The 71,311-nt window shown below is 47.5% G+C and overlaps 2 protein-coding genes and 1 long non-coding RNA gene across 3 annotated transcripts; 1 reads left to right on the forward strand and 2 right to left on the reverse strand.

The window, feature by feature from the left end:
* Nucleotides 1-13,888: 13,888 nt before the first annotated feature.
* LOC122465263 lies at nt 13,889-20,916 on the reverse strand. Its single transcript, XR_006289976.1, has 3 exons — nt 20,675-20,916; nt 15,649-15,692; nt 13,889-14,358 (listed from the first exon to the last, which is right to left on the reverse strand). It is a non-coding gene; the product is annotated as an uncharacterized LOC122465263 (long non-coding RNA).
* A 119-nt stretch (nt 20,917-21,035) lies between these two features.
* THBD (thrombomodulin) lies at nt 21,036-25,974 on the forward strand. Its single transcript, XM_027830934.3, has one exon. The coding sequence runs from the start codon at nt 21,255-21,257 to the stop codon at nt 22,896-22,898; it is 1,644 nt and encodes a 547-aa protein (XP_027686735.2). The 5' UTR covers nt 21,036-21,254; the 3' UTR covers nt 22,899-25,974.
* A 7,575-nt stretch (nt 25,975-33,549) lies between these two features.
* Nucleotides 33,550-36,864, reverse strand: SSTR4 (somatostatin receptor 4). Its single transcript, XM_007068785.4, has one exon. The coding sequence runs from the start codon at nt 36,133-36,135 to the stop codon at nt 34,894-34,896; it is 1,242 nt and encodes a 413-aa protein (XP_007068847.3). The 5' UTR covers nt 36,136-36,864; the 3' UTR covers nt 33,550-34,893.
* Nucleotides 36,865-71,311: the final 34,447 nt, after the last annotated feature.

Here is a 71,311-nt window from a genome sequence, read left to right on the forward strand (position 1 = left end):
TCCCCAAAAATACTGGGGTGCAGACAAGTTCAACACCTGTATCCATTGTAGGTACGGTTATACATCAGCCACCACTGTTACATCTGAAGCATATACCTGTAATGGGGCACTGGTCTTTTATGGCCAGAGGAGGTAGTTTGAGAGGCCAGTCATCCCGCTGCCTGTCCTGGGATGTAAATGAAGCAGTCACTAGAACAAAGGAAGTTGGTCCCCGAGGAACAGTTAATGTCTGGTAGGGGGAAGGTATGGGAAAAACTCAGATTACTGTTCCTTTAAGGGCCCAGGAGCCTGGGTGGAGCAAGCCTCCTCTCTCTGCCAGCCAATCCAGACAGAGGTTTGAGGTTATTACACCCAGCTGGGAAGATTAAGGGAATGGTGGGATGATTCTGTGAGCCTCTCAAAATGAGGCTTCAAGCCCAGGCCAGCAAGAGCTGCTAAGAGCATAGGAAGAGGGCTGTGAGAATCTCATCTACAGGAGTGAGTTTGAGGGCTGGGAGATCAGAACTTGAACCATTCAATTCCCAAAGGCAGGCTATAGGAACCCTGATAGAAAGGGAGCTTGCTTTGGGAGCTAAACTATGCTGAATCAATTAGATCCTAGGAGAGGGGGAATACTGTTCTAAACACTCTTGCTGTGAGTGGGTTATTTCTGGGAGCTCAAAGGGAAACTAAGGCAAGGAGGTGCCCTGGGATGGCACCTGTCCACAATGCTCATTATTTTTCTAAAATGGATTAGTATGGTAGTATGAGAAACAAAAGATGCACAGTACAGGTCCCAGATCCTCACTGGTATAGCTCTCTTGTCTTCAATCGTGTTGTGTTAATTTACATAGCCTCTTCTATTGTAGAAGATGTTTTTCTTCTGCTGTGTGTTTTTCTCTTCTTTTGCTGTCTCACTTGGTTTCCCCCTCATGATGATTAGTGTTTGTAGTTGTATGCAGTCACCAGATAACTAATCCAGCAATCCCTTTTGGGAGGCACATGGGTGAACTGGATTTCAAATGTTACTTCTCTAAGGTCTGATTCAAACTCCATTGAAGTCAGTGGGAGTGTTCCCATTGACGTAAGTATGTTCTGGATTGAGCACCTAGTGATTTGTATATTTGGTCCTTTTCCCTCAAATGAAATTCCAGAGCTGCCTGTTAGCTGAGCAAGATGTCAGTCTGTCATTTCTCTAGGCAACTTCTATATGTGCTCAAAACCACAATGAAATGGCAGAGCTGTCAGCTGATACACATTGTAACTCCCTTAATAGAAGAACTAATATAAATGTAACAATTTTATAAATAAAAATATAAAAGTAATCTGCCTGGTGGTGTATGAGTCAGAGCCTCTGTCATCATGGTTAAGGATCCACCCTCGCTCACGTACATCTGCTTTCATATCAAGAGGATTAAAAATGTTTTCATTTGCCGTTACCACCCAGTTCTTCTGCATTTAACCTCTGCTTAGAGCTGGGACAGCTCATTGCCATGCCATGGCCCCTTGACCAAGTTGACCGTCTTCTGTGATGCTAAACCTCAAGTGTGACTCACTACCTCAGGAGTGAGTAGAGTGGGAGGAAACTGGGTGACAGTGAAAATCTACCCCCAAGGGTATGTCTTTCACTGCAGAATTAACTGGAGTGTGGATCATTGGAGTTATTTTTCTCCTGTTATTTTGCAATGCAGCTGCTTCCCCTCAAACTGACACTCAAGTTGCTGTGTCCACACTGATGCTGTACTCACTCATGTGTAGAGCTGGGTGAAATTTTTTGATTGAAACTGTTGTTGGCAAAAAATGCCAATGTAGCAACATAGAAATACTTCCCCAGGGTACGTTGATGTTGCTGAATTGTTTCAGTCAGGAAAACCTGAAACAATTCCCGAAAACCTAACTTTGTTTTGACGCTTTCTGAAAGAAGCATTTGGATTTTTCAATTTGAAATGACTTTGCTTTGAAATTTCCTTTTAATTTTATTTTTAAAATGTTTAAAGTTTTTAAAAAATCCCTCAAAATCAAAACAAAACATTTCAGTTGACCCAAAAAGTGTTTTTTTGTTTGTTTGTTTGTTTGTTTTGTTCACCCAAAATTTCAAAAAACTCACTTCAAATCAAAAAGACCCCACCCCAGAATTGCCGGTCAACTCAAATCAGCTATTTACCTAGCTCTACTAGTGTGTGGCTCTAAGATTTCTGGGGGCCCGTCGCACGGTTCTCAGCACTGTAGTCAGCTGAGCTGCTCTGTGAATTCTTTTGCTGTGTATCATGGGAGAACTTGTTTGTTCTTCCTGGCCACGTAGTTGAGAACTCTTTCAAGTAAACCACTTGTGGCTTGGTGTGCTTCCATTTTGTCTGTGGCCTCTGTTCTAACCGGTGACAAGGCACCCATTCAGGTCGGAGGAAAGACCTGTACTAAATGTGGGCACGATTGCAGTTCTCACTTGACAGATGCCCCGAGATATAGTGGTAGCACCCTCTCTATAGTCTGAGTTTTCACAGAGAATGAGAATATACTTTGGCGTCTTATTTTCTGGGATAAGCATCCATGCTAACGAGTGTGATCATCACGTGGTGCACATCCATGCATCCATTTGTAGGGAAAATGGGCAGGATTTTCTGTTACTCATTTTAATCAAAATGAATGCACACAAATACTGTTGATGTTCCTGTGTCCTGAGAAGTAAAATTTACTCTCAATATTACATCACCTCAATATTCTTGTTATGCACAAGGGAGATTTTTTAAAGAATATTTCCATCACCCATGTCAGAAATGTTGGGAGCCCCTTATGTAGGCAAAACTCCCATAGTTGTAGGTTATTTTAACAGGGTGCTCATTAAACCTGCTCACAGCAAATCTAACCAACAAGTCAATTACATTTACACCCACCTTTAAAGGGCCTTTACACTGCCAGAGACATGTAAAAAGGCACCTATGTAAATGAGAATCAGACCCATAATAACTAAACTGTATTCAGCCAACTGGACTCTGACTTCAAAGGGCCTAGTTCAAAGAGGTCTAGCATGTGTTAACTTCCAAAACAGGCTAACTGAGAATCCAAGTTTAATTTCCCAATAGGAAATTCTTGGAATGATGAATCTTTATTGTTAACATGTTAACAGCACATGGATTATAAAACTCTTGCAGCTGGGCCTATTGCAGTGATGGAGACCACTTGGGATAGGGAGTCCACTCCACTCCAAGGCCTGGAGAGGTAAATTAGGCCAGTTAACCTATCAGCCAGGGGTTCTCAATCTTTTCCTTTAGTCCCAACCCCATGCTCTAAAAACTCCATGGCCCACCTTTGCCCCAACAACTGGTTTCCTACGTACCCAGTAGATTAAAAGCTGCATTCGATTGATAGTTATACAGTTAAACACAAGCGCACACATCTAGAATATAAAAAAGAAAAGGATAACATAAGTGCAAAAATAAACAGAACCATTATTTTTGTTTTACTTACTCAGGGGGGAGCTTGTTGCTGGTGCTGACGCACAGGCTGGGTGGCCCGCTGAGGTGATCCGGGGGTGGAGGTGGTCCGTCCTCCCTCCCTCAGCCCTGCCACGTGGGGCCAAAGCCCGGTTTATTTTGGCAGACCCCGTTAAAGCTGCTCGCCCACTTCCCCCCTCAAGCGGGCTGCAGACCCCTGGGTGAGAACCGCTGTTCTAGGCGGAGGAAAGCCAGGAAGCACGAAGGGCTAATTGGCTGAGGGAGTCCGGCTGAGGGAGTCCTGCTGGGGGAGGGGCTGGGCTGGGTTTCTAAAGCCAGGAAGCTGGCAGCGGGGGCTGCAGGGAAGTAGTCTGCCGTCACCTCCCTTCCATAGGCGCCAGGTTTGTATAATTTTTGGTGGTGTCCCAAACAGGTCCAAACAGAGCCATCCCATCCGTAGGAGGGACCGGGGCAATCGCCCCAGACCCTGCGCTTTGGCCCCCCCATGCTTCAGGGGGACATGGGGTCCAGGGCAGCCTGGGGGGTTAGCAGCGGGGCTGGTGCGGGCAGCAGCAAGCAACCCGGCCCCAGCCCCATGGCATGACCCCATGCTTCAGGGGGACATGGGGTCCAGGGCAGCCTGGGGGGTTAGCAGCGGGGCTGGTGCGGGCAGCAGCAAGCAACCCGGCCCCAGCCCCTTCCACCCTGTCCCACATGGACAGCTCCCGGCATTGCTCAGGGGAGGAGGCAGAAGACGGAAAGAGGTGGGGCAGGGGCTGGAGCTTGGGGGAAAAGGAGGGTGGGGGCAGAGCAGGGGCAGGAAGAGTCGGGGTGGGTCACTTGCTCCTGCCAGTGCCAGCCCCCCGCTAACCCCTCTGCTAACCCCCCAGGCTGCCCTGGACCCCGGGTCCCTGTGAAGCGTGGGGCCACACAGAGTGTGGGGCCCTGGGCGGTTGCCCCAGTCCATCCTATGGACAGGATGGCTCTGAAAATTTAAGCCCAAACATTGGTGGAGCCGGGCCCACATTCCTGAATATTGCTGGAGCATGGTCACCATGGACCCATATAACTCGCCACCTATGCTCCCCTCTCCCCGGGAATGTGGTTGGGGCTGTAGAGGCAGGTAGCCTACGGTTAATCCCTGTGAGGAGGAAGTTTGGGCTGGCAAACTCAGAGGAGTGGGGAGAGCCACAAGGTACAGAAGAGGCTCAGGAAAAGGCAGCAAGATTCAGGAGGGACTCAATAGACCTTGGCTGCTGACGAGAGGGTCCCTGAGGTGCAACCCAGAGTAGAGGGTGGGCCGGGGTTCCTCTAGTAGCCACTGCGGAAGTGACACCATCAGGGCAGTGCTGGAGAAGACTCCCGGAGTGAGACTGTTTGTGCAGAAGGACTCTGGGATTCCCAGAAGGGGAAACCACGCAGTGACCTGGCCAGAGGGCCGAGTCACGATGAGGAGGCTGAGAGAGGAGGAGACGGTGATGGAGTGCGACTGCTGGAAGGGGCATTGGCCTGGCAGAGCTAATCCTCAGACCCGCTGGGAGGCGGCGGCAGCCAGCGGTGAGCCGAGCACCCGGTCACATCACTCTTTCCTCTGATCGCGTGGCACAGTATGGAATCTTCACTAGACGCTCTGGGCCAGATTGTCCATTGTACTAAGTCCCCTTTACGCTGCTCTGGCAGCCTAAAGGGGCTATAAAGCAGGCATGAATTACATTGGTATCTGTGTAAATGAGAATCTCTCTCTCTCTGTGCCATGTTGGCTTTACATTTCCTCAGTTGTCTGAGATCTCCCCCTGCCCCAGTGTTTCTTCCTCTGTCTTGCAACAAAGTCAGAAGACATCTGAGTTCAGGGGAGAGTGTCATTCTTTGTCCTGAATATCCTGGCTTTTAATAACTTTGTTTTCTCGTAACGACAGCTGTCTTTCAATAGCAGCTATTCCCAGCAGGAACCCTGGCAGCACTGAAGTCCCATGTTACAGAGGGACTGCTAGAGAATTGAAGAGAGACTCCCTTGTAGTAATAGGCATTGGGACTAGAAGTAGTCTTGGGACTTCTAGGGCCTCTTGTGAATGAGCCTTATCCTCCACGATGCTGACCTCCTCCTAGGAAGCAAAGAGTGGGAGCTGCATGCGCTGCATATCTCCCAGAAGACGCTTAGCACTTGATTCTGCACTGCTAAAGGGAATGGGCCTGATTCTCCATTCCCGTGCCCCTTATATAATCCTTTATAAAGCAGGGGTAAAACACAAGCACTGGCATACGTGAACAGAGAATGATGATTTGGCAGCATATTGTACCGACTTGGCAGAGGTATAAATAACTACACGAGAGGTATGGCACTGGAGAATCAGGCCCAGTGGGAGTTCTACCACTGAGTTAATTGGGCAGGATTGAGCCCAATATTTAGAGTATGAAGCATTGGGCAAACTGGTTCTAAACGCTTCAAATGTCTTCAGAAACATGGGCCAGGTTTCTTCAGTGTTGCATGTTCTCTTCTGGAATAGAAACCTGGCAGGTCAGGCACAGGGCTCGGTCTTTTATGTATGAATTTTTATCAAACTACGCTCACTACACACAACACCTGTCTATGGGAATCTTTTTTTTCCCCCCCCCCACTGACTTCAGTGGGCTTTGGATCAGACCTGAAAATCCTAAAACCCTCTTTTCAGCATTTGGTTCAGAAGGCAGCACCCTCGATTCTCAAACGTGCTTCTATACGAGGCTGATTTCATCATCCTCAGTATGGCCAAGCTGCTGAACCCTGTGTTTGGTCCATTCTACAAGCTCCTCAGGAAGAAAGCCAAAAATGAGCAGAGATTCTTGTGCTATTTCCTTCTTGTGGTCAGTCATGCTGAAATGACTTAATATTTTTTCATTGTAGTTCTAAAATGTTCCAAGACAGGTGAAAATTTGACTTGGACGGGCTTCTTTAGTGTTCCTAAACTGGCCCACATTTCTGTATAAAAAAGGGTTGGGATTTCCTTTTCAGCTGTCTAGGTACAGCATCGTAACTGGGGATTTCTGTGGCTTTTCAAAAAAAACAAAAAAAATCTGTCATGCTTGTCTGTGTATAACCCATCTGCATTCAAAAGTTAAGAATCTTATTTTAAAATCAAACCAAAAAAACCCTTGACATAGTCTCATCAAGCAACCAGAGGTCAGGGAAAATTATTGGAAATATTCCCTATCGGCACTCCTTTGATATAAAATTTATGACAGTTTTAGATGACTCAGTTTGAGATGACTCAGATGAAAAAAATTAAAGGTCCCTCTTTTGTTATCACAGTTGACAGCCGGCAGTGTGTTACTATAACTTTGTAAACTGCACTGCAGTATGATTGAGAGACTGCTTTTAATCAAGCCTCACAAAGGGGAAAGAAGTACATCTGGGGGAAATGTTTCTGTGCATGTCATAGAGTTGAAGGCCGGAAGGGTTCACCAGATGATCTAGTCTGACCTCCTGTGTATCACAGGCATGGGTGGCGGGTAGGGGAGGTTGAGCATCCACAAACAGCCAGGAGTGGCCCTGCCCACGCTCTGCCCCCAGGGCTCTGCTTCGGCTGGGCTCCGGGGGTTAGGGCCATGCCTCTCGCCTTTCCGGGCCTGGGGGCACTATGGGCAATAGCCAGCCTGGGGTGGGGGCTGGTGGCTGGCGGCCATGGGTGGGAGGGCTGGCTTCCAGGGCAAGCAGAAGGGGCAGACCCTTGGGTGGAAGGGGTGGGACTGGGGGCTAGCCTCCCCCAGCTAGCGGTTCACGCGCTGCCCATGATCACTGGCCTCCAGTACCACCCAGCACCCACACACTAAATCCAATAACCGAAATTAAACCAAGTATTACAGCCCACAGGAGTCTAGGCTATCTTGCCACAGGCAGAGAATAGGAGGAACGGAGGTGCACCAGTGCCCGAGGCCTCACAATGACAGGGAAATTATTAAGTGAGATACACCCAGATAATCCTGGTAAGTCCCCTGGACCCATGGGCGGCACGTGAACCACTGGCTGGGGGAGGTTAGCCCCTAGCCTAACCCCTTCTGCCCAAGGGCCTGCCCCTTCCACGCCCCCCTCTCCCCCACGGCTGCCGGCCCCCGGCCCAGGCTAGGGCCCCCAGTGCCAGGAGGGCGGCGGGGCCCCAGACCCAGAGCACCAGGAGGGCAGGCCACCCACAGGAGGACTGGAGCCACTCCAAGCAGGAAGTGGGGGTGCAGGGCCTGAGTGCGGAGTGTGGATGGGGCCACGCCTTGCTGTTTGGGGAGGCTCAGCCTTCGCCAGACTTTGCTACCTGCTGCCCATGCCTGCACCCCCATGCTGCAGAAGGCGAAAACCCCCAAATCAGACTGGGAAATCCACATGATCAGATGCCTATGGTGGTTTGAGTTAGTTGAAACTGAAGATGAGCAGAACAAAAAATTATGATTAAAGGGAAAGCCAACGCCCCATAGAAACTTTGGTCCTCTGCAGCTATTCAACTGAGGAGCAAGGAGTAGGTGTAGAATCTCACACTTCGTTTCGTCTTTTGGAGTTGAGCTAGTTGGAAAATGCCATCATTTTCCTTAGAAAATTTTGAAATCACTCTCATCAGGTAGGTTTCAAAAGAATAATTTTTCAGCTTAAAAAAATTGTGATTTTTTTTTACTGATTGCCCCCCCCCAAAAATGAATTTTTGTTTTAATGTTCAGATTTTAGTTTTTGTTCCCCCCCTCTGCCCCCCCACCTCATTTTGCCATTAAAAATGGGGAGGAATTGGGGGGGGGGACAAAATACAGAAAAATCGGAATCTGAAAATGAAAAATGTTTATTTAATCAATAACTTTTTTGTTGTTTAAAAAAAAAAGGGGGAATTTTGGGGAAAAGTTGAACTAAAGATGTTGACCTGCTCTGTCTTAGAGCCACATTCTGCCCCTTTGCTGCTGAAAACTCTTCAGGTATGAAAGCAGCACAGATGATTGATTGTATCTTTCCTTTCTGGAAGATCTGTTGCCAAATGCTGATGGTGTTTTTCTCCCAATGAGTTTTTTTTTTCTGAATACGAGCATGTTTTAAGCACATTATGGCAATGTTCCCTTTAAAAGCAAACAGAGAGAATCTGGAAGGATGACAAAGATTGTGAGTAAACTGTGCCCCTTTTGGGTGAATTATTGAGCTGGGCAAAAAAAATTTCAGGGCACCAAAAGTACTGGGAATCTGGGTTAAATTCGGTGAATAGTTTTGGTGGGAAGAAAAGGATTTTTTTTTAATGTCAAAACCATTTCCAAATTAAATATTTCAACTTTTTGCTTGTAAATGACATATTGTTGTGAAGTTTAGCGGTATTTTTAAGGGATGAACCCCCCCAAAATGAAACAGTCTTCCAAAAAATCTTGATCTTGGATCAAAATACCAGCTGAAACAAAAACCTGAATTTTTTAGTTTTTTTTTTCTTTTCTGTGTGTCTTTGATGCATCATTAATTTTTATTTTTGTTTTCATGAGAAACCCCCTCAAAATTAGTTTCTCTTTGAAACCAAAATTTTGGGAGGATTTTTTGTTTGAGCCCCCCATGGCAAAAAAGTCAATTATTCACTCAACTCTAATTATACCTAGGGAGTAATTGGCAGCTGTCTTGTAAGTCTTTCTTTCCTGGGGCTTTTTCCTCCTCTCTCTGACACCATGGGTAATCATTTGCACCTATGCAAAGTGAATGTAAAGTATGGTAGCTTTGTACATCCACTTGGCACATATATAACCACAACCTTTTCCCCAGGATTGACCTTGACCAGTAAAATTGGGGTAAATGGTGTTAACCTGTGTCTACACTAAAGGTGCTTGTTACAACAGGGTTCCATCACTATCCCTGACCTAGCCTCAACCCTCTTTCCTAACCCAGGCAAATCCATAGTGCTGAAATGAAATCATGCAAACATTTTTTCTTTTATGCATTAGGGCTGGAATTTTCAAAAGGGCCTAAGAAACAAACGTGCCCGAGTCCCAGTGAAAGTCCCTAATGGAGCTGGTAGGGAAATGGATTGTTTCCACTGCAGAAAATTTAGATGAAAATGGACTGAAATGAAAAACTGAAAATCAAACCTTCTCACTTTGGGGCCAAATTCTTCTTCTTCTTCATTTTTTTTTTCTTCAGTGAAAAATAAAGTTTTCAAGGAAAGCAGTCACTTCCCATGGCAGAGTTTTCAATTAAATGAAAATTAACTTTCCAGAGGAAAAGTTTCACTGGAAACTTTCTGACCAGCACTAGTCAACAGGAGTTGGGTGTCTAACTCCTTTATATGCTCTGGCAAATCCCACCCTTGATAGCCATTACTGGTTACCACCCCATCTAGCCTCCAGTAGAAACCAGTTGTGAGGGTCAACAGATTCTAATAGTCGCTGGGAGTTTCTGGTAGGAAAGTGTTCCTTCCTAGCCCTCTGAGGGAATTTATTTACATCCTGAAGCATGAGGCTGGGCACAGTGTAGTTCTTGGTGAATTGATGACTTTGCAAAGATGTGGTAGTCCCAGGAGTGCCCTAGATAGTTAGTGAAATCACTGGTTAGCTTATAGGTCTGTATTGCACACAACCTGCGTATTCATGTTCTTGAGAAAACGTTATGGATCTGCCTCTCTACTGTGTTACTTCGGTTGTGTGACGGTCTATAGCCATTGAAACCAGTGGGATCACCCAGAGTCGTAATGCAGTGGTGAATCAGGGCCTATCGTTCTGTACATTTCATCACTGTCAGCTGAATTGCAACTCCTGGAACACGACTGTCATAAAAATAAAGGGAAGGGTAACCACCTTTCTGTATACAGTGCTATAAAATCCCTCCTGACCAGAGGCAAAACCCTTTCACTTGTAAAGGGTTAAGAAACTAAGATAACCTCGCTGGCACCTGACCAAAATGACCAATGAGGACACAAGATACTTTCAAAGCTGGAGGGGGGGAAACAAAGGGTCTGTCTGTCTGTGTGATGCTTTTGCCAGGAACAGGTCAGGAATGCAGTCTCAGAACTTCTGCTAGTAAATAATCTAGCTAGAAATGCGTTAATTTCCTTTTGTTTAATGGCTGGTAAAATAGCTGTGCTGAATGGAATGTATATTCCTGTTTTTGTGTCTTTTTGTAACTTAAGGTTTTGCCTAGAGGGATTCTCTATGTTTTGAATCTGATTACCCTGTAAGGTATTTACCATCCTGATTTTACAGAGGTGATTCTTTTACCTTTTCTTTAATTAAAATTCTTCTTTTAAGAACCTGATTGATTTTTCATTGTTCTTAAGATCCAAGGGTTTGGGTCTGTGTTCACCTGTACCAATTGGTGAGGATTTTTATCAAGCCTTCCCCAGGAAAGGGGGTGTAGGGCTTGGGGGGATATTTTGGGGGAAGACGTCTCCAAGTGGGCTCTTTCCCTGTTCTTTGTTTAACACGCTTGGTGGTGGCAGCATAGGATTCAAGGTCAAGGGGAAGTTTGTATCTTGGGGAAGTTTTTAACCTAAGCTGGTAAGAAAAAGCTTAGGGGGTCTTTCACGCAGGTCCCCACATCTGTACCCTAAAATTCAGAGTGGAGAAGGAACCTTGACAACGACGCTGCCCAGTGCGTCGCACCCTACACCGTACAAAAGCAACAGTGTCCTTAGACTTTCTTCGCTGTCTGTTGCTGTTGTGGAAACGCAGGGAGATGATGATTGTGCTCATGTTTTGCAGAATGGCAGCCAGAGACGTAATAGGTCAGCGGACCTCAGGAGGCTGACTCAGGAGGCTGACTGATATGCTCCTTTCCCCTTTAGAAAGATCATGGCAGGTGAAAGGGTAAGGGGGTGCCTTCTGCGAAACAGGAAGTGGAGAAGATATTTTGCAGCTCTAATTACTGTTCTGTTCTAAATTAAAATGCAACTTTGGATTGCAAGTTCTAAAGCAAAAACAACACTGCAGGGAAGCCACAGGGAAAGCCACAGGAAACCCTGGGCAACATGTGGTAGAATCTGAGGTTCTGATCCAGCAAAGCATTTAAGCATGTGCATAACTTTAAACATGTGAATAGTCTCTCTGCAGTCAATTGACTATGGGCATGCTTAAATCTAAACTCATACTTAAATGCTTTTCTGGATTGTGGTCTCATTTCTTAGAGCGAGAGACTGCCAAGTATGCTGTACCACTGTGAAGTGGGAGGGAGGAGAGATAATTTGTAGGAGATTTTCAACTCCTTTGCGGCATTGCAATTTGCACTGCTGAGCTGGAGCTTTTCTGGAGTAGGCTGATCTATTCTCTGAATAGGTCAATGTACCACGGAGCAGGAAGCTGCAGCCTTCCTGAGCCCAAAAGGCCAGGCGTATTTTGCTGGATCTGCCCTTATTTGTACATGATTACATAATGTTATTGCAGGAGTCACCAGGTGGCACTGCTACACATAACCTTGCAAAAAAAACTTTTAGGGTATGAGCAGTGTTCAGTTTTGAAGAAATGCTGAATTGTTGTTAGCATTATGATGGATATTCTTTTGGGTGAGCAGCAGCAAACAACAAGAGAATTTGCTCTTTGCTTTAATCTCTCCAGAGTCAATTTTGGGGGTGGAGTGGCTTCCTAGGAACCAGGTGTTGGTGTTCAGGCTGCGATTTCTGGAAGAAGGGATTGCCTGCATGCTGTTTGTGACCACCTCTGTTCAAGGACTGGAATGTATCATTTAAATAAACAAGTTACGCTAGGAAAACTTTGATTCCATGTCATGGATTTCTCCTCCAAAGGGGAAGCTGATCAGGAACTGATAAGACAGGAAACAAAGGGTAGGAATAAACGGTCAATTTTCAGAATGGAGAGAGGTCAGTAGTGGTGTCCCCCAGGGATCTATACTGGGACCAGTACTGTTCAACATATTATAAATGAACTGGGAAAAGGGTAAACAGTGAGGTGGCAAAGTTTGTAGATGATACAAAATTACTCAAGATAGTTAAGTCTAAAGCAGGCTATGAAGAGTTACAAAGGGATTTCACTAGACTGGGTGACTGGGCAACACAATAGCAGATGAAATTCAGTGTTTATAAATTCAAAGCAATGTACATTGGAAAACACAATCCCAATTATATATCCAAAATGATGGGGTCTAAATTAGCTGTTACCACTCAAGAAAGAGATCCTGGAGTCATTGTGGATAGCTCTCCGAAAACATCTGCTCCAGGTGCAGCAGCAGTCAAAAAAGCTAACAAAATGTTAGGAACCATTAGGAATGGGACAGATAATAAGTCAGTATGGCTGTCTATGAAAGGCCCCAAAATTCTGCTACCGCTCCTCAGCCAGGTAACAATCAGAAAACAAGGCAGCTGGCTCTTCACTGTCATGTTTAGCAAGAAATTAGCCAAAACTTTGCAACCGTAATGCTATTGTTTACAAAATGGCCAGGCTCTTTTGATATTGATATTGGCAATTAATGCACCCAGTGGGTTTGAAATGCCCCATTACCCCTATCCCCAAAAGGCAATTGAGTTGGGGGAGGTGAACACCCACAAACTTCTCCAGCAGAGGTATAGTAACCTCCTAGATAACTTGTTCAAACAGCCCATAGGCAAAATGGGGAGTCACCGGTCCATCTCCGCTCTGGAGGGTCAAATAGCTCATGGCAGTCCTGAGTAGTCTTCTGCATGGCCACAGGGTAGCTGGTAAGAGTGGTAAAAGAGGGCAAGGATAGGGAGCATGTGAGCCAAGGAAGTTGCTTGCATGAGCTCTTCCCCCTCTGATTCAGCTTGGCCAACCGTGCAACTCACCAGAGGACAGAATTTTAGAGGTTTATTATTATTTCCCCCCGTCTCTATTTGCACAGCAGGAGCCAATCTCCACAACCTCCTGTAACCTCTGTGGCTTGGACTGGACTGGAAAAGGATCAGACGTACCGTGTGAGTGAAAGAGAATAACATCGTTGGAATGAACCAAGTAAAGAGTGATATTGATTTTTTTTTTTTTCCCTGCAGGGAATTCCAGAAGCTAACTGCTGTGATTCTGCTTTGTGGTAAAATACTGCTTTCTAAATTGAAGAAAAGGATCAAATACACTTTCCTCTGAATGACTGAGATTTAGATGTTTGTTTTTAACTTTCCCTTTGTGCTGGCTGCCCTCTGACAGTACGGCTGAGCCTACATACAAAAATATCACTGGAAGGATTAAAGTTGGTAAAAGGTTATGCTTTCCCCAGCAAGTCAAATTGCACTGCAAAGGGAATGTAATGAAGCCTTCTTTTCACTGAATACATGATCTACGGTGTTGTGTGTTGGTCAAGCCAGTTACATGTATTATCGGTTTTATTTATATTTTGTAAAGTGTTTAAGAATTAGACGGAATTAAGAGGGAAAATGGTGATAGGTGCAGAAAATATCTATAAATCTGCCTTGTTAGAAGCCTAGAGCCAAATCCTGGCTCAGATACTCAGATCTGCAGATGAGGACAGAATCTCCCCTGTAATTAATGGGGTACATTTTTATGCTTCAAGACTTGGAAATGTTGGTCCTGGAGCTGGAGTTACATTTCTGTGCTTCTGAGATGGATCGGAAGTGATCTCCATGATAACACGTCCGATTTCTACACTGGGATCAGGCCAGAGTACTCTTTTATGTCACTTCCTCCCCTCCCACCCCCCAGCTCTTTCATTTTTATCTTTTACTGAATAGTCACTGCCAAATCCTTTGCACATGAGCTCTCCCCTCCCTTCCCCCCCCCCCCAGACCAGCATAGGACAGCCCAGAGAGAGACTGTACATAAAGCAGTGCTGCCTCTCCCCTGTGGGGCAGCAGGTGCTCTGCTCTGGTGAGGCTCCGCTGGGCAAGCATGTCTTCTGAAAGCATTCATTTACTTCTGCCTTCGCAGCCACGCCTTGGCCTCTGCTGCGCATTACTGCAGCATAAAATGGGAACTTTAGGGCCTGATCCAGAGTCCAGTGATGGTCACGAGAGCCTTTCCATGGCCTCCAGTGGGCTTGGATCAGGCCTTTATGCAGCAGCTTTACAAAAGAAAGAATTAGGCAGTCATTTGTACTGCCATGTAACTGCATAGTATGGGGGTGGGAGTGGGGGGTAGGGTGACCACCGGTCCCTAATTGGGCGGGGCAGTCCCGAAATGTAGATTTCAAGTCCCAGTCCTGGGCTGAATGACTCCAGGACAGCATTTGTCCCTGATTCCCCTTGACACAGTTCAAATTTACCGCTTAGCAAGGGTCAAACCACAGCAACTACAGCGCAGTGCAAATCCCCGCCACTGCCACACTATCCACAATGCTGACACAGTCCCGGAACGACTGACACACGGTGTAGCCAATGTAAGACCTCCGTTATCAGCCCAGTAGCATGTGACTTGTTACACGTCTCCCGTGTTTCCAAACAGCTGAAACTAATCTGCTTTGGCGATGCAGTCCAATGAAGAACAAGACACATTGGCAAATTGATATTTAATTTTTAATTACCATTATTAAATATAGAATATAAAATCTGTACATACACTATAACTCCCTCTCCCCCTACTTTTTTAAATGCCATGCATTCTGTTTTTGCATTTTGAAAGGTGGTCGCCCTAGGGGGAAGGGAGGGAGAGGAGTTGTGTATAGTCCTGAAAAATATCCTCTTTGGAGCCCAAATCATTCAGGTTGCCAGCAACTGCACCTGTGTGCTGGGCTCTGTTTACCATCCCAGGGGACATGTACATGCAGCTGGCACAGCGTGCAAGTGGACAGCTTATGAAATTCTCTGAGTAATCTAGAGGCTGAGTCTGGGTCAGCGCAGTTTATTCGGGTTGGGTAACCAGCAGCTAACACGAAAAAGCAGAGAGGAAATCCCCAAAGGCTGTCTCATCAGCTAATCCATTTTACCTCCACTCCCCTGCCTCTGCTTTATTTTGCAGTTAACCACTGTAGAATGCAAGGGGCCTGTGATGATCATTCATCATTATTAATATAATGCTTCAAGCAAGAGGTAGTGTTTTCCAAGTCCCCAGCTGCTATGGGAAATTTCAGTAAATTCCCACCGAAGCTTTCAGGCTTCTTTCTCCTCTTCCAAAGAGCAGAGAATCTTCCCCAGACTAACCCTTTATTAAGGAGCCTGACACGCCAACGCGTGCCTGGCCTCTTTGTTACCCGCTTCATATGTCGAAGTCAAGATCTGCTGTTGCTGTATGTCTCTAGCCTACAAAAATGAAACAGCCTCCATTAGAAAGTGAAAGCATCTTGTTTTCCCTTAAGTGAGTTAGCAGAATAAAAACACTACTGTATTGTAATGTGTTTAACCACCACTGCACTTACTTAACCGCAGCTCAGCATCCTTGGAGTGCGCAATCAAATGCCATCTGCTGGCGGAGACAGGAGTTAAAACATATTAGAGAGAAGGCAGGGTGGGGTAATATCTTTCATTGGACCAACTTCTGTTGGTGAGAGAGACTAGCCTTCAAGCTACACAGAGCTTCTTCTTCAAAAATGTCGCCTTGCCACTGAAAAAACTTTCACGCCTTCCTACCAATGGCTGCAATGCTGTTAAAATCCAGGCGTGAGATCCTGGCCCCACTGAAATCAAAAGCAAAACTCCCATTGATGTTAAGGGGGCCAGAATTTTGCCCCTGGTTTTTCCACTGGGGACCCCTCAAGAGCACACCTAGGGAGCACAGCATATTGTGATGGCTGGCATGCACTTAACTGTCATGTCATCCACTTCGTGCTGGCTCTGCTCATGTGAAAAAGCAGCGCCGTGGAATTGAATTCCCTGCCCGTTCACAAGAATGGAGCAGACAGGCACGGGTGAGATGGTCCCTGGAGCATTCAGAGGATTATAAGAGGAGGTTGGGTTCAGAGCCTGAGTGGGATGGGGGAAGAGTTGAGCCAGGGGAGATTCTGAGCAGTGGGGAGTTTCTCTGTGTTGGGGGGAGGGGGGAGTCCTAGCCTGAGGAGTTGTGGATTTTACCTCATGGGAGAAGGGGCTGAGCCTGGTGGGGTCAGGTGGGATGGGGCAGCAGGGCTTGAGCTTGAGCTGGGACTAGGGACTTTCTGAACAAGAGGAGGCTGAGCTGGAGGAAAGGGGCTCCAGGGGACTGGGTGGGGAGTTCTGAGCTGGGAGGGAAGAGCATGGGGCAGGCGGCATGTGGGGGTGAAATGGGGGATTATGATGAGTATGGCTGAAGGGATGTGGGTGGGCATGAGGGCAACGGGCAGGAAAAGGTTAGAGTGGAGGGACAGTGAGACGAGAAGGCTGAGAGAAGGCACTGAAGGAACTACAGAGGGGAACCCAGTGTTCTTCCACCATGTCCTTCACTGTGAAGTATCTCCATTTATCATCCTCCACTATAACCCTCCCTCAACACCCCACAGTCTCCTGGTTTTCCAGTGTGAAAATCTGGTCAAGCTCTAGGAAGGGTGGGAATCAGATGGGGGAGAAAGGTATGGACCCTCACCCCCACTTACATTGGGCACCAGCCACCGCTGCATATGGCACTGCTCCAAAACTAAAAGGAATGTCTTGGAGTGCTTCTATTATTTACATGTTCAGTAAAATCCTCCTCAACCACGGTGTACCAGAGTGACCTTTTATCCCTGCTGAGAGGAATTACTGGCTAACAGAAGACACTATTTCTGTAACAGAGGCAGCTGCAATCCTATGTGTTAAGAGTCTGCAGACTGGGGTCTATTCCCAATTCAAGGACTGACTTACTGGCTAACCTTGGACAAGACACTTAGTTTCTCTGTGCCTCAGTTACCCTCTCTGGAGTAATGGGGATAGCAGAGCTCACCCACCTTTGTAGAGCACTTTGAGATGTGCAGGTCTGAATTGCTATATTGAGGCTCTCAAACTGGGGGTCATGACCCCTCAGGGGGTCACAAGGTTATAATGTGGGGGGGTCACGAGCTGTCAGCCTCCACCCCAACTCCCGCTTTGTCTCCAGCATTTATAATGGTGTTAAGCATATAAAAAGTGTTTTTAATTTATAAGGGAGGGGGGTCACACTCAGAAGCTTGCTGTGTGAAAGGGGTCACCAGTACAAACTGTGCGATATAGAATTGACTTTAGTATTATCACGGTAGTACTGTGCTGCTCCCTGAAACATTGCATAGGCAGTGAGTTACGGGAAAGGCTGTGGAGTTGGTAAGTACTCTGTGCAACAGAGTGGAAACTGAACTCACTGCGTGCCCACTCCGGCCAGTAAGGACAGCTGCAAGACACATGGCATGTAGCCCTGTATGAGTAGTTGGCTGGGAAGCAGCAAAATGACAGCTGGGAACAGGTTATATTAAATAAATCCATACTCTTTTTGCATGCGTCCCAGCTATGGAGGGACTGAAATCTCCTACCAGAGGAGCAAATAAAAGGAGGCAGCCTGAGACACTCAGATGGCCTAAGCCCCCAACCATGTAATAGATTAATAGATTTTTAAGGCTAGAAGGCACCATTAGATCACATAGTCTGAGCTTAGTTCCTCAGACCCCAACTGCCCATTAACTGGAATTATCATTCGTATTAAACAGTCCTCACTGCTGGCTCTGTTCAGTGAGTTTAAATCAGTTTCTCAAGCCTTTGGATAGCAGAAATGCATGTGCACACAGTGAAGGCTGCATGTAGCCCATAACACCACCCTGAAATATGGTGTGGAGCAAGGATGAGCTTGTGGTTAAGGCACTGGACTGGAACTCAGGTGATCTGAGCTAAATCCCTGTCTTTGACACAGACTCCCTGTGTGATTTTCTGCAAGTCACTTAATCTCTCTGTGCCTCAGTTCCCTCTCATAAAATGAGGGTAATAGCATTTCCTTTCTCCTATTCTTTGTCTGTCTTTGTCTATTTAGCCTGTAAGCGCTTTGGGGCTTTCTCTTGCTCTATGCACATACTGTGCCTTGCACAATAATGAGAATACCTCTCTTGTAGCACTTTTCATCCATAAATCTCAAGGCACTTTCCAACGGAGGTAGATATCATTATTCCTATTTTAAGATAGGGAAACTGAGGCACAGGGAGGCAAAGTGACTTGACCGAGGTCACCCAGGAAAGCAGTGGCAGAGCAGGGAAGAGCATGCAGATCTCCTGAATGCCCTGATCTTGGGCGGGACCTCTAGACACTACTGTCATATAATAACGAAGGTAGAACTTTATAATTTATCTGAGGAACTCATGTACTATGAATGATACATATAGAGACACAGATGGAGATATACTCTGATAGATACAGATGGCTCCTGAGCTTTGAGAGTCTTGGATGGAAGAAGCTAGAGATGGCCAGTGGATCATTTAATCATAGTGATAATCCCTAGCTCTTACCTAGCACTTTTCATCAGTACAGCTCAAAGCACTTTTCAACTTTTAATGTATTTCTCCTCACAACACCTGCTATGATCTTCAAGCCTGGTGTGGTCCAATCCAGTGTAGGGCAGAGCTCCCCAGAAAACTCAAGGGGAAGTTCTGCTTCAAAACGTATTGGCAAAAAGAAAAGGAGTACTTGTGGCACCTTAGAGACTAACAAATTTATTTGAGCATAAGCTTTCGTGAGCTACAGCTCACTTCATCAGGTGCATGTATTGGGACGATCTTACCCTTTGTCCGTAGTGAAACTTCCTACTGCTCCGGACCGCACTGGCCTGGCAAGGGCCCAGCTCCCTTGCATGCTGCTGGCTGGTGTTCTTGTACTTTGGGAAGAGAGGGGAACCTTTCCCTTTCCAGCCCATGCCTCTGACGCACATCTGAGTCACTCCAGACTGCCCTGCCCACAAGGAGGGGTATTCCTGACCTCCCGGAACCCCTGCTTGGTGGGGCTGTGCAGGCTGACGCATGTGGCTCCAGCCAGGCAGCCAGGTGACCTTTTCCTCTTGACAGGATGTTTTAGTTGGGGATTGGTCCTGCTTTGAGCAGGGGGTCGGACTAGATGACCTCCTGAGGTCCCTTCCAACCCTGATCTTCTGTGATTCTATGACAGGCACAAGGTGTCCAGTCCAGAATCATATTTCAGCTCAGGGAAAACAGAAGTGCCCCTCACCTCTCCAATCTCGCAGAACAGGGAAGAACAGGGTGAATGGGAATCAGAACCACGGGGCTCCCAGTTCCTGCTGCAGTGCATGGAGCTTGCCAGCTTCCAAATGTTTTAATAATTGCAGGTCGCAGACTTACATGGACACTGCATACAAAGGCTTTAGGGCTGGGAGAAACCTCACTGGTGATCCCTTTATGAGGAAGAAATGTCCAGATTTGGGGGCTGGGAGTACATTCATTATTTTTATTTAAGTTACTACCCTGGGGGGGGGGGGGGTAATTTTAGACAACACAAAATCACCCCAGAAGAAACTGACAGAATCATAGAAGATTAGGGTTGGAAGAGACCTCAGGAGGTCATCTAGTCCAACCCCCTGCTCAAAGCAGGACCAACCCCAACTAAATCATCCCAGCCAGGGCTTTGTCAAGCCCGGCCTTAAAAACCTCTAAGGATGGAGATTCCACCACCTCCCTAGGGAACCGGTTCCGGCGCTTCACCACCCTCCAGATCCGCTGTTAAGTATCTCTCCCTGTGTTCACGTCGGCGACACTTGCAGCTGCTGTTGTCCATCAGGGTCAGGGATGGGTTTGGTGTGGCTGCTGGCTGGCTATCCCACGGGCGGGCTGGGAAGAGCTCTCAACACGCGGGCGGAATTCGTTTGCAAAAGCCAGGGAGAAAGAAGACTCCAGCTCCCCCCAAGAGAGACCCGCGTTCCTTCCCTCACTTCCCAACGGGGAATGCGGAGCAGGCAATCCGCTCTGCAGAGTCCTTTGCTTCCCCAACCTTGGGCAGGGAAATCCATGTCAGTGACGCTGGGGAGCTCAGCAGCGCCCCCAGCTGGAGCTGTAGGCGGTGTGCGCCTACAGCTCCCAGGAGACAGTCTCCAGTCTGCAAATCTCATTGCCATTTTTCCCCCTCTGGTTTGCGTTACACCCGCTCAGTAAATCCTCCACCCTGTGCTGTGCGGCTCCCCTGTAATGTTCGGGATCTTGCCCCAGTGATACGATACATACGAGCAATAATATCAAATCTGATGAAATAAGAAGGGGCTATTAGGGGAAGCCACGCGGCTTCCCTACGGAACGGGCAGTCCCGCACAGAGTCAATCCACATTCAAGACCAGTCCTCTGTTATAACCTGGGAGCAGGCACGGGTTGCTTCTCGTGCACTTGGGGAAACGGGAGCTGGGATCGGGTTTAAAAGCGTTCAGTCAGGCGTGTGACAGGGACACATGCTCACGCCTGGAAGATCTGTGCTGGGAAATCTGCTCCCTGAATGGTCTCTTTGCAAGGAGCAGGGGAAGCGTCCACACGCAGCAGTTCGTACCTAGACCAAAAAGCAGAGTTGGGACATAACGATCCACTTAATGTTCCCAGAACTAACCTCCTCCGTTTGCCCTGGATCCAAACGGGTCTCTTGTGGGGCCGGAATGAGCCACCCCCTCTCCTTGCTGCGCTAAAGCGCGTTTCAGGGCGTGGGCTCAGAGACCCCCGAAATCCCTGCTTGGGGTGGGGCGCGCTGAGTGTCCCCCCGCCTATCCGGCCGACTCCCTGGTGCGGCAAAGGGCCAAGCTGTTATTCCAGGGACAGGCGAGTTCACAGGGCGGAGGGGGTCTGATTGTTTCATCAGCCCGCCCCGCCACCCCCCCGGCCTCCTTCTGCAGACAATGAGTCTCCCACCCACCCTCCTTCCGCCCCTCCGGTGACCGTGATTTGCTCCGGCGGCTGGGGGCGATCCCAGCCCCGGCCGGCGCTTCCTGCGCTGCAGCGCCCCTATAAAAACGTGGGCACCGAGCGAGCGGAGGCATGACCGAAACTTCCCAGCGCCGGGCGTGCCGGGGAGCAGCCGATTGCTCGCGGGGAGCCCCCCGACAGCCAGCCCCTGCTCAGCTCCGCCGCCCCGCACCATGCTGGGGCTCTGCCTGGCGCTGGTGGCCACGGCCCAGCTCGGGCGCTCGGCTCCCGCCCCGCCGCAGCCCGTGGGCGCCCAGTGCATCGAGCACGTCTGCTTCGGCCTGTTCTGGGGGCGGCAGCGGTTCCCCGGCGCCAGCCGGCTCTGCCAGGCCCGCGGGGGGCAGCTCATGACCGTGCGCTCCACGGTGGCGGAGACCGCCATCGCCCTGCTGGTGCGGAACCAGAGCGACTCCAGCCTGTGGATCGGGCTGCAGCTGCCCCCGGGCCAGGCGTGCTCGGAGCCCGCCCGCCAGCTGCGGGGGTTCCGCTGGGTCACGGGCGACGAGCGCACGGACTACACCCACTGGAGGCCGGGCGGCCCCGTCTGCGGGCGCCAGTGTGTCGCCGTGGCGGCGCTGAATCTCACCTGGGAGGAGAAGCGGTGTGACTCCGAAGCAGACGGCTTCCTGTGTGAGTACAATTACCCTGACACGTGCGCCAAGCTCTCCCCCGGGGCAGGCCTGGCTGTGACCTACACCACCCCCTTCGGGGCGCAGGACAGTGACCTCCTGGTCCTTCCTCCCCAGACCACTGCCTCAATCCCGGCCCTGGGCGTGGAGCTGGTGTGCCAGGAGCACAGCAGCGGGGGCATGCGGTGGAGCTCAGGCAGCCCGGGGGCCTGGCACTGCCAGCTGGAGAACGGCGGGTGCGAGGATTCGTGCCAGTGGGACGGCGGGACCCCGCGCTGCACCTGCCCCCAGGGGAAGCAGCTGAACCAGGACCAACGCAGCTGCTCTTCCCTGTGTGCCGACGCCCCCTGCGAGCACCACTGCATCCCCCTCGCCCTCAACTTCACTTGCATGTGCCACGAGGGCTATGAGCTGGCCGGGGATGGCATCAGCTGCAGAGACATTGATGACTGTAAAACCAACCCGGGCCTTTGTGACCAAGTGTGCATCAACACCAAGGGGGGCTTCACCTGCCAGTGCCACGCGGGCTACGAGCTGGTGGAGGGCAAATGTGAGGACGTGAGAGATTGCGACGGAGAGAAATGTCAACACCAGTGTGACGATGTGCCAGGGGGTTACCGCTGCAGCTGCTCCAGTGGATACGCCCCATCCCCCCTGGACCCCCATAAATGTGTCCTATTTTGCAACCAGACTGAATGCCCAGCAGACTGTGACCCCCATACACAGGATACGTGCTACTGCCCCGATGGCTTTGTTTTGGATCACTACAACGGTAGTGCAAAGATGTGTGTTGATATTGACGAGTGTGAGCAAGGCTATTGTCAACAGCTGTGCACAAATAAGCCAGGCAGCTACACCTGTTCTTGCCAGGAGGGGTACAGCCTTGACGAGCAGCAGTTATGTATTTCTGAAGATGAGTTTTCAGGTGAAATGGAACCCTACCCCAAAACAGCAGCCCCCCCGCATGTCCCACCGCCGGCAGAAAGCCTCCACCCCGGAGTGCTGATCGGAATCATTATTGGCATCTTGTCCACAATTCTGGTCCTGATGGCCATTCTCTACCACCTGATGAAGAAGCACTTCCCAGTTCATGGAGCCATGGATTATAAATGTAGCAACAGGACAGAAAAGGGAGTGGTGCTGCAGCAAGTTCCCCCCGGATGCCCCTCTGCTAACCAGAAACTGTAAAGAATCCCATTGGATTGAAAGGGGAAAAGACGGAATTGGGTGGAATTTTTCAAATTTCCGATGAAACTTTTCAAGGAAAGTCATTAAAACTTTGCAGGGAAAATATTCACTATTTTTCAACGAGCTGCAGAAAAATATGCTTTGCAAGAGATGAGAACTGAATGGTAGAGCATACAATGCTGAGCTAGTCCCATTTGTGCATCTTTAAAGAAACCCCTAGATGCCTTTTTGATTTCCCCCCTTTTCCAGACTTGGCGAGCTTTGTGGGGTTTAAAGAGAGAACTTCATTATTTTTTGTGCATTGAGAAAACTGCCCTTGTTTGGAACTGACTATTGAAATCTGACTATAAAACAAGAGAATATATGCAACTGACTATTCAACAGTAATAGACTTTGAAGTGGTATGGTGAAAGCGGCTTTCATCCAGAGACAGTGTCATGAGTTCTTTCCCACATCAGGATGGAGCTACTGAGCAATCGAGAAGAGGTGGAATGCTCCTGCGACAGATATAGGTTTGGTTTATTTTTTAAAAACTGCTAATTACTAACAAGTAGCAAAGACCTTTCCATCAGTTCTTCCCCTACCTTCCATCGTCCTGTCCTCTGTTATCTGTAAGAAATTGCAGCTCCCTGCATTTATCTATCTTAGGGGTTTGTGCTGCCACCCATTACCACAGTATCTGAGCACCTTTCATGTAAAATCAATAGCAAAAGCAAAGCCCCTTATGGACTTCATGGAATCTCTGCCCCTTCTCCCTTTCAGGGTCAGAACTCTGCTGATTTGGTTGCTGTTTGTTTGTTACAGGTTTTTTGTTTTTGAGGGGGGCGGGTGTTTGGGTACATGGAGCTGTCAATGATGTGTCATTCTTGCTATGGTGGAAAAGCCTTCCCATCTGATGGTTGTGTCTTTCATTCGCATTTTCTCTAGAGGTTTTTTCCCCCTTCTCTCACTGTCAGGTTAAAACATCATTAACAAAACCACTTCATAGTCTCCTGTTGATGAGAACATACGAACCGCCATACCGGGTCAGACCAAAGGTCCATCTAGCCCAGTATCCTGTCTTCTGACAGTGGCCAATGCCAGGTGCCCCAGAGGGAATGAACAGAACAGGGAATCCTCAAGTGATCCATCCCCTGTTGCTCATTCCCAGCTTCTGGCAAACATAGGCTAGGGACACAATCCCTGTTCATCCTCCATGAATCTATCTAGTTCGTGGTTTTTTTTTTTTTTTTTTTAACCCTGTTATAGTCTTGGCCTTCACAACATCCTCTGGTAAGGAGTTCCACAGGTTGACTGTGCATTGTGTGAAAAAATACTTCCTTTTGTTTGTTTTAACTCTGCTGCCTATTAACATGATGGCAGGGCATTTTTGCCCAGCGCTGCTAAATCCCTCAGCCCCTGTCCAGATGGTTGCTATGGGCCCAGTCCTACCCACACAGTGGCAAAACTTCCATTGACTTCAATGGGAGCGGGCTCAGGTCCTCTGTCTGCCATCCAGTACTATAGTGGGCAAAATCCGAAAAATTTATTTCACATTTTCCTTTCCAGATCCTTTTATCAAGTGTTGAGATGAAGGGTTAGGAGGCTATAAAAGCCAAGGGTCAGACCAGTGTTCAAAGGAGACGGGCAGTATAACCTTAATGAGATTGTGGGAGAAAATAAGCCCAAATGCTGAGAGAACTCTAAGGGCCTTTTTCTGCTTCTATGGAAGCTTTGACACTGGCTTCAAGAGGAGCATGATTGAGCTCTACCAGATAGGGTCCCGTGCCTATGAAATATTGATATGCAGCAGTGCTCAGTTTTCTAGCAGTACATTTTACAATTCTGGGATAGCAAACCCAGACATATAGGTGACTGCTTGGAGGTCATCTAGTCCAACCCCCTGCTCAAAGCAGGACATAATCCCCAACTAAATAATCCCAACCAAGGCTTTGTTAAATCTGACCTTAAAAACCTCTAAGGAAGGAGATTCCACCACCTCCCTAGGTAACCCATTCCAGTGCTTCACCACCCTCCTAGTGAAAAAGTTTTTCCTTACATCCAACCTAAACCTCCTGCACTGCAACTTGAGACCACTACTCCTTGTTCTGTCATCAGCTATCACTGAGAAGAGTCTAGATCTGTCCTCTTTGGAACCCCCTTTCAGGTAGTTGAAAGCAGCTATCAAATCCCCCCTCATTCTTCTCTTCCGCAGACTAAACAATCCCAGTTCCTTCAGTCTCTCCTCATAAGTCATGGGTTCCAGTCCCCTAATCATTTTTGTTGCCCTCTGCTGGACTCTTTCCAATTTTTTCACATCCTTCTTGTAGTGTGGGGCCCAAAACTGGACACAGTACTCCAGATGAGGCCTCACCAATGCCGAATAGAGGGGAATGATCACGTCCCTCGATCAGCTGGCAATGCTCCTACTTATACAGTCCAAAATGCCGTTAGCCTTCTTGGCAACAAGGGCACACTGTTGACTCATATCCAGCTTCTTGTCCACTGTAACCCCTGGGTCCTTTTCTGCAGAACTACTGCCTAGCCACTCGGTCCCTAGTCTGTAGCAGTGCACGGGATTCTTCCTTCCTAAATGCAGGACTCTGCACTTGTCCTTGTTGAACCTCATCAGATATCTTTTGGCCTAATCCTCTAATTTGTCTAGATCCCTCTGTATCCTATCCCTACCCTGATTGATGAACTGATTGATAAAGAAGCATGCAGGCTACCAGCTGGTTGTTCTTAAGAAAGTTTACTGTTAAGAGATTGAGAAACTTGATTTTTCTAATCTTCCCCTTTTGGGGTGAAAATAACTGTAGGTACATACAAAGTGAGACTGCTAACACATGGTATTATTTTTTTCCTGATATGCCAGAATGATCAAAATACATTTCAAATTTTGAAAAAAAAGAAACAGAAGAAGAAATGTGTTACATGAAATCTAGCTTTCTTACTGTAAATGGTTCAATCCATGGTTTTGTAAATGCAGCACATTTGTAAATAGTTATTTATTGGAAATGTACCCTATGCAATGCAAAATCACTGCGTGATTTCACAGGCATACAAATAAAGCTTGACAAACCTGGTTTATAGAAAATGTGGTAATGAAATGTTCTTTCTCTCCTCTCCCCACAACCTCCCTGAATAACAGCAGATGCTGATCTTTCCTTACCAAGAACGATTTTGTTACTGGCCAGATTATGAAAAGTGCCCAACTCCCACAGATCCCACTGGAGTCCACGTGTGCTGCAAGTTCCAGCACTTTTGAAAATCAGGCCAAACATTCTTTTATAACTATTTTGCAAGTGTGATTATTATCCGTGATAATGGACTGTAAATAATGGAGAACAAGATTAACATTAAAAGATCAATGTTAATGAAATAGAAATAAAATGATAGCTACGTCAGGCCAGATGTATCCTTCGTGTCACTCCACTGAAATATCTATCTATACACACATACAAAACTCCTTTGAAGTCAGTGGATTTTTGTGAGTGTGAACAGGATTTGGCCCTGTGGGAGTTTCCTGTGGCTGAGACAATTTTGCCACGTGTCTTTATCCAAATCCTGTTGACTTGAATGGGAGTTTAATATGAGCAAGGATTGGGCCTAAAGTTTGTACATTACTGCAGATTAAATTAGCGGTAGCGGCACCTGTTAAAGTTGAAATGCAGCTCCTGCTATAATCTTCCTTTTCCAGTTGCTCATAAATTTGACAAATAAATTCCTTTTGGGCTGAATTTACTCCCATTCCCAGCCCAGGGGTGAGTTTGTTTATAGAAAGCTTCAGCAAAAAGTTCTGAGCTACTTTTGAGCGCTGCACAGGGGAGAAGAGAATCTCCTCTGTGTCTTCTGATCAGAAATTGTGGCACTAGTGAATTAAACACAAGACTGAGAGTGGGGAGGCCTGGCTGGCTCCACTGGGACTCGCTGTGTGACTTTGCCACATCTCTTTAAACTCTCTGTGCTCCACTTTCCCCATCTGTACAAAGGGGCTAAGATTACCTTCCTCTCAGGAGAGTTGTGAGGATTGATTAATCCTTGTACAGTGCTTTGAGAAAGAAAAGTGCTGCATGAATAAAAATAATCACAGAAGAAATGTCCTGCCCAGTATCCTAGTTTTACTGACTTCTGCAGGGAACAGAGGGGGCTGGGGAATCTGATGGGCATATATGTTCCAAAGAAATGAGGAGGGATCAAGGTTGGGGGAGGAAAGGTTGCCAGAAGCATTTTCTTTGGCAAGAAAATGCAATTAAAAGGTGATGGGTGAAACCCTGGCCCCCTTGAAGTCCATGGGGGTTTGGCCATTCACGTCCAGGATTTCACCGCTAAGAGAGAAGACTGACAATAAAAGATGAAGGGGTGGCCCACTATCCATGGGTGGTCAGGAGGTTTTGGGCAAGAGTAACTGGTTTTGCAAAGCTTCCATCCAGGGTGGCTGGATTCCAGTGATCTCATTCAAGGATGATTAGGAACCGGTCACTTTATTCAAGGGCAGCAGCTAGGTTGTGGAACCAGTCCACATAGGTGCAACTCAAGGAACTTGCAAACTACTGGCAATTCTTATTGTGGTTTCCCCGGCCCCTTTTATTTCTCTAAACCAAAGCAACAAAAGTCCCAGAACCAGAAAATTAAAGGGAATCGAACCTTACTGTAAATCCAGGCTGATGAATGAAAACCCCAACATCATCCGGAAGTGCCCTTGTTTCTGTGCTCCAGCCCCATGCATCCAGGGGCTTGTGTTTGGTGCAGGAGTTACCTTTTATTTATTTGTTCTCAGCTGTGCTCTCTTTCCCAGGATTTGAGCCCAAATGCTCCTGTCCGCCCCCAGCTGCACGGGTCCAACTCCTTGGAGGGTAACGATGTAACGGAGAGTAGGACTTGCCCCTTTGGTTTTCTAAAAGTCGATTACCAACACTTGCTGCAGCACCTCCAGTACCCATCATTCGCCATTTTAATAACTCCTTTCACAGAGACTTTTTGGCCATGTCCCCTTATTACTCACAGGCTTTTAAAGTCTCCAGGCCTGATTCTCAGTGACATTTAAACCACTCTAAAATAAAGGAACCTCAAAGGGGTGAAAATGGCCCTCTAAGAATACCTGGCCAGTGAAAAGCTGGTGAAATGCTCTACAGCAGCGTGGCTTCCAGGTCCCAGCACAGGAGATAGATCAGGGGCGTGGCTGGACTGGATGGCACTATGGCTGTTCATTGCTTCTCAGAGCTAATTGAGCCATGGGAAGCAGCGTGTAAATTAGAGCCACCCTGAGGCTTCTCTGATTTATACCAAAGGGCAGGCAGCGCCATGCATAGCCCCAGACCATACTAAAAGCCACTTCATCCCCTCTCTTCATCTCTGCATTCTCCCTGCCCCGGTGCAGGAAAGGAGCAACTGGGAATCAAGCTTTCATTATGCTAAAAGGTTTACATTATGTACGTCCACTTCAATTTTTATTCAAAGCAGCTACAAGTAAATGAAATACAGATGTTTCCCCTAGAGTTCCTTCATTGTATGCCCATAAATAATATTGTTTTGTTTTAAAACAACCCCAAAAGTTTACATCTAACAATGCATCCAAGTGTTTCCCTTTGGATGGCATATGAGAGACTAAATCCTACACCAGGAGGCTCGCTGGAGTCCAGGAGACCCATGGGACAATTCCTATGAGGAAGGGAAGTGGGATTTAGTGTGATACGATGAATTCCAGCCTACAAATACCCCACCTGCCACTGATGTAATCCGTTGAATATGGGTTCCAGATGATCCACCCCACCCTGATTTACGTGTGGGAGATCTTGGACGGCAAAGTCAGGTCAGGGTTTAAACTCCCAGCTGAGCCTTCATTTGAATGAACTCTTGGAAAATCCAGCTGTGGGTGAACAATTCCCCCCTGATTTCAGTCCTTTTCTCCCTCTGCCTTTTGAGCTTTGCCCTGGGCTGCTGTGTCAGCCAGCTCACCTGTCTGCCGACAGCGGGAGAGCTACCAAATATTGTTTTAACTGTTCAGGGTGAAGCAAAATGTAATTGAAGGGCCGGATATTGCCAGGCTCTTTCTACGGCGCGAGGAGGAGATGCACCCAAGGAACTTGCCATCTGTTTTAACTGCCCTGCCCACATGCCTGTGACAATGAGACAGAGGCTGCTCCCTCTATGCACCCTCTGATGCCCTAAAAGGGTTGGAGAGGAGGAGGACCCATCACCCTTGTTCCCCTGCCCTCCATGCACCGGTCAGCTCTGCTCCCAGGCACTCCGTGGGCAGCATGTAGCAGCAGACAAATTCTTCCTGTGCATTAGGGAGCTGCAGCACAAATTCCTGATAGTACAAACTGGGGGGGGAGGAACGTAAGGAGTCTTGGTACAGGGGCCGGGTAATTGCAGTTAAACACAGTGACTGCTCCCTGTTGGAGCTTGCGAGGGTGCGGCCTACCTCATGGGGGGCGGGAAGTCTGTGGAAGGAGTGCCCCTCCCCCTGCCATCCACTAATACCAGTTAGCAGAGCTCACCAGTTATAGAGAGGAGATCTGCTAACCAGTTATGTGGAGGAGAACATGCTGCCATGACACTCATCCCCCCCCCCCCCCCCCCCCCCCCGCCCCACATACTTATAAAATAAACAACACTGAGAACCAAACTCCCCACACCCCCACCCCCAAGAAATAGATTCCTCTAAAGGGACTTCCAGTTAGGGTTACCAGATAGCAACTGTGAAAAAACGGGACAGGGGGTGGGAGATAATAGGCGCCTGTATAAGAAAAAGTCCCCAAAAACGGGACTGTCCCTTTAAAAATGGGACATCTGGTCACCCTACTTCCAGTGGAATTCACGTCCTGTTCACACTGCCAGCTGTACGGTCTTGGTCTTGCACCTTGTGACTTGCTCCCTGTGCAATCATTGACACGAGTGCAAGATGCACGCAAAGCAGGTGCAAAGCAGGTGCATAATGCTACCACTCTGGTTTGGTGGTGTTTAGCATTCACTTTGTCTTGGAGTAACTGACCCGAGATGATGAATAACAAGTAAAATCAGGAGGCATTAAATACCCAACACTTGAGTTTTTGAATTTTGATTTGTAAGTGACAAAAATAACCAAGCTGGAGAAATGAAGCTTCATTGAAACTTGGTGATTCGTGGGGAAACTGATCCAGACTTTTACAAAGAGAAGTTACCTGTCTGATCCAGACTTCCAAGTCCTTCATTTGGGACAGGCCACTCTTAATTGCTTAATAAAAGCAAATGGAAGGTACCATATGCACGGCTTCTCTGCCCCCATGTACTCCATGTTAAATGTTCTAACTGAACTTTGTCCTCTTCTCCAGTGAATCCTGGCTTTGTAACTAGGTTAACGTCCTGAACAGAAAGGGAAGGCCAGAGAAACTTCTGAACACCAACAGTAACAATCTTCCCCAGGATATATGTTGGTTCAGAGTCCTAAGCCTCCGTGGGACGTTCAAAAGCAGTCAGTGTTGGTCTAAGGCAGGGGTGGGCAAATTTTTGCGCCCATGGACCACATCAGGGTTGTGAAACTGTATGGAGGGCCGGGTAGGGAAGGCTGTGCCCCCAAACAGCCTGGGCCCTGCCCCCTATCCACCCCTCCCACTTCCCGCTCCCAACTGCCCCCCTCAGAATCCCCGACCCATCCAACCCCCCACTCCTTGTCCCCTAACCGCCCCCCCGGGACCCCACACCCTATCCAACCTCCTGCTCCCTGTCCCCTGCCCCCTATCCACACCCCTGCCCCCTCACAGGCCCCCCCAGGACTCCCAGACCTATCCAACTGCCCCTGTTTACCATCCCCTGACCGCCCCCCCCAGAACCTCCGCCCCATCCAACAGCCCCCCGTCCCCTCACTGCCCCCTGGGACCTCCTGCCCCTTATCCAATCCTGCCCCCCCCCCCCGCCTCGCCTTACCATGCTGCTCAGAACAGCAGAAGCTTGCCCAGCCGGAGCCAGCCACACCACCGCGGTGGTGCGGTGAACTGAGGCTGCAGGGAAGGGGAGACAGCGGGGGAGGAGCCAGGGGCTAGCCTCCTCGGCCGGGAGCTCAGGGGCTGGGCAGGACAGTCCTGCGGGCCGAATGTGGCCTGCAGGCCGTTGTTTGCCCACTTCTGGTCTAAGGCCTGATCAGCACTTAAAAGTTAGGTTGACATAGCTATGGTGCTCAGGGGGTGTGAAAAATTCCCACCATTGAGTACATGGCTAGGCTGACCTCACCCCGGTGTAGACGTGGATAGGTCAATGGAAGAATTCTTCCTTCAACCTAGCTACCAATGCTCAGGGAGGTAGATTATGTAAAGTGATGGGAAAACCCCTTTTGGTGCTGTAGGAATCACCTACACTATGGCTCTACAGCGGCACATCGCTGCAGTGCCGGACCTGGGCCACTGTAGCAACTGTAGTGTAGACGCGGCCTCCCATTGAAATGAAGAGGAGTTTTACCACATGGGAACAGAATTAGGCCTGGTCTACATAGGAACGTTGGACTGGTATAAATATGATGGTTAGGGGTGTGATATTTTTTACTGATACACTTCTACTGGCACAAGCTCTGAGGAGGATACAGTTATGCTGGAATAAAGATGCTTTGTACCAGTACAGTTTATTCCTCATCCCCGCCCCGTTCCAGTGTGTGTGTGGCTGCCCCACTTTAACCAGACCAGTATAACACTAGCCCTATACCAGCATAGTGAAGAGGCAGAACTTTCTCCTGTAGATAAAGCCATAGGCCAACACTGACGGCTTCTGAAAATCCCATCCAGTGTATCTGAACTAGCTGAAAAATCAAGAAAAAGGACCCCCCTTAAATTAATCATAGTAAAAGTCCCCCAAACACGCCTTTTCTACTATTTCCTCTGACCTTCTACTTTGAATAATTTTTATAGCAAAAAAACAATGGAAAAAATCAATTAAATATCCAGAGGTGTTTTAAGTGAAAAAAGTCACAACATAAACAAAAACCTACTCTATAGCCACCCCTAAAAGAAGCTATCCAGTGGGATTTTTTTTAGGGTTATCATCTTAACTCAGTCAGATGGGAAATAAGATGCATGTTTTTACCAGTGAGGGTAATTAACCGTTGGGACAGCTTGTGAAGGGATGTGGCAAATTTGCCACCACTTGGAGTCTTTAAATCAATACCGGACGTCTTTCTACAAGATACACTCTAGTCTAGTTCATCCTGCAATGCTGGGTTTGATGTAGGACTCGCTGGGGGACGTTCTGTGGCTACAGGGGGTCAGATTAGGTGACAATTCTGGCCTTAGATCTCTGAATCGAAGACACTTAACTAAAGCACTCTCGAGATTTGACAATATCCTGAGTTACATGCCGTGTCAAGGCTCCTGTGAGCAGCAAGGGAGAGAAGGGCGTGTTTCAATGTTGGGAACATTTGTAGTCATGGGGCTGTGTGCTATTGTACACACCCCAGGCATGGCACTATCCCAGCACAGGACACACCCAGAAATTAGATTTGTACGTTTTGTTGCTTGAGCATAATTGAAATGTTATTAAAGAACCTCTCCCATGCCAAGATCCCTTTGCCTCCCTTGTGTGCAATTGAAAGTTAAGAACATGGTAACAGTTGTCAAAGTCAAAAGAGCAGCACGGGGTGGTCCTTTGGGAACATAACCTTTGCCTGTACGTCAGTTGGCAGTGATGCAGTTGAAGAGCGATCAGCAGCTCTGGGAAATCGTGCAGGGCCCAGCACTGGTGGTCGCTGTGCAAGCGTTTGTGGGGCCTGAGTCTCCGTTGCCCTGCATCTTGTGCCATCCTTTACATGAAGGCAAAATGGGCGCGACGTGTTACCGGATCAGAACACTAGGGACACTTTACACCGGTGGAAAGGACGGCACAAAGTGAAGAGCCAGGAGAACCAGCCCCGTGATGAGCTGCCAGGAGAGTGCAGTGGTTAGCCAGAGGACAGGAGTCACTTAATGCCATTTTACAGGGCATATCCAGCAGATGGAATCCCTTACATAACTCTTCCCAGGACTGCTATGGCTCCCAATGCCCTGATCTCGAAAAGACAGAAGCACATGTTTATCCACGCTGCGAGCTGTCTCATTGACTGACAACGGGACTACTCGCAGTGTGGAATGGTAAGCATGTTAAGTAAATGGTTCAATCCCTGGTGGGGGCCCAAATTTGAAGCATCACAGATAAACCTGTCCACCTCAAATTATTGTACTCCTTTGTCAACTGAGAGTGATGAGGATTAAAGTGGTCTCCAGCGTTTGTCTTTGGACATGGGACTACTTAGATTGTGAGCTCTCCAGCTGTCTTTTTGTTCTGGGTTTCTAGTGCAATGGAGTCCTGGTCTCTGACTAGGAGCTTTGGTAATGGTAATAATTAACAATAATGAGTGTTGTAGAAGAGAAGACCAATGAGACCATGTTGATGGATGTTGCCACGCCAGCAGACAGAAACATAAAAAGGAAACAAGACGAGACGATAGTGAAGTACTATGCAGAGCTCTGCCACAAAGTGGAACGATTATGGAAAACTCGGACAACAACGATTCCAGTGATTGCTGGAGCATTTGGAGCAATCTCTTTAAGGCTATGAATGGGCAGCTCAAGAACATGTTAGGTCCATCACAATCAGTGACTTCCAGGAGACAGTGTTTTTAGGTACTGCAAGAATTTTAAGGAAAGCCAAACAAGAACAAGTGCATTTGAGCACCTAAAATGCAGGAATTCTGCGGAGGGTGGAACAAAACTCCTGACTACCCAAACCTTCAGAGTCAGTTCATGGTTAGGATTTATTGCTGATTCACCGGGATACAGTTTAGACTGTAGCTTCTCACTTTTTATGCCTAAAGATCTTGTATGTTGTGAAGGCTGTTTGTTTAAAACACAAAACCACTCCCGTAATGTAATCCTGAGGGATAATAATAACAGCGTTACAGGCCAACATTATGGCTTTTTATTTTTCCATGGCACAATTACAGATCGGATCATTCATGACACAACTGCAGCTCAGTCCTACCCACCGTTGCTCTTTCTAAGGATCTAAAAGAACCTCAAGCATTTAAAAAGTCTGGATTCTGTTTATGTTCATGTCAATGGCAAAATTCTCATTCACTAAATCGGAGCTAGATTGAGCCTTAAATCAATACTTTGGGGTTAGGTTACTGTCACTCATTGTACTTTCTGCAAACTAGGGTACTATTTTCCCTTTAGACACACTTTACTAGGTTGATGGGTGGATTTTCAAAAGGACCCTGCAGCCCCCATTGTTCTTAATGGGAGTTGTGCCCTTCTGAAAATCTAGTAATAAATTGCTAAGGATGGCACATCCCTTTCCAAACACTGGTCACAAAAGATTAAAGAAGATATACTCTCTCTCTCTCTCTCCCTCTCTCTTTCTCTTGCATTTTAATTACCAGCCTGGCCTTAGAAGGGCTGAGCCTGTTCCCAGTGAGAGCTGCAGAAAAACTCCTCCTGAAGTCATCGGGCTCAGGATGTGGACCCAATGCTGACCATTAACCTGTATCATATCGCTAGCCTCTTGTGCTGAGCAGGCTCATAGGAAACAACCCATGTCAGAGAATCCAACAGAGAACTCCTGCCCTGTGAGCAAATGCCTGGGATGGGAGTGGCTAAGAGAATCCTCATTCTAGACCCTTTGCCACCTTGAGTGGCACCTTACTCCAAGCATGGTCCCCACGGTCTCAGTGGCAAGGGATTGCTCAGGCTTCAGAAGGAATCGATCAAGAAACAAGCCCAGCTACCCAAAGAGAAAAAAAGCAGGGGCAGCTCCCTCAGCCAGCTTACCCAGCAGCCATACAAGCCCCATCCCAGCCACAGCCCAAAGGCAGGAGCCAACCTAGAAGCAAATGGCCCTCAGGCTGAGGACTTACGCAGGCTTCTTTACCCCGCTCGTCTGTTTCTGAAGGGTGAGATGCAGCAGCAGGGCGATGGTGCTCGTTACAAGATGCTGGTCCTGCAAGGCGCGGGCTGGGCCAGGAGGAGGCACCCTTTCGGAAGGCAGGGGTCCCGAGGAGGAGGACACATGCCATCTAGAAGGTGGTGGTCTTTGCAAGGAGGGTGCCGGGTGTACAGCAGGGCTCAGGGTGCACCGGCTCCCGCTGGCAATGCAAAGATGGGCACATGCAGCCCTTGCTCGTCTCCTCCCCCTTGGGGACGGCACAGTAATCTAGCGGCTCCTCCTCCTCTTCCTCCTCAGCGCCATCCAGGTCCGGGTGGTGGCAGCAGCAGAAGCTGGCGTTGCAGCACCGCCGTAGCGCCCCATGGAAGGAGTGCCTGAAGTTCTCCGAGAGGAAGCCGTAGAGGATGGGGTTGGCGCAGCTGTTGGAGTAGCTGAGGATGAGAGAGGCACTGTTCACTGTGGCATCCAGGTGGCCGGGCAGCAGCAGATTCACCAGCTGAACCACGTGAAAGGGCATCCAGCACACCATGAACATGGCCACCACGATCAACACCAGCCGGGTCAGCTTCCCCTCCGAATGCCGCCACTGCTGCCAGCCCACCTGCTGAGCCACCGCCCGCATCTTGCCCACAATCGGCAGGTAGCAGAGGCCCATGGCCAGCACCGGCAGCAGGAAGCCCAGCAAGGTCGTGTAGACCACAAAGGCAGCCGACCAGGCCGGACTAGGCCACAGCAGGTTGCAGGCCACTGCTCGGCCATCGTGCGTGGTGGCTGTGCCGGCGAAGATGGGGATGGGCGAGGCCACCAGAAGCGAGAGCAGCCAGACCCCTCCGTTGACCATCTTGGCCACCCGGGGCCGGCGGTAGGTGGCTGCCCGCAGCGGGTGCACCACAGCAATGTAGCGGTCCAGGCTGAGCACGGTCAGGCAGAAGACGCTGGTGAACATGTTGAGCCCGTCCACGCCCAGCACGGTGCGGCACAGGGCCCGGCCGAAGGGCCAGTGGTGCAGTGCAGCCGAGGCCGCCACGAAGGGGATGCTGAGCATGAGGAGCTCGTCGGCGATGGCCAGGTTGAGCAGGTAAATGTTGGTGGCCGTCTTCATCTTGGCGTAGCGCAGGATGACGAAGATCACCAGTGAGTTGCCGAGCAGCCCCAGCAGGCACACCAGGGCGTAGATACACTGGATCACTACCGTGCCCGCAATCTCTCCGGCATTGCCACCCCACTCCTCCGCCCTCTGCTGCTGATCCAGCTGTGCCAAGGAGGCGCTGGCATTGGGAGGGACGTCAGAAGCCATCCAGCTGGATGGAGTCCACATAGCCCCGCTCCCCTCCTGGGATCCTGCAGGCAGGTGGTTGGCATCGGTGCTCATGTTGGCAGCTGTCCCATTGGGAGGAGAGGGAGCAAAGGGCTGCAGGGCCTGGATGTGGTTGGGGATGGATGATGCTAGAGCATGGGTGATGCTGGGGAGGGGGATGGCTGGTTTTGCCTGCTAAGGAATGGAGGCTGCTGAAGGATGGAGGCTGCTGCCAGGAGCTGGATTCTGTTGGGGGACGAGTGGCTGCTGCCTGCCAACGGATGGTGCTGCCGGGAGATGAAGAATACTGCCGGGCCTGGCAGGTACGCTTCTCAGCATGCAGATGTTTCAAAGAGAGACAGAGAGAGAGAAAGCGGCAGAAATGTGAGTTTTCAGTGCCTGTAGCAGCAGCAGCTGCAAAATTGTGCTCTCTGCTGCTGCTTCCTTAATTGTCAAATCGCTGTCACACGCCTCCGGTAGCTCCAATCACAGGCCGCCCTCCCACCGGCGAGGGTGCCTTTGATTTGCTTCACGGCGAGACAATAGTGTACTGCAATATGCAGCCCTCGGAAGCTTCGGCATTGACCGATTCAGACAATGGACGCAGAGCCAGGGGGTGCGCTGTCATTTGCTGCAACGCCTCTGCAGCAGTGGCCGCTGGCCGTTAAATACAAAGGAATAATAATAATTAAACTTTTCCTCTTCACTGAGGTGTTCCCCAGACCTTAATTATTTCATTAGCCCCTGCAAGGAAGGTACATAGAATGAACAAACTTTACCGCTGCTGAGCGGTACTCCTACTCTGCAGACAGCCGCAATGACATCAACAGGCTCCGGGCACAGGAAGGTCCTAATCAAGGTGAATAAAGTTAGCGGGATCTGGCCTTTTTAAAGTAAAAGACAGGCCATTCTCCTTCCATTTTAATCTGAGTTATTCTCATTTGCTGGAATCATTTCTGGCATGTTTCCACAAGAAGGTACAACTTTCTGATCAGGAGTTTCACCTTTAAAATCAATGCCAACCCTTCCCCCTTCTGTTTGGTATTCGCCTTGCCAGTGCTCTGAAAATGGCTGAGGGAAATGCTTCCTTTTGCAGGATCTCCACTGTCAGTCCGAGAAGCCGGTTAGAAGGTGGGGGGGAGGTTCATAATACACAGATCAAACAGTTGCCGGTAACCCTGCGTAATAGCTGCTGGTTGCATTGCAGGGGCTCACAACCAGCAATACGGGCATCTTGGCGAGGGGGAGAGAGGTTCACGGCAAAATTGTCCCCACTCAGTAGCAACATTTACATTTATCATCCCAAAGGACTGCGCAAATTATGTACGTACAGGGCTCAAGGAGGTACCTCTGGGAGACAGTCATGCAGGCGAGCGGCACGCCGCACAATGCAAGGTGTCGCCACATGGGCTAGGCATCTGAGGAAGGAAGGTTTCCTTGGCAACTAGAGATGGCCCTCCCTGATTGGCTAGCGCTCAAGTGTTTGGTTTGAAATCACTTCCCACTGCAGAGAAGAGCAAAGGGTTGGGGTTTGCCTCCCCCCCCCTCACCCCCCAGATGGAATTTCTCTTGCCAGTCTACTGAAGTGGACACAGAAGCAGAGCAGGGAAAAGGAAGGAAGGGAATCAAATAAACCAGTGGTTCTCAATCTGGGGGTCTGCTCAGACTATGTCTGAGGGGTCCGCAAAAGGCTTAGACTGAAAACTGACTGAACAGAATTCAACTATATATACACAGACAATAGATTTCCAAAGGGGCCCACGCCGCCCTTCGTCATTTCCAAAGGAGTCCGCAAATGAAAAATAAAAAGGTTGAAAACCACTGAAATAGACCAAGCAAAAACCCAGTGCAGAAGTCATTCTGATCCCCTGACTCTCCTTACTCCACAAGCAGTCCCATTGGCTTGGATTATTCGTGGAGTAAAGTCCCATTTGGCGTGTGTAAGGGTATCGGAATCCATCCCTCCGGGAGCAAGGGAAGGATTCTCTGAACAAGCCCAGTGGGGAAAGGGCAGAAAGAACAAGGAGCAGAGTGAGCTGGAGCTCTAGAATGAAGCAGACAGCTGGCCTAGAGAAAGGGACCTGGGGAGGAAATGTGGACACTGATTATGCCTAGTGAGGTGCAGCTAAAGCAATGACCCCAGCCTGACCCAGAGGGGAAGCCTGGCGGCCCCGGACCAACCAGGTGTGATGTGGAGGAAAATCAAGGTGCAGCCATCAGCCCGTAGGAATGGAGTAGTCAGCTGTGATGGTAGCAAGGGATTTGACCACCAGTGTGTCTGTTCTTTTCTAGAGAGACAAGGTGGGTGAGGGAATATCTTTTATTGGACCAACTTCTGTGGGGGACAGAGACAAGCTTTCGAGCCACATAGAGCTCTTCTTTGGGTCCCCTTTTCTATTCGTTTTCATTTTGCTTTTTCTGTTCATTTATCATGAGTGTCTTTCTTTGGCATCTCCACCTGGGGGTCGCTATCAGAACAAGCCAGTCTTATCTTAGTAGTGGAGCTAGCAGGGGATTTGTCCATGGCTTCACATTTCCATCAGAAAATGTAGATTCAGGGAAACTGCAACTTTTTGTGCAAAGGTATCAGTTCGGCCAAACTTTCATTGGGAAGATTTCTCAGATCTCATGCGGAATTTGCGGAGGGAGAATGAGAGATGTGGGAGATGGGCAATGGGAAACCCAGGTTCAAGTCCTTGTACTGCCTCATTCAGACCAGAAACTTGAACTTGGACCTTCCATCTCTCAGATGAGTCTCCTATTCTGGGGTGGGTATCTCGCTCTCCCCCCCCCCCCCAAAAAAAAATTGGAAAGGTCTTGGGTTTGTTCTGATGTAGAATGGAAACGAATGTTGAAATTCTGAGGTTTTTTTGCCAAACAGAATTCTTGTTTTCCAGCCAGCCCTACTCTGTAGCAGCTGTGTGGTGTCTATCAGGGGTCCTTTGACGATATTTTGAATATGTCTGTGTGTTTGAGTTTTCATTCCAGGGCTGGAGGACTTGGCGATGGGAGTCCCAACCCGCCCCAGGAAATAGAAAAGGAACTGGATAGTTTACATCAGGGAAATAATTGCTCTGGGTTTTCTGCTCTGAAGTGAGCACCACTCACAGCATCCTCCACATGGGTTCTCCACAGCGTATTTTATTTGGAAAATACGTATGTATATCTTGTAACACGGTGGCTTGCTCATTGGCTGGAGAGCCTGGGGCTAAGGCAGCCTGGATTAAAAGAGGAGATTTACCTGAGGGGAATCAGGTGATTTAACATAAAAGGCAGCAGGAAGCTTCAGGGGGTGTGGCTGGTTGGGAGGCTGGGGAGGTGGGGGTCAGATGGACGGCCAGAGCTCTGTCCAGAGAGGGCTGGGAACTGGTGGCTTCAGGTAGAGCGTATGGTTTTGGACTTTATGTTGGATTATTTTGTGATCACGGCTCCTATTGTATTTAGTGTTGAACCAGACCCAGAAAGAGGTGTTAAGCCACAACAAAGACTCTGTGGAGTGTGAGGGGGCTACTAAAGGGAGGGCACTGCAGAGAGACCTGTGGCCACAAGTGGGTGCTCATATAGCTCCTGAAAGCTTTGTGCTGGAAGGTATCCCAGCAGCAGACACACCGCTTCTGGAGTGAGTGACTGGAAATGGGATTGGTCAATCTGTCTATTTGAGACATGCAATGTCAGCAAGAAAATGACACACTTCTTTTTATAAATAAAGACATGATGGAAGGAGGAATCGAACAGGCTGGCAGAGGTTCTGGAGCAGGTTGGCTGTCCCATCACAGGGTTAATTAAAATGTTCCCAAAGCATTATATAAATGTTATAACACAAAGGTTTCAGAGTAGCAGCCGTGTTAGTCTGTATCCGCAAAAATGAGGACTTGTGGCACCTTAGAAACTAACAAATTTATTTGAGCATAAGCTTTCGTGAGCTACAGCATCCGTACATAAGCTTTCGTGAGCTATAGCATCCAATGAAGTGAGCTGTAGCTCACGAAAGCTTATGCTCAAATAAATTGGTTAGTCTCTAAGGTGCCACAAGTCCTCCTTGATAACACAAAGGGTGTGTCTCCAGTAGTCTGGGACACCTGATTCTCAGCATTTCATCACAGGCCTGTTTCTTGTTCCTGAAGAAGGAAATGGTGGTACCTCGCAAAGGAGTGTACTACCCCTTTAAGGGACAGCCAGGTGTAATCAGCCTCGGATAATCAAAACAGCCTCGGGTAATCAAGAGGGCTACCTGCTCCACTTGAAGGCTGTCCTATTTAAACAGGAACAGGAAGCAGAGCAGAGAGGGGACTAGAAGCTATCCAGTTTGCAAGTGGTGGTGAGATCTCTCCCTTGCTGCTCCAGAAGAGAAGCCTGACCAGGTAGAGGCTTTGTTTGAGGACTCTGAGTTGAGGAGCTCTGAAGCAGGGTCCTAAGGGCCTTTGCTCTGATTACAACTGCTCCTTCCATGAGACTCTTTCAAGGAGACAGACTTGTTTGGATTGTGTTTGTTTTTTGGCTTCCCTTGACACAGATCCTTTGCAGGGAACATTCTGGTGTCCCATCTGTGGAAACTAAAGTGGGGCTCACCAGCAGTACCTCACCTGACCACAAGGGGTTGCGCAGGGAGGGCCCCCACCTTTACATGCCTGCGTCACCAGCTCCATTAACACGTGCCCACCGTCCCATCTCGCCATCCCGAGAACATAAGTGCTGTCTGTGACCACTGCCATGGGCCCCACCTGCTGAGTCGGGGCATCTGGCTGCGCTTCAGAGGCCGTGGCCAGTTTATTCCGGTGCAGCCCACAGTCTCCTCCAACTTCCTGCCGTGCCAACGCTCACCACTTGGACCGCGGCTGAGCCAGTTTCACAATGACATGAGAAACTCCAGCCCTCGTCCAAAATCTAGCCCTGCCCAGGGGGAAGGCCCCTCTGATTGGTTGCCTCTTCCACTTCCTTGCCTCTTGGGGAAGAACAGCCAATCAGGGCTGCTTTGGCGGCAGGGAGAGCTCTCCCCTCCCCAGCCCTTTGGGACCCAAAAGGAGATTTGGGGTAAGGGAGAGCAGAGTAGGGAGCAGAAAAACCCCATCAGCTTGGAGCGACTCTGCTCCCTCCCCCCCCATGAGCAATGGACCAATCTGCTCTCAGCTCCTCCTCCCACCCCTCTCCATCCCTGCGACACTGACCGGGGTCGGGGTGGAAGACCCCTGGAGCTGCAGGAGGAGCAGAGGTGCAGTGAGGGGCACAGGGCGGTTGTAGGGCAGGGGGGCTGGGCAGTATTAATTGCTGGGCTGGGGAGCAGGCAGATTTGGGGCTGGGGGCGCAGAATGAGTTAGAATTTGGGGGGTTAGGGAGAAGCTGGAAGCTTCGCCCCACCCGGTAGCCAGTGAGCGCGCCGAGAGCAGAGGCCAAATCACCTCACAGTATAAAATCGGGAGAGATGGCGGCACTTGTAACCATCTCACACACACACACACACACACACACACACGCACTGGGGTGAGCAGAGGGGGGGTCAACAATCAAAAGGCAGCCCCAAACCCCCACGCGTCGCCTTTAAAAACAAAAACCAATTCCTGATTTTGGGGGCAGTCCTCATGATTTTTTGGAGTCTGACACATAATTTTTGACCCTTTGGAAGTTCGCAATACGGTTTCTGGCACTTGTTTTGATGACCTCTTCCTTGCCCTCAAGCAGTCTGCTTACACACGTCCAGCCGCCATCCATCATCTCTTCTACAAGATGCCTCCCTCCACAACTTGTTTGCAGCGGTGTTGTAGCCATGTTGGTCCCAGGATATTAGCGAGACAAGTTGGGGGAGGCGATCTCTTTTATTGGACCGACTTCTGCGGGGGAAAGAGAAGCTTGCCAGTGACCCAAAGAAGAGCTCTATGGGACTCCAAAGCTTGTCTCTTTCACCTACAGAAGTTGCTCCAGTAACAGAGATTCCCTCCTGCACCTTGTCTTTCCCTTCACAACTGACTGCTGTATGGAAAACACTAAAATACCCGGGGCCAAATCCTCAGCTGGTGTAACTGGGCACAGCTTCAGCTTTCTGCTGATTTATACGAGCGGAGGCTCTGGGGAGGTAGAGATGCCCTGAATACCGCCCAATGCATTTCATTATAGCAACTTCCCCATTGCTTTCTGTGTCTTGCTGGAGGATCCTGAACTTTTAAATGTGGTGAAAGTGAAGCCTCAGTCTGGCAAGCTCATACGAACATTCCTAAAAGAAGCTATGGCCAAGTAATACATTCTGTTCTGGAGGTGGGGGTGCCGTGTTAAACATGGTTCCTGTTACAGCAATAAACCGGAAGGTGTGCAATAAAACAGTGTAATGGAACGCAGATTACATTGAATTGCTCCAAGTGCTAGAATTGAACCGGAAATGATTAAATACTCTTTTACTGTAAAGGAGGAAAGTGGTGTGCTCCAAAACTTCTTAGCAATTACCGAGGTTTTAGCAATTACTTATTCCTATCATGGAATTTGGCTTGAAACAATAAGAATTAATCCCGTGTCCTGAAATCTAGTGTTTAATTAGTATAGTGAGTGATTAGAAACATCATCAGCTGGCAAGTGAGATCAAGAGTTCCATGTACTGTGTTAATAATGTATCATGGGCTTTCATATATGTCTGAATGCGTGGCATTTCGCAAAGGCATACCATGTCCATGCTCACATTGCTCTGAATATTGTCAGCTGGACGTGACACACCAGTAGTTGAAACCAACTTGTAACTTACAGATGAGGCAATGCTGATGTCTTAGGTTGGTCTTGTGGGGCTGGGACTCAGGAGATCTAGATTCCATTCTTGGCTATGTCACAGACTTCCTGGGCCTCAGTTTTCCATCTGTAAAATGGGAATGATAAATCCTTCTTTTCTTTCACCATTTTTCTGTCATGTCCGTTTAGACTGAAAGCTCTTTGGGCCAGGGACTGCCCCTTACTGTGTGTTTATGCAGTGCCTAGCACAATGAGGCCTGATCTTAGTCAGGGCCTCTAGGTGTTATTGTAACATAAATAAATAACAAAAGTTATGCAACTATCAACTCATGCACTATTTTAAAAAAAAAAATCAACCTACCATAAAAATCTCTCTTTCCACTTCCTCCGTGTGAAATTCCCCCACACCTAAATTTCTTTGGTCTGAGGTCAAGTGCTGGACTGTTGACAGGTTTAAGGAGTAATGTCTTATAGCCCATTTGGACTGGGAATGGAAATTTTGTACCATGGGATAGGAGATATTCACGGCTTTCCAGTGAGTGCTTGTTTCTAACCCTGACAGGTCCTTGAGATCTAGAACTTTAAGGCCATGGCATTTGCATGTCCAGAAAAACTATTTGAGGTCATTGTAGAGGATCTCAAATTGATTGTTTTTCACTTGTTTCTGCGCAGTCAGACTCATGGTAACTGTAAAAATTGGGATTTCCATCCCAAATTGGGATGAAAAGTCAAAACATTTTGTGGAAAGAAAAGCTTGAAAATATTTCAGTTCGGAAATGGTGAAACAGTTCTGATTGAAACAAAACATTTTGACATTCCTGAATTCAGAACTGTGCTTTTTTTTAATTTGGTGAATGGAACTGAAAACATTTCATTTCAGCATGGTTCAACTTTATTCTGTGTCCCCCTCATCTGCTGTAGTACCTCATGGGAGACATAGTTTAAGTTGCTCATGCCTTCATTATCCTCCCTGGGCGAGTTTCCCTGGTCAGATTATATCTCACATGAAAAGTGAAAATTTTCAGAAAAAAAAATATTTTGGCAAAATCAAAACATTGATTTTGCAGAAACTGCATTTTCTGCAAACAAATTAAGAAACCAAACCCACTATATCAATGGAAAATTCCCAACCAACTCAAGTGTAACTAAGGGAATTGGAAAGGTAGAAAATAGTAGTCCCAACAAAAATTTGAAAACAGTTTTAAAACCTTCTGAATTTGTGAGACAAACTGGGTGAGATAATATCTTTTAATTGGACCAACTTCTGTGTGTGAGAGAGGCAAGCTTTCGAGCCATACAGAGCTCTTCTTCAGGTCAAAACACATGGTCTCTACTTGCCAGGTGATGATGTTTCTGGTGACTCAGTATACTAACAACTAAATGCTGTACTGTAGCACACAGGATTAATTCTTAGTTTTTCAAGCCAAACTCCATGGTAGGAATAGGCTGGTGGTAACTGCTAAAACCTCAGTAATTGCTAAGAAGTGTTGGTGCACACCACTAGCTTGGGACCAACATGGCTACAACAATACTGCATAGATCCTGACTGTGTGTAAAATAGGCGCCATACAGAAAATATACAATGGTGTGGTGTAAAGGTTTTACAGGCCTTCATTGAGATGATTAGCGAAACTCAATTGTGGTTTTCACCTCTCAAGTGGTAAGAAAATATATATGGAAATTTGTTTAAATTTTGAAAAATGACAACATCTCCCCCAGCGCTAGTGTTGAAAATTACTGGGAAAAATATTATTGAAAAAAATGTCTTTGTTTTGGGGCAGAAACTGAATTTCCAATGAAAATGTTCTGTGAAAACTCAAAATTTGGAAAATGCCCACCAGCTGGACTCATGAGTGATATGGCCATTCCCAACCCATGCTTATGAAATCTTTATATGACACTTCATGTATCCTCCTGTATATTCTCTCTCTTGCTCTCATTTGTTGTGAATTTTCGTGCCTGTGACTTAGGTTGGATCAACAGCTTTGGAAGGTCCCTCCTTATCAATATAATAATAATTAATAATATTAAGTCTTGCCTTGCTGCCTAAGAGCCCCTATCACAGACAAGGACTTCATGGTACTAGGCACTGTACAAACACATAACAAAGAGACAGTCCCTGCCCCCAAAAGCTTACAATCTAAGTAGAGGTCAAAAGACAACAGGTGAATATAGACAGACAAAGGGGACACAAGGAAACAGTGAGACAACACTAGTCAACTTGATAGCAGTCTTAGCATATCAGCTGTCTAACTATTGTCAAGTGTTCTGTAGGCATCACAGCAAAGGAGAATTTTAAGGAGGGATCTCCAGAAGATCCATTGCCCAGGACAAAGTGAAGCAGTTTATCCCAGGCTCACCTACAGAATTCTCTCATACCCTTAACTGGTGGGACAATGCTAAGTGCTATATGGAGCATATTCTGATCCCATTAATACCATTGGACTCCACAAATGCTATCAGTGCTACTCAACCTGAGCAAAGGGAATCAAGGTCTGCCCGAATGGCAATGCCTATGAATAAATGAGAACACTGTGTCCCCTCTTCTAAAGTTGTCTTGTGGGTGCCTGCTGCGTGCCAAAGTCTGTACTGTGCTAGACTTTGGTGAAGCACAGCCAAAAACACCAGAAGAAACAGAATTCACAAAATTATCCCTCCCGCTTTATTGGAAGAACTTCTCTTAGGAGGAAATTCACCTCCCAGAACCCAACTGAATCCTGAGGAGATCCACAGGAGGTCAGGAGAAGGAGGAATCCTTCCCCTAAGACATGGAACAACAGTAGAGCTATTCCACAGAAGCTATTCCCTCCTCATGCCCCCAGTTACAGAGGAGAGGGAGGCAAGAGTTTGTGGTGCAGGTCATTAGTCCCTTCTCTGGTTCACACTGCGCCACCACCAAACTCCCCTATCCCCTGCTGCACAGAGACCCACCCCTGGAAGGATGTGCAAGTCTCATGCGTAGCACACAGTCCTAGAAATCTTATATTGCTGTAGCACACTGGTTCCGCTGCCAGGGGCTTTCAGCCCTGTAACGGGACTCAGGATTTACCCTCTATAGAAAGAAGAAAATATGCTTATCTTGTAACGCCGCCTGCTCTGCACGTGTCTGGGTGAAAAACTGTGTTTGCTCAATCTGGATTTAGGGAAACTGTTCCCTGCACTGTATTTGTTTATCTGCTAAGCAATCAATGGGTGAGGCTTTGCATCTGTTGACAGCTGGCTAATGAAAATACGTCCTATCCTCCCTACAATATGGTCAGCCTCGAGTTTCATCTTCAAGCATGAAGCTTTTCTCTTTGGTGCATCTTTTTGGATTCAGCAACTATGGAGCTACAAACCCACTCCTTCTTGATTTCATGAACTGTCTGAGGTAATTTCATATGAGATACAGTGCTAGTGCTGAAGGCTTATCGCTTAGACTTCCTTACCACAACTGGTATGCGTTAAGGTAATGCATTCAAAGCACCTGTAATCTAATACATGGAGGGTGAAATCCTGGCCCCACTGAAGTCAAAGGGAATTTGACTGGATACTCATAATTTTTGAATGTATTATTGTGAAACACTCACTGAGTCCGTAGGGCTCATTTTCAGTGTAACATTAAAAAATGTTCCTTTCTGTTGGTATAATTAGATTTATTATTTGTATGACGGTGGCACCTAGAGGTCACATCTGAAATCAGTTCCTTCCAGACCAGTGCTAGGTGCAGACCAGTTCATACACGTGGACAAAGATAGCCCCTCTCCCAGGAGCTTACCTTCTCGACAGGAAAAGGGGAGGAGGCAGCAAGGATTTGGGGGAACTTGGACGCAAAGAAACCCAGATCTCACAGGAAGTCTGTGGGAGAGCCACGTAGAGTAGAACCTCGGCGTGACGAACATCTCAGGAATGGAGGCTGCTTGTGAACTCTGAAATGTTCAGAACTCAGAACAAAACGTTCTGGGTGTTCTCTCAAAAGTTTACAACTGAACGTTGACTTAATACAGCTTTGAAACTTTACTATGCAGAAGAAAAATGCTGCTTTTAACCATCTTAATTTAAGTGAAACAAACAGAAACAGCTTCCTTACCTTGTCAGATCTTTTTCTTTCTTTTTTACTTTCCGTTTATTATTTTAGTAGTTTACATTCAACACAGTACTGTACTGTACTGCTTTTTTAGTTTGGTCTCTGCGGCTGCCTGATTGCGTACTTCGGGTTCCAAATGAGGTGTGTGGTTGTTGACTGGCCAGTTTGTAACTCTGGTGTTCATAACTCCAAGGTTCGACTGTATGGAACTTGCCTCTCTTGAGTTCTGGTTTATTGCCTTAACTCCAAGACCACCCTTTTCCCTAAAAATTGCTGCTGATGCCCCATATCCTACTTTCTGTCTTCTCACTCCAGCTATTCTGGTAGTAGCATTATGACAAACAGCGTTAGTATCTTCTGAAAGTTCATGAGGCCTCTCTCCCTTATGCTCCTCTAATGTGGCCTTTATCTGTAGTCTTTACATTCTTCCCATGCTTCCTGCAGGACTCTCCTATGTGGGGAACCCATATTTAATAATGGGCTCTTCCATCCAGCTGGGAAAGGTATAACAGGATCTAATGGCCGGAAGTTGAAGCTAGACAAATTCAGACTGGAAATAAGGCTTACATTTTTAACACTGAGAGTAGTTAACCATTGGAACAATTTACCAAGGGGTCATGTTGGATTCTCCATCTCTGATCATTTTTAAATCAAGACTGGATGTTTTTCTAAATGGTCTGCTCTGGGAATTAGTGTGGGGAAGTTCCCTGGCCTGTGTTATCCATGAGGTCAAACTAGGTGATCACGTTGGTCCCTGCTGGCCTCTTCTGCTTAGCCTAGACGCAATGTGCTTCAAATGGCACCTGACCAGGATTCATCATGGAATTTGGTCCTTGGAACCTATGACTCTCTGAACTGCAGCCTGTGATCATCGTTAGGTAAATGGTTGTAAACTTTAGTATTCTGTCTCTTGTACCAAAACACATTTGATGGTTTATTTTTTCATGTCAGAAGCAAAAATCCACCTTGAGATAAAGCCGAAGGACAAAGAGGGTGTCCCCATCACCTGAGTTCATAATGCATGTGCGTACTGCTCATCAAGTACTATCCATCATTATTGTGTATTACTGTAGCATGTAGGACCCCCAGTCATGGACCAGGACCCCACGGTGCTAGGCACTGTACAAACTCAGAACAAAAAGCCCTTACACTATAAGTGGTGGCAGAATCATCTCATTTATTTTATTTAGATGGTATCTTTCCACTCTGCCCTACGTAAGGGGTTTGCATGTAACCGCCGCACCCAGGGGCAACCCAGAGCATGAGTCCTTCCCTGGGCCCCACCCTGCTCTAGGTGTGAGGAATAAATTTCTTTTGTCCTCTTTGTGGAGCAGTTTTCTCACCCCTGTGACCTCAACCAGTTACTCTGGTTGGCAAGCTGAGGGGGTGGAGACAGGCTCTCCTCCCACTTCCCGCCCCTCTCCCCCTCCTCCTCTGTCACTCCCTTGCAATGGAGGGTGCCTGGCAAGTGCCCCCTGCTCTCTCCTACTGCCCACTGTGTTGACAGTCACGCTCTGTGCAAGGCACTGAGGAGGCCCTTTACCCCAGCACTTTCAAGTAAGGGCTAGGACAACCTGGGGCTTAGATTTATATAGGGCAAAAAAGATCATGTATCCCCTCACTCCAGGTGCCCTTAACCTCATTTGAAATACCTGTACGTCAAAGTGTCTTCATTCTGAATATGCTGGAGAAGGGCTGAATTGCCATTTTACGATTGTTACACATTTTGCTACCACCGCAGATGCCACTTCCCTTCTCGTTTGCTGGGAGATTTAATCCATCTATCATCTGCAGATTCCTGGAGAGATTTTGTCTTCAGCATTGCACAGAGACCTATGCAAGAAAATCCAGGGGGAGCCAGACTAGCTGTGAGCTGGCGGCATTTCCAGCCCTTGTCGTGGTTCGCCAAAGCAGCTTTCTCTAGAAAAGCCAATAATGTACAGGTGATGAGGGGGCTGATTAACCAGAGATTTTGAATTCCGTAGGGACCGGCTGGGAACCGTTGCCTGCGGTTCGTCAGACGAAGGCTTTGTCAATGGCGTGCTAACTCGCTTTTAAATCATAGACCCAAATCCTCAGCTGGTGCAAATCAGTGCAGCTCCATTTATTTCATTGGGGCTAGGCTCAGGATCTGGCCCGGTGCCTGTCGAGCGATATCTGCGTGGTGTCTCCTCCTAGAACTGACAAAAAGGACGGCGCCTTGGTTACTCAGCTGTCGCTGTATTCAGGGTCAGAGTCGCAGACGTGAGTGACCAGAACAAGTTTTACTGCTCTGTGCTAACGGCAGCCTGGCAGAGGTGTAGCCCACCCTTAGTCGATGTAGCGCTCTCATGGCTGGGCTTCTCCATCTTATGAGCCTCTCCTGCCTGAGCTAAAAGAGCGAGGTCACCGACCAGCCTGCTACAGCCTTGGTGCGGTGACCAAGGTCTTTCCACTCAGGAAGTAGAGGCAATATTTAGCCTCCAGAGCCTCGCAAGGCCTGGCAGCCAGGAAAGAAGCGTCATTTGATTTATAAGCTGAGCACAACTGATGAGGAATCACTGAGGCACATTAAACACGGGATCTCAAGGTGCCGCTTTAGAGTCTCTTTTCAGAGGTGAACTGCATTTGCCTGCCTGCCTATAGGTTAATGCCAACGAGCTAGATCCTCAGCGGGTGTAAATCAGCATAGCTCCATTGACTTCAGTGTGGTTATGCCTATTTACGCCAGTTGGGAATATGGCCCTGCTTTTTACTGCTGGCAGCTAGAATGTTCCCACCGTTGGACAAATGGGAGTGCTTATGGGGAAAAGGATTACTCCATGCAGCTAGTTCTATGCTCTGATAAATAGGGCTGGACAGGAAATGATTTTTTCCTGCAAAAAATTTCAGTGAAAGGAAACTTTTACTTACAGAAAATCTGAAAATCCAAACCCCAAATTTCATTGTTTCCAAAACCAAAAAAACAAGAACAAAAAAACAATTTTGGGGTTTGTCCTCACTGGACAGGAGGGGGTTAAGGAGCAGCTCTGGGCTATGGAGGCTCTGCCCCTGCAGAATATACTCAGGTTAGAGGCAGGCTTTAAAAGGCAGCGAGACAGCTCAGTGATGGGCTGGCAGGGGAGGGAGAAGGACGTGCTCTGGGAGCTCCAGGGAAGGACATGAGCTGAGCCCACACCAAGCCAGGGAATTGAGGAGCAACAGGAGACGGAGACCAGGGCTGGAAGCCAGCATTCCCCAGGGGCGGCTGACGGGGATGCAGAATGAAGGAGGAAGTGACCCAGGGAAGCTGACTTGAGGCTGACGAAAAACACCATCAGGCGAGCGAAACGGAACCAGCCTCCCAGGACCCTGGGTCGGAATCCGGTGACGTGGGAGGGCCCGGGCTCCCCCAGAACTGTGCCCATGAGGCGGGGTTGCCACCGGGGAAGAACTGTTGGGTGTGACTTCCGCCTTGGGCCCTAACCACCGGGCAGGAGAACCTGCTCCTCCTCACAGGATTTCAGACAACCCCCCTCCTCCCCCACAACATTTTAAATGAAAATTGGTGGGAGTTTTTTTGGTGAAAATTTCTATTTTTATCTAGAAGCCCTTTTCCACCTAAACAAATATTTTGCAGGGGGATGTTCATCCCACTGCACTGATGGAGCGGAGGTGTTCCACCAACACATCACTCCTCTGCCTTCGCTTCTCCCCACCCAGCACCCAGCTCAAACTCTGCTTTTCACCGATGCTCCCTCTGTGTCTCCCACATTCCCACTCACAGGCCATGCTCCCACCTGCAGCCCTATGGGCCTCTGGGTTTCCCCCACACCCCCATGCACAAACCTGTTCTCTGCCTGAGCCCCACAGCCCTGCCCCCACTTTCCTCTGAAAACTCCCATGCCCCTGCAGCCCCACTCCTCAGGGTGGCCCTAATCCTGCACACACACAAGCATATGAGTAAACTTACTCAGGCAAGTCTATGGGGCTACTCTGCTGAAGTAAAGTTGCACATATTCTTGAATGTTTGCTCCTTACCAGTAGGGCTGTCTGTGGGGAGGGAATCCTTTCATCCTCCAAATCAAAGGTTCTGTGTTTTTTTAAAGCCAGAAGAGGGCACTGTGATCAACTACCACAGTGTTTCTCAGCCTTTTGTATACCCGGGACTGGCTTGCGTCAGGGAGATCTCAGGGACCTGTCATTGAGAAACACTGCTCTAGCCTGACCTCCTGCATGACATAGGCCAGAGAACTGCCCCCAATCATTCCTGCAGGGGCGGGAGTGATACTGCCTTTTTACCTGGGTGACCATGTTTGAGTCCAACAACTTGTGGTTGAATCAGACTGCATTTTGTAAAAAGACATCAATTTCCATTTAAAACCTTCAAGTGGCCCTGAATTTATCCCTGCCTTTATTAAGCTGTTAATTACTTTCACTATTAAAAAGTTGCACCCCAGCTAATACGTGTTGTTATACCTTTCTCTGCTAGCTTAGAGAGAGCCCTAAAATCAGATATCTTCTCCTGGGTAGGTACTTAAGAAGTGGTTTGATCAATCTATTACCTTCTCTTTGATTAAAATGAATAGAGTGAACTCCTTAAATCTCTCATTGTAAGGCATGCTTTCCAGTCAAGGTATTTTAATAGAGATGAGAGAACACTGAGGACTAATAGCAAGGTCCGATTTTAAAAATAAACTATAGCAGCGCAAACATGTTCGTGATTGTGATGATGTATGATTGAAACATGACCATTTATATCACAAATATTGCCACTCTCAAACAATTGCCACAAATCTTGTACAAAGTATATCATGTAAGGTGTCAACGGAAAAGTTATGATTTGCTGAGTAAGAGTATCCTATTTATATGCATTTATCATTTTTGTATCTGAAGTTATGAAAATAGGCTATATAGAGCTATATCTCAACTGTATTTGCTCCTGGGATAACACCCACAAAGTAGTTTACATCCAGGCTAGCCAGCACATTGTGAATGGACCATTCAAGCTGGTGGCCCATTAAAGAACACAATAGGCCACAGAAGAAGCTTGTCCCCGCCCCGTGAGCCTTCCTGTGGACCCTTTAGCCAGAATATGGGTAATGGCTGTTCCTATGAGTCATCAAAGCATGCAAAGGCATGTGACTAGCTCATGTGGCCCTCGACTCCATCTTGTGCCTGTAATTTTCCACAAACTAAGTCTGGGAGCAGTCCCTCCATTTACGTATAAAGGACCCTGGAAGCTTCTCCGTTTTGCCAATTTCCTGCTCTGATTTCTGGACTTGTGCTAAAGGAAGCATTTCAATCAATGGACTGAGGACCTTCCAATCTTTTGGAAATTACTAGAGACTTTACGAGCACTGCTACAAACCTGCTCCAAGAACTTTGCAATGATTGTATGTATTTGACTTCCTTCACCATTTTAACTCTCTCCTCTCTCTTTTGTCTTATAAATAAACCTTTACATGTTAGGTACTAAAGGATTAGCAGCAACGTGATTATTGGGTAAGATCTGAGTTATACAGTAAAAGCTGTTTTATCCGGAATGTTGGAGGAATGGGGGGGGGGTGGTAAGTTAAACATGTCGGTTAACTAAGAGGGTGTGGGATAGGGTGCAGGGCGCGGGCTCTGGGAGGGAGTTTGGGTGTGTGAGGGTCGATTGGGGTGCGGGAGGGGGTGCAGGGTGCCAGGGGCTGCTCCTAGATGGAGGCAGTTCCCAGCCAATGGGAGCTGCGTTGCTAGTGCTCGGGGAGGGGCGGGGGCAGCGCGCAGAGCCACCTGCCATGCCTCTACCTAGGAGCAGTCAGGACAGGTCGCTGCTTGCGGGGAGCTGCCCTAGGAGAGCAGCCCCAGGATCCAGCACCCCGCGCCTCCTCCCAAGACCCCTCCCGCACCCAGACTCTCTCCCAGAGCCTGCGCTCCACACCCCTTCCCATGCCCAAATCTGCTGCCGGCCCCGCACCAACCGGACTATAAACTGGAATTTCAATGAAGCTCAGAAATGCTGGTTTATAGAGCTTTCCAGTTGGCGAAGTGCCGGATAAATCAGCTTTTGCTGTCTATTGACCTATGTGGCTGAGCTCTTGGGATTAGAAGGATCCTTTGTTTGATGAAATTGGTTTTAAATAGGTTTCAGAGTAACAGCCGTGTTAGTCTGTATTCGCAAAAAGAAAAGGAGTACTTGTGGCACCTTAGAGACTAACCAATTTATTTGAGCATGAGCTTTCGTGAGCTACAGCTCACTTCATAACCACTCATCACAAAGTCCAGTGTCTGGGTGGTGAAGTGAGTGCTGGAATGCTAAAGGAGACTGCATTTCTGACTTCTTGTTAACCAGTGTGGTGAGACAGAAATTTACTTTTGTTACTGACTTGATATATCTGATGGTAGAAAAACCACCAGTGTGGGATGAGTCTTCCCTATTTCTCAGTAGTTTGTCCTGAACCTGTCATCCACCACTGTGACCCACTGGGGCACGGTGACAGTGATGCATTGCTCTTTGGATAACTTTTACATAGATCAAAATTTTTTCCCCATTTTCAATGTCCCTTTGATGAAGAAATTGGACTGACTTCCCTTCTCTGCAAAGGATTTTGGATAAGGAAGCTCTCTGTCAAACACTGAGCTCTCCCCCCTTCCTTCTCACCTCCCCTTCCCTCCCACAGCTAGGGAGTCAGAGTTGCAAGGCTGGTGCAGAAGGGTCACCTGGAAGAACCTCAGCTTGTTCTAAGATGGATGGAGAACTTTGGATGGGCAAAGAGGCTGATGTTATGGAAAGATATCCTTTGTTGTTGTTTTAGTTCTTTAGAAGGGGGGCATGGATCAGCATTCATGTCACGCTCCCCGTCAGTACCTGGCCCGGGCTGGGAAAGCTAATGATCCAAGCAGCGGACCAAATTCGGTGATGAATGCTGGTCACGTGCCACCTGAGGCACATTGCACATACTCGAAGAAGAAGTTATTTAGAATAAATTTTGGATATATGGTTTATTACAACATTCTATAACCCACTAACCCCCTCTTTTTAATGTATGACTGCAGAGGTGTTAATGGGCCAATCTACCTCGAATGGTCCCTTTGGTTGGGTGTATCAGGCCCTTTGAGGCTCCCTATTGGAAGCCTAGCAGTCCTACCACACCCCGCCCCTAAAAGGCAGCAGTAGAGGTGGGTCCTCCAGCCTGCCTAGAGAGACTGCCGGGAACAGCCAATCAGAGCCCAGTATAAAAAGGAGCTGCTGGACAGAGCAGACCAGTTGCTGGCTGGAGCCAGAGGAATAAGGATGGTCTAGACAGAGAAGTTGCTGGCTGGAGCAAGGAGGGTGTTCCTGGCCAACTGTGGGAACGCAAGTGGGATCTTCAGCCCTGACTTGAAAGTGAAGGTGCAGGGGCTGTGGGGAAGTGGCCCAGGGAACAGTAGCCAAGTTAAAAGGGATGCAGCACCTGGTTGCTATTTATAGGGTCCCTGGGTTGAGACTTGGAGTAGTGGGTGGGCCCAGGTCTCTTCCCTGCCCCCCCCCCTCCTCTCCAGCCACAGGTCAAGTGGCCAAAAGCCCTAAAGAAGGGAAGTTTAAACAGGTCTGGGAAATGGACTGAGGACCCTAAAGAGGGTCAGCATTTGTTGACTTTGATACCCCTGGAAGGGAACTGAACTGAGAGGACTACTCAGTTGGGGTCAATTGAGGCTTGCCAGGAGAAGAAGAGTCTCCAAGGAGGGAAATCCTGGGGGTGCTGTTCCATCCCAGAGCCGGGACCCTTTGAAAGCCAGCCCAGCTGGAGGGCTGAGCTCTAAGCCTGGCGAGATGGCTAAAGATAAGCCCTGTTGGACTGATTGGGGATTGAGCCCAGGGACAGGGCTACCAATAGAGACCCAGCTAAGAGCACTGTGAGAAGACTGTGGGACTGTGTGCCCCGAAAGGGGCCTGTTTTCTTGTACATTTACAGGACATTTCTCAAGATCAGGGGGACAAAGGACAAATGATGTCCCAGGAGGTGAGGGTGGTAGCTGTGATGGCAAAGCTTGCTCCTTCCCATTTTCTCATCTTCCAGTCGTCCAGCTCTGCAGTAGGCAGCTTTCCGCCCAAAGTCTTTTTTAAGGCGAGTGATGGGCAGAAAATCCTATCCCCTTGTTTATCAAAAATGATCTTAACACAGCCCTTGAATTATATCAGTAAGCCTTTTTATTTCAACCTGTGGTTTTCGACCTGTGGCCTGCAGACCCCTGGGGGGTCTGCAGACTATGCCTAAGATTTCCAGAGGAGTCCATACCTCCATTTGAAAATTTTTTAGGGGTCTGCAAATGAAAAAAGGTTGAAAACCACTGATTTACTAGACTAAGCCAGTCCCTCTGTCTCCCTTTTGCACCTTCCCCCCCACAAAATTTATTGTCATAGGTTATTGTAACACTTTATGAACTTTTATCCACTTTCCCACAGTTGGGCTGACCAGTGGGGTAGATGTACCAGGCCCCAGTTATCACTACAGAGCTGTCATGGAGGCAGGTACCACTCATCATGAGTAAGGGTATCAGAAGCATGTACTAGGAGTCAAGGGTCTAAAATACATTAGGCTTTTTCTTTTTCATTCTTTTCTCCCTTACACATCCTTCCTTTTCTGTTTCTCCAGCACATTTCTTAATGCCCTTTTGTGTCTCTTTGTAAGTTCTGTTCATCTTCGCCTTCTGATCTCTTTTCTGTGTCTGATATCTCTCGAATGGCGAATGTCTTTCAGATCTTAGTTAGAAGCTGAAAGAAGCAAATAACATAATGGAATCTCAGATCTGAGGACTGCAATGGCCTTTCTTCTAGGAGGGGCACCAGTATCTGTTCCATGAATTCTCTCAGATACCAAATGCTGGAAGAGTGTGTTATTGTGGTAACTTACCTCTTTGCAGTAGCCAGGGTCTGAAAACGTTAATTTACATAGGGATGCAGTTGGAATGCATAGCTGGCTATTCTTTCCCTTCTCTAGACCACTGAGCTCAGGTCAGAGTGGGTCAGATTAGGAAGGGAATCAAATATATGACCTGGGGATGCAAAACTTTCTGTGAAATTGAGACTCCATGACAAACTCTGAAGATGCATTTTAATCTGCTCTGATTCTCTCAATAAACCTGTGGAAAAGGTACCAAGAAACCATGAGGAGCAAGAAAAGAGATTAGGAGGACAAGAGTTCATGCTAATAACATAACCTACCTAGAGCTTTAATTAAAGCTGCTGCTTCGTTTTTGACAAGCAGTTACTGAGACAATGACCTTTCATTTGAGTGTACAGTTATGCCATTAGGGCCTGATTTGAAGCCCATTGAAGTCAGCAGCAAGACTCGCAAGCTGGTCAAGTTCAAATATCACATGCTAAATTCTCTTTTCTCTTGATTTAATATAGATAAAATTGCAGCATCTGCTCAGGGTAGGGTCTAGCATCTGCTCCCATCTTGATGCTCAGGCTTAGGGCAAGTTATTTGGGAATGTAGCAATGAGCTAAAATATATTAACGGACTATGCTTGCAAATATGCTGTTTGCTTAAGCAGCTCTAATGAGAATATTCTAGTTGGCACATTGTGTCCTGTCAAGAAAGAGCTGTCATGTTTTGTTTTTTCTATTCTCCTGGAATGCCTTACAATGATTTCTATCGATTGTCTTTGTGAAAATAATGACAGCAGGGTTCATGGAGCTGTAACCTTCTTCTGCAAGGTTTAGGATATCCTGAGAGAGCGCATGTATCCTCCGTTAATAAAAACAAATGTCTGCAAGGAATGCTGTCCTTAATTTAGTTTAATGAACTTTCAAATTGGAGGGGGTAGAAAGCAAACATGAGCCGGAGGTTCAGCGTGGGCAAATCTGCACTGCTCCATTGACGTTAAAGCTGGGTGGGAACTGAGATGTCATCCCCTGGCCCCATGAGCAATTTAGATAAAATCAAACAGTTTTTTCACTTTTGTTGAAAATCTTTAAAGTTGTTCACCAAAAACATGTTTGTTTGTTTGTTTTTGGCAAGTCAAAAATCCCCCAAACTGAAAAACTTTCCATCTGGGTTTTTGACAAAATCCAGAACAATTCCAAAGGAAACAGAATTTTTGTAATGGAAATTTCCACTCCCTTGAAATGCCATTTAAAAAAAAAATTTTATTGAAAACATTTTGAACAGCTCCAATTGACATTAATGCCAGTTTATACTTGACTAGGATCTGTCCTAGTTAGTTGAAGTGACATAGTTCCAGATCAAGGTGTTCTATCATATACCCTAAAGCACTCGTGAATAAAACCAGGACTGCTCACAAGCCCTTGCTAGATCATATAGGAGCTCATTGTAGCATAAGAAAACAATAAGCTCTGGCATCAGCAGCAGACTTAGGCAGAACTCCTTGCATGGTCATGGAAAGAACCTTTCTCCTGTTAATAAGAACAGCCTTGATCCTGTAAGATGGCTCAAAGTAAGGGATGAAGAGAGGTGGAGACTATATACAGAGAGCTGGAGGGAAATATGCTCAGCATGGAGAAGAGAGGTGGACTCCACAGGCGAGTGTAGCGTTCCTGTTTGTAAATCGACTCCTGCAACTAACCTAAGCCATCCAGCTGAGTGTTTGTAGAGTGGTGCCCAGGCAATGGGAATCGGTGGTTAAAGCAGCTAGATGTGTAGGTACAGGGAAAGCATTAGGGCAGTAGCAAACCTTACAACCAGACATGCAAAGTGCAAGTTGTTACTCGCGAGTCGGCATCGCTGTGCAAAGTGAGTTGGTTATTAGGAGTATCCAATAACTATTGTCACAAGGGCAGATGTTGCAGAACAATAGTAATGAAGATGAAACCTGACTGAAAATAAAAGTAAAAGGCCTAGGTATTTCACTCCCCCGCTCTGCCCTCTGGGTTACGGACACTTACCTTGCGGTATTGTGGCAGAGGGATTCATCAAGTGGTGAATGGCTCAGCTGAGTAATTACAATAAGGCTCACTTGTGTATCCAAGGCCAAGCTGTCTCTCAAACCTCGTAAGGTACGTCTACACAGCTTGGGTTGATGTACACACCCTAGCTCTGCTCAGACTAGAAACCTAGGGATAGCAGTGTGGTGGCAGCGGCAGCTTTGGCTGGTTGCCCGAGTCTGTACCTAGGATCTCAGATGAGGTTGTGTCTCCCAGCTGCTGTGTAGACATACCATTAATGGCAAGCCTTTAACCCTTTGACACCTTTTTAGAAGGAGCAAAATATGACAGGATTACGCAGTAACATAGGTTACAGTTTCCATAGTAGCGCAGGTGATTTATATTGAAAGGAAGGGAATTGCAGGTAGATACCAACTCTGTTTTGGAAACAGAATCTTTAGAGGAGGAAATTGTCACGTGTACTAATGACAATACCTCCGTTGTGAGGGATAATGGGGAGAGTCTGTTAGGCCAGCTGCAGGGGATAGTTGATAAATAGTTGGTCCAGGGCTTGTTGAGCAATCTGGCCTATATCTTTGGGGACTGCAGATCACGGTAGTACCAATATAGTGTCTTAACTACAGGCAAGGGACAGTTCAAGTAGGTGCCACAAGAAGGGGGAAAGGAGTGTAAGGATTTTCTCATAAGAAGGTCAGGGAAAATGCTGACTAGAGCTAGTCAAAACATGGGCTGAGCTTTCACAGGAATGTGTTCCCAGCTGTATTGCTAACATCTAGTAGTTGTTATGGTGGAAGTCACCAGGTTGTGCTGTTACGCATAGTCTTACAAGTCCTTTTCCTTAGCGTGTGAGCAAGCTTTTAGCCTTTGAAGAAATGCTGAATTGTTAGTTTTGTTGTTGCAGATTTTTACAATCCGCTGTGTCCAGCAGCAGGAGAATTTGCTTTCTGCCTTGATCCCTATCACTCGAGTCAACCTTGGAGACAGAAGCTTCCTGGATACTAGGCATTGGGATGGGGCTGAGATTTCTGGAAGAGTTGTTTCTGACCAAGAATACTGTATATAGTGTAAATAAAATCTGTTACGCTAAGAATATACCCAGACTCCATGTCACTGATTTGGGAATCCATGTCCTCCAATGGGAAGCTGACCTGTGAGCCCCTAGACATGTGCAGAGGAGCAACGTTATTTTGTTTTACCTTTCAGGATGATGTTATTGACCTGACCAAAGTGTAGCTATGTTCATGTTATACTGTAGAAATGGTATACTGCTCAGTGAGTAACACAGAGCGCTGCGTACGTAGGAGACCCCAAGTTATGAGCTTGTTATTGAACGTGAGGCAGTGTTACAGAGGTGAGACGTGTGTGCTCATCCAAATAATTTTGGTTTGGAAAATAAAGTTGATGAGTCTGGTCCTCTCTTGAAAGTGGATTCCAATGGTTGCAGTAGATTGATATACAAACGAATAACTTATTATGGCGACACTGTTTGTGGGGCTATAGTTTCAGGCTGAGTCAGGATTTTGCCTTTGACAGGATCATCAAACCTCTCTGGATGTACATACACAAACAAATGACTTATGCTTATTGTGTGGAGTCTTTTAGCTCTTTGCATTGTATTAATGAGTAAAACCCTGATTATTATTGTACACTAGTCACATGAGCTGACACATGGCCTTTTGGAAAAGGTATAAACATATTTGATTTGCTCAGATCCATGGGAAGCTGGTGTCACAGGTGTTGCCCCCTTTGGACTGCTGAGTTTGAGATATCACAGATCAAAATGTAATTTACATAGTTTTAAAAATTACTATTTGTTAGAGTAGCATCTAGAGAACCCAACAGAGATGAGGGCCCAACTATTTGTTTTAATTTAATTTAGCTTTTGGATATTTTTTTTAATCTTTGGGGGGAGGGGTTGTTTGTTAAAATAAATCTAGCTAAATCTCAGAACTAAAGATAATTTCCAAACGTTTTGTTTAAAAAAGTTGAACTAAAATTTGACTTAGGTTTGGCTAATAAGGGAAAAAAATCTTTTTGCCAAATTTGACCCAAATTTCTGACTAGTTTCTGTTGACCCCAAATGACATTGGTGAATAAACGATTTGTCCAAAAATATTTGCTCAGCTCTATACTGGAGTTCATAAAGCCGCAAATTCTCTTAGGTGTAAATAAGTGCAGACTGTAGTCCTCAGTTTTTTTTGCTGTGATCTCATTACTAGTGACAAACATGTGGCTATGATTCAAATTTCTCCCATTTCTTAAACTGCAGCGTCTGGGGAAGACGAGAAGGGGGCTGAAAAATTGATGCCAAGATGTCAGTCACAGCTCAAAATAGAAACAATGAGCACTGGAGGGAAAAAATGCTAATCAGTATTTCAAATGCAGTGGTCTAGGATATCAAGTGCACTTACAACTTAGATAATAACCCATGTCTTCAGTGCATCCTGAGGTATTAAACGTGCACAGGCCCTTAATAACTGTTACTGGTGATGAGGGCCGTATCAGTACTTGGACAGATAGTATGGAACCTATGCCTGACTTCCCAGGGCCCCAAGAATCCATTCCACTAGGGTGGAATAGCCTAGCCATGCAATGTACACCAGAGGGTAGGAGGATGGTGGCATAGGACCACAGTGGCGGCTCTGCTGTCCAGGGATTTTTCTTTCACAAGGGGGATCCTTAGGAAGCCATTTAAGATGACTTTCCATCTTCTTGCACCACTGGAGCAGCACAGGACAGCTGCAATGGGAACCAAAACCTGGCCCTGTTTCTTTTTATGGAGGCCCAAAGTGGAAACATCTTTTAGCCCTTGTCTTTGTTTCAACATTATATATCATTGGCTTGATTAGCTAGTCTATTAGGCAGCCCACAAGGGACCGGGGAAGGGGAAATTGGTGCAGAAAACGCACTGGCCCTGAACACCATGATTTCAGGGCACTGCTATGCATCTCTGCTCAGTGGATGTCAGGCACAGCAAAATGGGGAGGGTCTGTGGGAAAGAAGGCATGGTCAGGGGAAAACAGTATCCCCTATATAGCTATGTGAAATTTGCCTTTGCAGCAGGTATAAGGGAGAGTGTGAAAAGCTTAAAGTAAACCTTGTAGGCAGCTTTAATGCTATCATATGGGTCAGAACGTTTGCCTTTGGAGGCATTAGTACTGCCAAGAAACCTTGCAATATAAGTTAAAGACCTTTACCCAGCTTCCTCTCTGTAATGTTGATCGTGGCATGAGAGGATCTCACTGATAGGGTACAGTGCAAGTATGCCTCTGACCACCCTGTAGAGGATGTATCCACATCCTTTTCCTCCTAGCAGTGGGAATGTGCTGTCTCAGAAAATGATGCTCCTTCCTAACAGAGCTCTGGGATGCTCTCCTTGAACAGCTTCACCTTCGAGGCCAGGGTAGCGCTTGCTGTTGGCAGTGGCTGGCTGGTTAAACTTGTATCCAGATTTACTTTACATGTGTAAAAGTAAAAAGAAAAGGAGTACTTGTGGCACCTTAGAGACTAACCAGTTTATTTGAGCATGAGCTTTCGTGAGCTACAGCTCACTTCATCGGATACATAGCATATCGTGGAAACTGCAGAAGACATTATATACACACAGAGACCATGAAACAAAACTTCCTCCCACCTCACTCCCCCGCTGGCAACAGCTTATCTAAAGTGATCCTCAAGTAGAGCCATTTCCAGCACAAATCCAGGTTTTCTCACCCTTTCCCCCCCCCCCACACACATACAAATTCACTCTCCTACTGGCAACAGCCCATCCCCCTTTGAAACCCCTCTTTATAATGCGCATGATAATCAAGGTGGGTCACCTCCAGCACTAATCCAGGTTTTCTCACCCCCCCCACACACACACCCCCCTTTTTTCCAAAAACCACACACACAAACTCATTCTCCTGCTGGCAACAGCTCATCTTACAATGTGCACAGCAATAATCCAAGTTTAACCAGAACGTCTTGGGGGGGGGGGGTTGCAGGAAAAAAAACAAGGGGAGACAGGCTACCTTGCATAATGACTTAGCCACTCCCAGTCTCTATTCAAGCCCAAATTAATAGTATCCAATTTGCAAATGAATTCCAATTCAGCAGTTTCTCGCTGGAGTCTGGATTTGAAGTTTTTTTGCTTTAAGATAGCGACCCTCATGTCTGTGATTGCGTGACCAGAGAGATTGAAGTGTTCTCCGACTGGTTTATGAATGTTATAATTCTTGACATCTGATTTGTGTCCATTTATTCTTTTACGTAGAGACTGTCCAGTTTGACCAATGTACATGGCAGAGGGGCATTGCTGGCACATGATGGCATATATCACATTGGTGGATGTGCAGGTGAACGAGCCTGTGATAGTGTGGCTGATGTTGTTAGGCCCTGTGATGGTGTCCCCTGAATAGATATGTGGGCACAGTTGGCAACGGGCTTTGTTGCAAGGATAGGTTCCTGGGCTAGTGGTTCTGTTGTGTGGTATGTGGTTGTTGGTGAGTATTCGCTTCAGGTTGGGGGGCTGTCTGTAGGCAAGGACTGGCCTTTCTCCCAAGATTTGTGAGAGTGTTGGGTCATCCTTCAGGATAGGTTGTAGATCCTTAATAATGCGTTGGAGGGGTTTTAGTTGGGGGCTGAAGGTGACGGCTAGTGGCGTTCTGTTATTTTCTTTGTTAGGCCTGTCCTGTAGTAGGTGACTTCTGGGAACTCTTCTGGCTCTATCAATCTGTTTCTTCACTTCCGCAGGTGGGTATTGTAGGTGTAAGAATGCTTGATAGAGATCTTGTAGGTGTTTGTCTCTGTCTGAGGGGTTGGAGCAAATGCGGTTGTATCGCAGAGCTTGGCTGTAGACGATGGATCGTGTGGTGTGGTCAGGGTGAAAGCTGGAGGCATGTAGGTAGGAATAGCGGTCAGTAGGTTTCCGGTATAGGGTGGTGTTGATGTGACCATCGTTTATTAGCACTGTAGTGTCCAGGAAGTGGATCTCTTGTGTGGACTGGACCAGGCTGAGGTTGATGGTGGGATGGAAATTGTTGAAATCATGGTGGAATTCCTCAAGGGCTTCTTTTCCATGGGTCCAGATGATGAAGATGTCATCAATATAGCGCAAGTAAAGTAGGGGCGTTAGGGGACGAGAGCTGAGGAAGCGTTGTTCTAAATCAGCCATAAAAATGTTGGCATACTGTGGGGCCATGCGGGTACCCATAGCAGTGCCGCTGATCTGAAGGTATACATTGTCCCCAAATGTAAAATAGTTATGGGTAAGGACAAAGTCACAAAGTTCAGCCACCAGGTTAGCCGTGACATTATCGGGGATAGTGTTCTTGATGGCTTGTAGTCCATCTTTGTGTGGAATGTTGGTGTAGAGGGCTTCTACATCCATAGTGGCCAGGATGGTGTTATCAGGAAGATCACCAATGGATTGTAGTTTCCTCAGGAAGTCAGTGGTGTCTCGAAGGTAGCTGGGAGTGCTGGTAGCATAGGGCCTGAGGAGTGAGTCTACATAGCCGGACAATCCTGCTGTCAGGGTGCCAATGCCTGAGATGATGGGGCGCCCAGGATTTCCAGGTTTATGGATCTTGGGTAGTAGATAGAATATCCCAGGTCGGGGTTCCAGGGGTGTGTCTGTGCGGATTTGATCTTGTGCTTTTTCAGGAAGTTTCTTGAGCAAATGCTGTAGATGCTTTTGGTAACTCTCAGTGGGATCAGAGGGTAATGGCTTGTAGAAAGTGGTGTTGGAGAGCTGCCGAGCAGCCTCTTGTTCATATTCCGACCTATTCATGATGACAACAGCACCTCCTTTGTCAGCCTTTTTGATTATGATGTCAGAGTTGTTTCTGAGGCTGTGGATGGCATTGTGTTCTGCACGGCTGAGGTTATGGGGCAAGTGATGCTGCTTTTCCACAATTTCAGCCCGTGCACGTCGGCGGAAGCACTCTATGTAGAAGTCCAGTCTGCTGTTTCGACCTTCAGGAGGAGTCCACCTAGAATCCTTCTTTTTGTAATGTTGGTAGGCAGGCCTCTGTGGATCATTATGTTGTTCAGAGGTATTTTGGAAATATTCCTTGAGTCGGAGACGTCGAAAATAGGATTCTAGGTCACTAGTCATTATGCAAGGTAGCCTGTCTCCCCTTGTTTTTTTTCCTGCAAACCCCCCCCCAAGACGTTCTGGTTAAACTTGGATTATTGCTGTGCACATTGTAAGATGAGCTGTTGCCAGCAGGAGAATGAGTTTGTGTGTGTGGTTTTTGGAAAAAAGGGGGGGGTGTGGGGGGGGGTGAGAAAACCTGGATTAGTGCTGGAGGTGACCCACCTTGATTATCATGCGCATTATAAAGAGGGGTTTCAAAGGGGGATGGGCTGTTGCCAGTAGGAGAGTGAATTTGTATGTGTGTGTGGGGGGGGGAAAGGGTGAGAAAACCTGGATTTGTGCTGGAAATGGCTCTACTTGAGGATCACTTTAGATAAGCTGTTGCCAGCGGGGGAGTGAGGTGGGAGGAAGTTTTGTTTCATGGTCTCTGTGTGTATATAATGTCTTCTGCAGTTTCCACGATATGCTATGCATCCGATGAAGTGAGCTGTAGCTCACGAAAGCTCATGCTCAAATAAACTGGTTAGTCTCTAAGGTGCCACAAGTACTCCTTTTCTTTTTACGAATACAGACTAACACGGCTGTTACTCTGAAACATGTGTAAAAGTGACCCCTGCCCTTTTCATCCTGATGAGGCAACTGAATCGGGACCAAAATGATACTCAAGTGCAAACTCGGATGGTTACATGTTTATATTGTCTCCTGTGACACGTGGAGGGTTTTCTTTGACTTGCCTCAGCTGATCCTGCAGGACTTCCGTAGCTGTTATGTCTATGTGATGGAGCCTCGTGTTAGAAAACGCCGGTCACCCTCTTTGCAAAGACATGGTGAGACGTACCAGGGTGCAATCCAGACTAATGAGTAGATGTGTCCCCCTCTGCCCTGTAACTTGGGATGTCCTTTACAAACAGCCTCCAGCATGTAAGGCACTCCCAGTTATGTCTGGGGGTGCTGCAGCCAGCCAGCCACACCTTGGCTCTTACCAGCCTTAAAAATTACCTCAGGGTGACCCCAACCCATTCCCAGTGCCAGATTTTCCCCTCAGAAAGGTATGTCCTGTACTGCCCAGCCCCCTCCTGGACAGCGTGGATATACTGAGTCCATTATTCCTTTAAGGGAATAACATACACACAACTTGGCTGGGCACAGAATAGCAGGCTCTCCTTCTCTACTGCCCCCTGCTGACATCAGCTCCAACACTGCTGCGGTCTGCCTCTGCTTGTGACTCACCCTCTGGCCAGGTCACATGTAGTCCAAAGAGTCCGATAAACATAAACGTAACTCTTTGTCCCTACCTGGGCTCACACCTCGGCAGGCTCCTTACCCTTTCCCAGGCTTTGCAGGACTCTCTGGTGTGGAGCAATGTCTCCCAAGGCTTTGTCCCTAGAGGCCCAGTTCCAAACTCCGTCCTTCCCCACCCTTGAGCAGGTAGGGCAATTCTCCCTTCCCAAATTCCAGCACATGTGATAAATTATTGCTCTGGTGGTTATTCTGTTTCTCCCTGCATCTCACAGGAGTCGTAAATATTTCATAAGCAGGACTAACTCCAGTGCAATATCTAGTTTGCAAGTTAATGTGCAGGGAATCTTGCGTCGTGAGAGAAGGTTCCAACCAAAGCCACTTGAGATTTCATTTCTCCTTTCCATGTATTTAAAGGCCAGAAGGGACCATTATGATAATCCAGTCTCTGGCCTGTGTTACGCAGGAGGTCAGAAGCTCACCTAGTGATTCCTGGGAAGCCCGGCTTTCCCTCCAGAGTCCCGATTGGCACGGGTGGGCCGACAGGAGAAGCTGGCCTCTCCACCACCAGAGTTCTGGTTGACTAGAGAGCTGGCAGGACCTCACCCCAATTTCCTGCTGCCAGCTCTCCTCTGACTGGAGGACGGGATGCCTCTCCGAATGGACCACAGGAGAGGACACATGCGGTGCTGCAGGGACACAGCAGTTGAGAGCCTGAGCTCAGGGGGTGAGGCCCAGGCCCAGTTAGCAGCCTGCGTGGGGGTGGAAGGGTCCCTATGAGTCTGCACCACACATATAAATCAGCCACTGCCCAAAGGGAAGAAGGGTAGGAGTTTGGCACAACCCAGCAGAGAGGGGAGTGCCCAGCACAAGGCAGTGCCTTCCATCTGAGCCCAGAAAGCTGCTGGCCAATCCATAACCCAGGAATAGCGTTTAGCTGGGACATGCGATTCCACACCTGAATGTTTGGCAGTGTTACCCAGGATCTTCAGAACCCACAGCCGTGGTAACTTAACTGTTTCACTGCAGGCAGTGTCAGGAATAAATCAATGGGAACACAGCGCTTCCGGATGATGAAAGATTAATACAAGTAATCATGCCCTTATCTAAAATGACAGTTTATTAGACTTAAGCACATGCAGACACAAGGAATAGATTTAGAACATCCCAAATATTTACCAAAGTTCTGCGGTGGTATTGAGTAATTGACAGCAGGTCCACAGCAACCACTTGCTTACCCACCAGGGAACAAACGGTGTCAGAAAAAACCTCTCTCTTAGGATAGCTTCAGAGAACTTCTCCAAAATTCACTGTATTAGCTTGTCTTTTATAACTAACTTTTACAAAACACAAAGATCATAGTGACCCCTACTGTCATCACTTCTCCTAATATCAATATCAACAAACATTCCTAACAATTTTAGTCATAATAAGCTCCTATATCAAAGGCGCCCAAATTCAAGGTTCTCATCCACTTAGTTTCTTTCAGTCTCAAATTGTTGACTTTTTCTCTCCCATCCTCCCATTCTGATTAGCAGAGTCTGCAACCTTGCCTCTAGTTTTGACCTTGCCTTCATCAGAAGCCCTACTTTATTCAGATTAACCCTTAACTATGTGGTGTTCTATTTTATTAATTCATGGTGGCTGAATGTCCATAATATGGTTGCAATTAGCTTGATCACATTCTGGGGTCACTATACACAAACCATGCAAATCCAGGATAACAGCAGGGGCAAACCTTTCTTTGAAGATGCTGTGATCCGTTGAATCCTACAACACATCCCCATCCTGCTCCCCTCAGATGGACCTGGAAAACCACTGAAGTAGGAGTTCAGACGCATCACAGATGGCTTTGGAGAACTTTGTTGTGACGGCATCATTCCTGCCACTAAAGATAAAAGCAGGATGTGCCATCTGTCTCCCATTGGCTTTCATAATGAGGCATAATATTTTGTTCACGTTCAGGGCAAGCTGCCATCACTACTCCTAACTGGTTACATTTCTTTCAAGACTGAAGACCATCCTTTCCTCTGGCAGTCTGGCTGGGAGTGTCCATCACCTGGCATTGTGTCTGTATGAGCATGGGTACCCAGCTGTGGGCTACTACTTAGTCCTTTACAATGATCTGTCAGTTGCATCTGGAGGTAAGGTTATTTATGAAGTGGAAGCTTCAGTAGAAACAAGTATGGATGAAACCACGACTCACTCAAAGCCTAGATGAGACTTGCTGGCAGCTCTGACTTGCCCCAGCTAGGGCTTCCCTCACTGCTGGGGATTGAGGTTTATGGTTAAGTGTGTGTAATTCTCTTTACACAAAGCTTTTTGTATTAAAATAAGAATTGAGCCAGTAAAGGATAGTAGTAGATCAGCTAGACAAAGGCGAGGTTGGGCCTTTTAGGCACAGCCCGGAGCATCATCTGCCCCACCCCAGAAGTAATTGCGTTGCTTAGGGGCTATGGGTAACATTTTCAATAGTACCTAAGGGACTTAAGCTTTGCGATGCTGAGCGGAGCAAAGGCTAAACGCTGTTAAAAATCTGGCCCTAAATTCCTTTTGAAAATGGGGCTTAGGAGCCTAAGTGACTTAGAGGGCTAAGTCTCATTTTTAAAAATAACTTAGCCAGGAGTCTCCTTGAAAGTCAGTGGCACTGAGGAGCTTAAAGTACCCAAGTCACTTTCGTAAACAGAACTGCGGAAGAGTAGACCCAGCCAAGCTTAAAAAAAAAAGCCATGTGGTACAATGGATGTCACTGCCCACTGGTGCCCACCCTCACCACCACACACTCCTCCTGGTGCGCTCTCCTTCAGTGGAAGGGGCAGGGCTGGGGAGCCCATTGGTTCACCCACCACCCATGCGGCGCTGGCCAATTGCACCGGTCCGCGGGGCCCCCAAAGCACGGGGCCCAGAGAAGTTGCCCCCAATTCACCGTTCCCTAGGGACGGTTCTGACTAGCAGAGTCATATAATGAAGGGGGTTGAGACTTCCTTATATCCAATATCTCAGTTCCCAAGAATTTAAGATGATCCAAGATCAGGGCCAGCCCCATGGTGTGAGGCACAGTACAAACACCTAGCAAAAGACAGCTGCTGTTCTGATGAGATTACGGTCTAAAGAGAACAAAAGAAATTTTGCCCATGCAGATCTAAGGTACAGAGAGATTAAAAAGCTGGGGCTAGAACCCAGGCTTCCTCCACCCTTGCCTAACTTCAGTCACAGAACTACCCTTGAAGCTGAGCTGCTGTCCTCATCAGTCCTCACTCTGCTTAATAATAGCATTGGTATTCTGACACCGTGAAATCCCTGCCCAATGGTATATGGCTAATCTCTCTGAGTATTTTACTCTGGGATTTGTATAAATACTGGAAGTGTCTGTGTAATGATATAATGACCTCTTTGAAGGGATTTTACTGGTGATCTCAGTTTATACAGAGGTTTACACAGACGTAGATTCAGGAGCTGTGGGAAACTCATTTTACGGATTCTTTGCCATTAACAGCTCCTGAGACTGGAGCTTGGCTTCCCTTTCATTTCTTCCCTTGGCCAATATGGCATTGATTAAGTATGAACAAATGTGTTTAGAAACAATAAACCATCCCCTGCGTTAGATTTATAACTCCTTGGATTTATCCAGACTAGGAATGAAATGGAACTGTCTTTAAGCTTTTGGGAAACCGATTCCTGACTAGAAGCCAATGGAATGATCCTGAGTTTGCGTGAGAGTTAGTGGAAAAATGACAAACTTGTTTTCCAGAAAAATATTGGATGTTGTGTTCATTTTGAAGGGATCAAAATGGACCCATATTTCATTTTTTGTGGAGATGATTTTGTGATTTCCTCCCTCGGCAAAATGTTTGAAAACACCATCCGAATATTTTTTGTACCAAACCTCACGTTTCTGGTCAACAAAAAATGTCAGTGACCATCACTGAAATGATTTTGATTGAAACAAGTGTGGAAAAAAATTGGAAAAAATGACAAGTTTTAGTGAAATGTTTTTATTTAAAACATTATTTTTGAAGAAAAAGGCCAGTTTTCAATGGGAAAACTTTTTTTGTTCACAAAAGGTCAACCAATGATCTGTCCCTGAAAATGTATTTCTAAGCATTCCCCACCCCCACCCCCACCTCCCAACGACTTGTATAACTCCCAATCCTCTGCTCCTTCTTCCCATTCTTATCTGGGACTCCGCTCTTCCTGGTGGGGGTGTCCAGCAGCCTTCTCCCTGTATCACCAATCCCATCCTTGGCACTTTCTGGAGAAGACAATGGTTCCCTTTCTGGATTTTCTAGGAGACAGCTGGGTTCTAGCTACCTCGCCCTCCACATGGATGGAAAAAGTCACCTCCAGGCCAACCACCCTGGCCTTTCATCCACTGAGCAGCACCAGCATCTGGAAATCACCCACTGATCTCCACTCTATCCACTGCCTTTGAACCGAAAAATCCCTGCTCTGTAGACAATGCCAAAGGCTGTTTGGGCAGAAGTGAGGTTTGAGACACCTCTTGTGACTTCCCCCTCCGCCCAAATGGAAGGAGAAATGAAGGATCCTTATCCTCCAGTCCTCCCCACAAGAAGACCCCATAAGGTAGTGAAGACCCAGGCTTGTTGTGGGGCGAGTATTTATGTGGGCCCAGGAGGAAGGTTGCTAGAGCAGGATTCTGGGGGTGAATTCAAAGCATGCAAGCATTTGGCTGGTTATATGAACTAAAGCTGAACTCTGAGTTTTTGCAGGTTTGCTCTTCACTGGTAGTGACCGCTTTCATTCTCTGTGGGGCCAGAACTCACCAGAAAGCTATAAACTGGTTAGAGGTTCATGGATTATTTTGAGGAAATTTTCACTTTCTTCCGACATTAGCTGACAATTCACTGGCGTCCATGAACACCCCTACCAACAAGCCGGTTTTCTGGATTACCGGCGTACTGCAAACCTAGAGGGGGCACACAAAAAAAGAGAGGCAAAAGCATTTTAAAAAGTCAATTGACCATTCATGAAGCACTTGGTTTTTTTTCTTTGTGACACAGGGCCAGTGTGATATTGGGGACTGTGCCTTTAAGGGCTGAGCTTCCTAGGCAGACTGGACAGGGTGCTGTGAAGCTCTTGCTATGCACAGCCCGTTGGAACAAACACAGAATAAAGTTGAACTCCAACACCACACCCAGCACTTGCAACCGGAACCAATGTGCATCAGCACAGGCCAAACTTTTAAGTAGCCTCAGCCTTGCCTCTAAGGACCTGGTTGTGACTGGTCTATGCATGGTGGGATGGAGATGCATGTAAGTCACCTCTTCCCCACGAACCTTAGAAACCCTCTGCAAGTGTCCTGTGATGTTTCACACCTCTGCTCACAACACAGAGGATGTGAGCTGGTTACAGACACAGCTACGGAGGCTGGCTCTTCAGCTGTAGCTGTGGAGAGTTGGGCTTTCAGCTCTGACGTCCCTGGGTCATTGTGACTCAGGAAACAATAAGTGCCAGCAGACATGGGGCACAGAGTGGGGTGCACAGGGGTTACAGGGATCTCAGGCATGTACATTCTAGTTCACCAAAGAATGTCCTGGGAGGTCTCAGATGAAAGCTGGTGTCAACCTGCTCATCAATATCATTGTGAAACACAAGTACGGCTGTTGTGTAAGGAGTTATGAGTATACACAGAAAATTATGTTCTTAAAGGTGTGTGTCTAGGGACTGGTCACCAGCAAAAGTGAAAAACAAGTTTTCTGTTAGACAAGAAATGTTTATCTAGCTGGCTGTTTACATGTAAAATGAGGATTGTGTAGTTCACAGTGGGTCTCCTCTCCCCAGTCTGAACTGAATACTCTAATGAAGGGTTGTGAAAACTTAAAAGAGAGAAAAGTAACAGAAAAAAAGCAAGCAGCGGGAGTGAGGGGAAATCCTGTCTTGAGGTGCATATCAGAGGTTTGCTCGGGTATATTTGGGGGACAAAGAAGACACCCTAGCATCCTTCATTGCCACAGGAAGTAAACAAACAGCGAGTTTGCTTCATGAAAGATGGGCCTCAGGCAGGTTTGGTTGAAAACGCTGGTGGGCACTTTGGGTGAGATGGGCTCCTTTAGTCAGGAAGTTCACCTGTTAAGTTTAGTCCAGGGATTGGCAACCTTTGGCACGTGGCCTGCCAGGGAAAGCCCCTGGCGGGCCGGGCTGGCTTGTTTACCTGCCGTGTCCACAGGTTCGGCAGATCGCAGCTCCCACTGGTTCGCCGCTCCAGGCCAGTGGGAGCTGCGGGACGTGGCACGGGCCGAGGGATGTGCTGGCCGCCCTTCCCGCAACCCCCATTGGCCTGGAGCGGCAAACCGTGGCGAGTGGGAGC

The sequence above is a fragment of the Chelonia mydas genome, chromosome 3 (assembly GCF_015237465.2).
Source record: "Chelonia mydas isolate rCheMyd1 chromosome 3, rCheMyd1.pri.v2, whole genome shotgun sequence".
Classification (NCBI taxonomy): Eukaryota; Metazoa; Chordata; order Testudines; family Cheloniidae; genus Chelonia; species Chelonia mydas.

Coding starts and splice junctions, on each gene's coding strand:
- THBD (XM_027830934.3), top strand. CDS start 21,255: ATGCTGGGGCTCTGCCTGGCGCTGGTGGCCACGGCCCAGCTCGGGCGC.
- SSTR4 (XM_007068785.4), bottom strand. CDS start 36,135: ATGAGCACCGATGCCAACCACCTGCCTGCAGGATCCCAGGAGGGGAGC.